General features: G+C 38.7%; 1 protein-coding gene across 1 annotated transcript; it reads right to left on the reverse strand.

The window, feature by feature from the left end:
- Positions 1 to 3090: 3090 nt before the first annotated feature.
- Positions 3091 to 50215, reverse strand: RORB (RAR related orphan receptor B). Its single transcript, XM_018085838.1, has 10 exons — positions 50131 to 50215; positions 38077 to 38216; positions 33553 to 33694; positions 30135 to 30536; positions 14401 to 14522; positions 13028 to 13160; positions 10958 to 11065; positions 9754 to 9864; positions 4681 to 4793; positions 3091 to 4212 (listed from the first exon to the last, which is right to left on the reverse strand). Exons 1-10 carry the CDS (start codon positions 50213 to 50215, stop codon positions 4057 to 4059), a joined length of 1512 nt encoding a protein of 503 aa, XP_017941327.1. The 3' UTR covers positions 3091 to 4056.
- Positions 50216 to 72089: the final 21874 nt, after the last annotated feature.

The following is a 72089-nucleotide window of genomic DNA, read 5'->3' on the forward strand; positions in this document are numbered from 1 at the left end:
AACTGAAGTGGCTTCTACTACCATGCTTCTTTTCTAGTAATTGCTAAAGCAATCTCTCCGTTAGAAGGAAATATGAATCTTATAATCCTTTAAACAAAGAGCAAGATAAAGTCTTTGTGGTAGTATAATGGACAGCCGACATCTGCTTCCTCAATGCCAAGACTAATTTTGATTAATATGGTTCAATTATCGGACAGCAATGCTAGAAATAGTAGCTTAATATACGCTTTAAATATCCTTTTTTTATAGGTCCCAGGTTAATCAATCATTAAAAAAAGAGTCTCATTTGAAAAGCTTGTCACTAAAAAAATTAACAAACATAACTACAGAAAGATGTGACAAATTCTAATTTTGGATATTTAATTGAAGAGCTTCAGGCACTACTGTGGACTAATGAAAGCCAAGACAAACTAAAATCAAGAACTAATATTTTCTGAAATGATTTTTTGAGGGAATTATGAAGTTATTTACTAAAATTCATGCTATTTTATTATTTAAAGTCTCAGGATAACTTGCATATGTGAAATCCAATATCAAGAATTTGAAATTTTGAGTGTAAATGACTATGTATCAAGACCAATCACAAAAATCCAGCCTGTAGAATGTGATCATTATTTGTTGTTCTACAATCAGTCAATGAAGGGCAAAAGAAGTATTATAGCTACATGGCCAATCCCAAATCAGAGAAAATTAAATAAAATATATTTACAGTTACCACACTACAGTTACTATAAATAAATAATGTTTGAAAATGAATTTTCATTTTCCAAATAAACAATAATGCTATTTGCTTAAATTCTGTAAAAGTAGTAATAAAAACAGAGTAAGATGCTGATAATTAACCTTATTGGAGGGTAAAAACTTGTTTGGCAATATTTGTAATTGTTTGTAGAGGCTAATGCCTATGAATGGCAATGAAGATTTTGTATGCTAGTGTCTTAATATTTTTAGGACAAAAGGCAAGAATCCATTTATATTTCTGAAGTGGATATTGCTATCTCTGTGGTCTCTTACAAGTCATTTAATGTTTTTTTCTTTAATTTCCACATCTTTAAAATGTGGCTACAATCATTACTGATTGAAAAGGTCATGAAGTTGGAGTGATTTAATAATAGTGCCTTAAGGATTAAAAGCCCTGCAGATAATGATTAAATAATGTCTTTTACACTGGTGATCTCCATTTGGTTATCTTGACTAAGAAATAACTCAAAAATCTCAAGGAGCAATTAGCTTATTTGAAAAGAACAAAACGTTTTCAAGATGTAAAATGCAATTGTGGAGGACTATTTATAAACATGACAAACCTCTTTATTAGTTAGCACTATAAACAGTAGTATTTATTCACTTATTCTCTATTTCTGTGGTTTGGTTAAATATGTTAATTTTGATATACTGAAAATAGATTTATAATGTATTTCAAACAAATATATATGTATGTGTTCTTGTGTTGGAAAAGACAAGGAAAACACGATTTACCTGCAGTTAAAACTGAGTACTTCTAGAATTCAGTTTGGCTCATTTTTTTCCCAAATAAATCCACAAAAACAGTAGATAGACACAGTTAATTAAGTTTTTTGATATTAAAAACAAGTGGAATTGTGGTCCTTTTCATGGATTTGCCATGCAAAAGGGGCTGCAAACAGATAAATCACCTTATAAAGGAATGTCAGTCAGAGTGGTATAAAAAAGCATCTAGAGCAATGCTTTATTATGTTAATTGAAGACATTTTAATGCAATCACTAGAGAAATGTGCTCAGAATTTGGAGCAAAAAAAAATATTTTAGTAATTGCTATTCTATAGGATTAAATAATTTTGAAGAGAATGTCATATTTGCAACAAAATTCTCAGCACAACTAAATCTGCTGTGCAGATTTTTTCTACATTGTAATGGACCTACAGAGAAATATTTATTAGCTGAGAGTTTGTAACCACTCTTGGACCTGTTCTGACATTGCTAAAACAGAACAAACAAATTGTGATGTTGTCTAGACTCGATTCTACCACAAAACCTGTATGCAAACTTGCAAACTGACTGATGAAACTCAAGGGAAAACTCCACGAAATACTTGGAATAGCCAGTGAATTATTTGGTCATGCAGAAAAGACAAGATTGAGACCAGAGCTCTGCCAGTCATTAAGTTATTGCTACAACAAACCAAGTTTCTGCACCCACTCTAGGGCCCACCTCTGTCCCTGGGGGCTGCCTGTGACACTGTTCTGCTGTAAACCCGGGCAGATGAGTGGGTTCTTTGGCCTCACTGCCAACATGCTTCCCCTTGCCTTGCCTCAGATTGCATTGTTCTATGGTTTGAAATAAAGAAAGGTATCTGCTTGTGGTCCTGGCCTCACTTCCTTTCTTCTCTACTGGCTGCTGCTTCTTATTTGTGCTCTACACCCTCCGCTGGCATCCCAGGAGGAGACTTCTCTGGAAAAGTTCACAATGGGTAAAAGGGGTGGTAAAGAGAGCTGTAGCAGAAACTGAATCCCTCTTCTATAGCTAAAAAGTCTGTGTTTTGTATCACTGGCAGAATTCAGACACATGAATCATGACTGCTAATTAACTTAATTAATCCACAAGATTAAGTCCATGGCAGCCTTCCACTCCCCTCTGTGTTTGCCTTTGGTTTTACAAGCAAATGCACATACAGTCCATTCAGAGGCAAAAAGAAAGCCCCAATGCTTTGCTCCTCTCCTGAAATGAGCCTAAAATAAATCCTTATATGCATATATATAGATACAGTTATATACATACAGATATATACATACATATATGCATGTGTTTAAAACATACATAGATGCATGTGTGTAATGAAAACTCCGTTCCATCTAGATGATGACTCTCAGAAACAGTGATAGTTATATCGTCCTTTGTAACGACCATGGACTTTGCCCACTTTGACTTTCCTCCTCCTTTCCTCCCTTTCTCCCTCTGCCACTACTCTTCAGAGCCATATTTTAGGCTTGCTGTGGTTTTCACTGAGCTTATGACCTACCTTTCTAATGAGTTCAGCAAAAAACAAACCAAGACTTGAAACTACTTTTCAAAGCAATATATATAAAATAAAATGTGTGGAATCAGAAAAATGTACATATGAGATAGTCTACATTTTTACTCCAGACACTTTACTAACATCAGGTCCTATGTTCACTTTTATATATGCTCTATCCCTGCAACAGTGAGAAAATAGAAAAAACCCAACTACTCCTTTCTCCACTAAAATCATCCAGACAAGGCTTTTGAACCATTGTTACATTCCTGATGTTTGATTTACACACAGTACACATGCACTACATTATACATATCTCAGAAGTGATCCTGTCATTACACATTGGCAGCTGATAATTCAACTCTTGACTGGCAAAGCAAATCTTGATTGCCCAAAATAAATCTAATACATTACTTGGAGATTAAGAAATACATTACAGCTGGGCTGAGCATCCTTTAAATGTAAGCATGTGATTTTTAAGCTATAGCATGTGTGCATATAATACCTACATATATATATCTATCTATATATTCATATATATATATAAGTATATAGCACATATATATATGTGTGTATTCCATATATGCACCATAATTTCCAAGACAGTTACAAATTTCCACATGCATTAAACTATCTAAAAACATAGAACTAGGCAATCTAATAAGTGGAATTTTCTTAAATAATATTTGAACAATAAACAGCAAGAGTAATACTGCAAAGTACTGCTCTATTCTCATGTATATCTACAATAAAATTCTAGGAACAGCTGTCTCCCAAAACATCCCCCAATAAATGTAAATTAAAAAAAGGTAACACACAGTGTCCTAAATCTGTATAATCATTGTCAGTTAAAAAAAAAAAAAAAAAAGAAAAGAGAAAAATGACATCCCCACTCAGAGTTGCATATTTACATTCTTCAAACTGTAGCGGTGAAAAATAATTCTATTAAGTGCAGGACATTCCTAGTGTTGCAGTAGTGACATTTTTAATAAGTTCTTCATGAAAACATTTCTTTTTGTCTTAATAGTGATGCATTCCATGACTACGTGAAAATTCTATTATCCCCTTCACTTGCAGCCAGTGGTTGAGTCTGGATTGAAAAGCTCCTTGTATAATGGAGGAAACAGTGTGTTCACTATGTCTGGATGAGATTGCTTAAATACTTGTAGTTTCTCTCCGTGCAAGTTGCAAAGTGCAGTAATTGTTGGTATCTTGGCTATTAACTGTGAGACATTAAAAAAAAAAGGAGAGAGGGAAGAATCAAATTTTGTGTAAATTACAGTTTCCAAAATGAACTGTTAGCATCTTGCTGAATAACTGAATGCAATATTCTAAGCCTCATCAAAAGTACCCATCCAAAAGACAAGACATTTTTCTTACCATAAAAGCCTAAAAACAATTGTCCCAGAAGTTTTAGCCAAGTGCCAAAAATGCATTTAGAAGGAGGGTTATTTTTTTAAGGCAGGCTCATTCTTAATAGGGTATCAATTAAAAAGATTAGTATTTTGAACAAAAAATGGAGTAAGAAGAAATAGGGACAAACATCAAACTAGCCTATCTCCTCCTAAGCATTGCAAGCACACAGTGTACTACTTTTATCTTACATTAATGTGGTAGTACATGCGGAAACGGCTACAAAAAGAAAAGAGTCATGATCAAGAAGTGTTCGGCTTTTTGTTTTAACAGCTTACCTTTGTCAGTGTCTCCTCATCAAGATGGTTCTTCTGGATCACATGTTGAAGTGCAAAGTAAATCTTTTCCTGAAGCTTCTGGACCTTCCTTGGCTCTATTAACCAGGCTCGATCTGAGAAAAAGGAAAACAAGAGGTAAAGAATGCACAGATGTGGGGCATGCTCATGGTGCACACAGTGTGCCATGCTGGCAAGCATTCACAGCAATCGTAATTCCCACGAGGAAGGACTGCATGGTAATGAAGACATGGTTTGAGAGGCAAAGTGTCTTGACACATTAAAGGATCACTTGAGTGTTTAACTAACATATACAAAGCATACAGGAACATAATGTTGGCTCTGCATCTCTTTATTTAAAACAGGATGTTAGGTATAAAGATGGGAATAGAAATGAAACATGGCCCAACCACTTTATTATTCTCTGTTGGTACAATCAATGTTCTTCTAACTTTACAGTGGCAAGGTGATAAACATGTATGTTGCCTCAGTGTCTTAATACACAAATAATAAACATTGATCAAAACAGTTCTTTGAAAATAAGAGAATACAATTATTTAAATAAAATATATATCATTATTTACTATGCTAAAATTTTGAGACCAAATATATTCTACATAAAAAAATGGTTTCCTTCAAAAGAATTTCTTTAATAATTCAAAAAAATTATGAGTTGTTGAAATGCCTTGAAGTGCAAATTTCTCATTGTTTAAAGATATTCTCCTTTTAAACAACACAAAATAGAAGATTATTTGGGAGAATAACAGTTACAGATACAGATGTTTAAAACCCATATGACTTCTATTGAACTCAAAGCCCAAGTGCAGGAGGTTGTCCTTAATATCTATATTTTCACAAGTCATAACTTCTGGAAAAAACACAAAGAAGGAGAAGTAGCAGACCACAAGGCAGTCCAGAATTATTAATACAGTGTGTTTGCAGCACTACTGAACTTTCTGTTTTCCCATGCTGCAAATTTGTTTCTTCCTCCCTTAATCCAGACCAATTATTTGGTATAGATTTTAGCTTTCAAATAGGAAATACGAAAATTTATTTTATCACAAGGCATGAATCTTCATGTGCAAATTGAAAAGTACAGGAAAAAGTCCTTTCACTTTTATAGCTCTTTTACACACAATCCCCATCACTAAAATAACCCACAGAAATTATATAAGTCAACTGCTTCAATGAGCACAGATGCCACACAGGCTGGAGCCAAGCAGCATTTCATCACAGAAGGAAAACAATTCTGTCATTTGTCTAACTCTCTGTGGAGAGGGGTGTATGAAAAGTGTTCACTGTCAAGTACTGTGAAAAGAGACAAAACTCAACCTCAGTTACTTAACAGATGATCAGGAAAAGAAAATAATCTTTATGCATAGCTTAGAGAATCATGCTGCAGCCAATGGATCCTGTGCTATCAGTGGCCATAGAAACAGAATTAGCTGAGAGCACGTGCACCGTCTACACAATAAGCACACAGTAATATTCACAGGTTAGGTGCCAAAATTTATGCTATTGAAAAAACATGTCTTTCAACAGCGTTAAATTAATGCCTATTGTGGCAATCCAGAGCTAAAAAGATTTATCATAGAGGCCTATCCTTAAAGTATTTACCTTTCCGTCACAAAAATAAGCTTAAAAATAGACTGAGACAGTTAGAGGATAGGTTTAATCCCTCGCCTGTCATGAAGCATGTTGTATATTGCACAAGAGTTCTTAAATTCATGACAAGAGCTAGGTAAAACTTTTATAATGGATGTTAAGTTTGTCTCCCAAAATGTGGTTTCTACCACCTGAAATGTGATTTCTACCATCCGCAAATTTGGCTGGAATTTCCCAAGTAACTCTAGCTATATTCACAATAGTTCAGGAAAAAGTCAATAGATGAGTGACTACTCATAAAGGAAGCAGCACTTCAGCTACATACTTTTCCTTTTAAGTGTTGAACTTGTGTATCTTTAAGGAGTGCACAGCCCACTACATTAGATAATAGTGTAGGAAAGAAAATGTAGAAAGCTTGTAACACTTACTTTTTCAAAAACTAAAATGGAATGAAGGAACATGGCAAGTCAGAATTTCAGGAGAGGGATTGGCATATGGAGGCAGCCAGGTTAGCATCTTACCACCTTGCTCTGGTAAGTTTGCAAGTACAGATGCCTCTGCAACTTTTATGGACTCTTATATTGTTTTAATTTCTGAAATCAGAAATCAAGGTAAAGAATCACCTTCAAGCAGCGTGGTTACATATCCCAAAGTGGAAAATCTGGATTTGTGCTCTGAATTAGATGGAAAATGGGTCTGACACTGGGCTTTGCAACCTTAGCAAATCTATTAGTGGATGCTCTTAGGTCCCTTACTCACTATAGAACCACTCTGTTCTCTGTAAACTGCCCAAACACTGAGATCAAGGGCACAAGAATCACCTTTCAGAGTGGTGACTTCTGTAGAAAAGAAACTTGAATATGAATACTTGATGGAAGGTCTGGTGCAAGTACTTCTGTGATATTTCCATGATGAAAGTCTTTATTGTGAAGAAACCAGAGCATCTAGTGTGGAAGGAAATATTTATTTCTCTGTTGCTTACTTTTATCATTTTTGTAAGAAAAGAAATGGCAAATTTCAATGTCAGTTCAATCTGGACTATTTTCCCTTTCTTCCCACTTTCAGTCCAAATTTGCTGTCTTTTTATGGATGAGAGATTGCTTTCACTCATGTACATGCTGCTGTAGCCCACCACTTCTTTCTTACTGTGTGTTTTATGACTAAAGTTACAAATGCTCACAGACTACAGAAATAAGCAGTCTGAATGAATCAAGGACTTTTGCTTCTTTTATTCTCTTTTTTAAAAAGGAATAGGACATACCGCATGTATCCTCTTGCTTGCAAACTAGAGGGCCATATATAGAACTGCAGAAATTAATCAGAATTTTTATGTCCACTTGATGTTTTCCAGAAGCAAGCACATCCCTCTGTCACCCTCACAGCTTTGGTCTTTTCAGACTGAGGGAGGGCTGATAAGCAGGGACCCACAAGGACACTGCAAGTCCACTTTCCCAGAGGAAGTCAGGACCTCTGGGGGATAGTGACAGGCAACTCTCATGCCTGCACATAGTTGGGACACTTTTGAGGTGGAAATGGTCATTGTTTTATCTCTGCAATATGCTGGCCCGACACCATGAAGAGCCACCAGCTCCACTATTTCACCTCTGAGCAGATGATGGTAAGAACTCCTCAAAGTCAAACTAAAAAGGAGAAGAGTCCTTTCAGTAGGTGTCATTAATGATGAGAATGAACGTGTTGACACCATCTGTGCTAGTCTAATTCTGACTAACATAATCTATACCACAGATGCGCAAAAGGGCAAAGTGACCTAGAGGAAGTCTTTAGCAGAAAGAGCTGGAAAAATAATTCATGGTGTTATAGGTGATAAATCCGAGAGGGGAATTTTTCTTCTCCCTGCCCCTCACTGTAAGAAAGACAGAGGTCGAATGGAAAAAAAGGATCAATTAGCCTTACAAAAGAACCTAGCTGGCCAGGCCACATTCCTAACTGATGGCCCATCAGAGGCTGGGGGGAGAGGGGAGTAGTTTTGGGAGGGAGTGGCTGGTTCTGCATGGAGGGGAGGAAGTAGACTGTGGAGTTCTCTCTCAGGGACAGAGACAGGCTCTGTGGCCAGGCACTTTTGGAGAAAAGGCCTGGAAGTCGGTCTTTCTGGCTTTTTGTCCTGGTGAGGCATGACCACCGGCCCCGATCAGCTCGCACACTGCCTCGTGACTCCAGCCAGGACCTACTGGGCTTTCATCGGAGAGTTGCGCGCCCACGGGAGAAAAGGGAGGAGCCTTGAGACACCGTCATCTGAGATAACTGTGAGTCCTGTGGGGGTGAACTGCTTTCCTTTCCCCCTTCTCCCATTGGGGAAGGGTCCCCATTCTCTTTTCGGCTCCTCCCACAACCCCAGACCCCCCCCAGACCCCTCCCCTCATGGTGACCGCCAGGGCCCGACAGCGCCCCCTGCAGGCCAACACCGAGCACTGCAGGCTCTGCCCCTCCAGTGACCCAACAGCGCCCCCTGCCGGCCGGGATTGGAACGGCGCTGAAGGACAGAGAAGTGTTCAGACTTTTTCTTTTGTTTGAAGGGAACTTCTGGGTACGGGACTATTGTCTAGTTGTTTTATGTTCTGTTACTGTTCTTGCCAACATACATATATCTTTTAATAAAGGGTTGTTGTTTCTTCTGGTTTTTTTCCACACTTCCTCAATTAAAGCCCCTTTATTTTGAATTTACAATGGCTGAGAGAGAGGAGTTTGGTCTATCTCATAACTCATCCTCTTTAGTAAACATTCCAGTCTCTTCAAACTGAGACACATGGTGAGGTTTTTTGTAAGGCCTTTCAAGAGGTTACCCTTGGAGGAAACTGGGTGTCTACATTCCCTGAGGTATACTTAAAAATCCCACACTAAACCGTGAGCTTCTCTGCTAGATCCACCTTCTGAGTCAACTTAATCACAAAAGTCTTTTCTGTGGTCAGCCAGCCATCACTCACTTAAATGCATGCTTGCCTGTGTAGAATTATAATATGAAGACATAAAAAGAGCATGTTGCACCTCTAATCACATCATCTCACCTGGAATTTAATTCAGACGGGACCTCGTATAGATTTTAACTGCACATGTTCTTATTCCCACATAAAAAGCCCATCATAGTTATGGACCTTATAACCTGCTTGGAGCTGTGAGGTTTGTGTTCCCTGAGAAAGTCGGGAGGAACATGTATCTCCTCGAGTACCATGTTTCTCTGTATGTGGTCTGGAAGAACATCAGCCTGCACTGCTTTTTCACACAATCCTGCTCCATGTCTGTTACCCCACACTTTGGATCTACTTCCAATATGTGTAAATCCTGATGGCCTACAATGAGACAGTGAGGTGTATTTGGGGTAATTCAGGTATTCTTCCACTGCTTAATACATTGCTCAACATTGCTTAATACAGCTTAAACACCTATTTAAGTAGGTAGAAATAAAGGTGGGTAAAGAGGAAAAAAAACAGTGTGGTGTTTGGAATGAAAAATTACCTGGTGATATCAGAACAGCAGATGAAAACAAGGCAATCTCCTCCTCAGTCAGCTGTAAGGAACATAAATTCTTTGCAAAGTCAAATGCTTCATTTACCAGATCATCAGAGCCTGCAGACCAAAGAGGACAAAATCAATGCTAGAAATTAGCTCTTTAACCTGCCATGAGAAAGGATTGTTTTTGTGACAAAAAGGTGTGAGTGAATGTCTGCCTTTCATTAACTATTAAAATTCCACCAAACCTGAAAATGTCACTAAAACATACATTGAAGTAAAAAAAATTATCAAGAATTAGGGGCAAGTACAAAAATTGCAGACATCTTAGAAGATAGCACTATTTTCCCAATGTAGAAAGAATTGTTATTTCTAGATAGATATTAAATCTAAGAGGTATGAAAGACCAGCACTAAATAATTTTCCCATATATAATTTTACTAATTATCAGTAAAAATATTTATGAAAGTTTGTGAAAATATCCTAAAGACCAAAATAAATCAACCAATACGCATTCATGAATGCATTAAACTTGTAAAGAATGTTTTGTGTATGATACCCAATAAGAAAAATATATACTAATGTGATATATACATTTGAAGGAAATATCTCAAATCTTTGACTTTGGTCCTGAATAAATTTCTGATAATATCAGTTGGATGGGCAAAACACATCCATTTAGCTATTAACATTTCAGGTAGCACTCAATATCATGTTAAGAAATTAAGTAATTTTTTTCAATAAATGAATATAAATGAACTTAAAAGTTTCAGGCAAAACAATACTTTAGGAAAGTCCTTGTCTATATTTCATAGCAGTTCATCATTTTAGTCACCTCATTGCTGGGGCTAAAGCTGCCTTCTGCAGGACACAATTAGTGGCAGTGATTTGATATATCAAGCACAACTGAACAGTGAAGGTAAACAGCTTGGCTCCTGCCATAAACTCATGTTTTATCAAAACTTCAGATGGCAAAGAAATCCATTTGAAAAAACCCTGATGCTGCTCTTTTTTATTAGAGAAAAATACCTATCACTGCTAAGAGCTAGTGGACTCACCTTTTTTCGTTTTCTGTTCCAGCCTAGACATTTGGAGGCTTGGGGATTCAACATTTACTGGAGATTTTCACTGTGGGTCACTATTTTCATAAAGACAAATCTCTCGCTATGTGGGTCAATGTAACTGGTTGAAAAGAAGAAGAGCAACATACCCAAAGCTTTAAACATTTGCATTCCTCCATACTTTCCTTCAAACAGAACAGTATTGTTGAGTGGGTTGAAGGCACGGCACATTCTCACCAAAACCACTTCCAAGCAGCCTATCAGACAGAAAAAAGAGCAAAGGAACCATATATTACTGCCTAATATCAGAGTGTAGGAAATGTCAAGAAGATATTTAGGAAGATATGAGTCATCAGCAGGGATAGACACTCTTTGAAGACATCTTGATTATATGCCTCTGAACGGCAGAAAAATATTTGTCTTTTGCATGTAGAAAGGGGTCATTTCTGGTCCAGTCTAACCACCTCTTCTTTCAGTTGACTTTTTCCCCCTTTGCAGCAAAAAAAATTCCCCAGCCTGGACTAAGTCCCCAGGCTGAGTTTAGACCTGGGCAAATAATTTCAGTTTGAAATATTTTATCCTTAAAATTAGGCATTTATTGAATCTTCTTTTTAATCATTAAACCTTTTTTTTTTAATACCAAAAAGCATCTTCATTCAGTGTGTATAAAAATCCCACCTTAATTTGACTGGAGAGGGAGATCATCACAAAGCATTTTTAGAGAGAAAATAAAGGTTAAAGCTCTGTCAAGATCATCCCTAAAACAGGTTTTACTTTTATTTTCCTTGTTTTGGTTTGGTTGGATTTTTTTTTATTTCTTTTGTTGTTTTTGTTGTTGTTGTTCTGGTTGTTGATTAGCCAAAGGAAGACTTCTTTTTTATTCTTTATCTTTGCATATTATTTCTTAACTGCAAAATATGCAGTTGGGAAAATGAAAGGAAACATTTTAAACATGCCTTAACTAAATCCAAATGTCATGTAAAATGAACTCTGAATCTGAGGATTCTTTTGAAAACATGCTTTTGAGAGAGAAGTCGTGACTTTCCTGCTCAGTGTTAACAGCGAAACAGAAAATAAAACCTAGCATATCTTTATATGCTAAAGCTTAACAGTGTTTTCTGACAGTACAGTCAAATATGTCTTTTCCCGAAGGTGCAGTTGTGTTGTTAGCTTTGCCAGTCAAAAGAAGGAAGTTTCCTAGGGGTGCACTGGTATCTAGAGAATTTTCAAAATTAGTACAAGATTTAAAAGAATAGTTTTTGTGCTACAACTCCCTTTTTTCCATAAGGCTGTCTGTATGTTCCCAGGGTCTCTGTATCACTTCCCTTTGCACCTGTGCCCACCATCAAGAGTCCAGTCCCACACCGAGCTGCAGTCTTTTGTGTACAGAATACTGAATCACACGGGCTTTCAGCCTTAAGGAAGAGATCTCTCTTGAAATAGGAAGACTTAAGCTTTAATGAGCCGCCTCACACAGTATCCTGCCTTTTACATTTGAAGGGAGTAAGAAACTGATATGACAGGGTAAATGTAATTAATTACCAGTTGTGGTTCTTGTGGTTCACTTGGTCATGTCATTTTGTCCTCCTGAGTGTTACTGCATAGTCATGATAAATCTTGTCATGATTTTTCCAGAGGACAGAAATTACCAAGTTCCTTGACAAGTAAGGAAAGCCTTTTCCCCCTTGCCCTTATGCACACACACATGCAAACCTGGCATGCACAGAGAGCATGGCTGGAGCACACTGCTGTAATCTGTTCTCATTTATTCTGAAACCAACTGGCACCAGCAGGGATTTTCCCTCCTGTGCAAAGGCTGTAGGGTATTTCTGTAGTCTCATTAAAAAGATTAGAGATGACCATAGAGGCAGGCCTGAGTGATTTCATGGGGTGGCAGATGACTGATTGGACCAGCTCAATTTGCAGGGTCCTTCCACCACATGTCAAGTTGGAGACTGCAGTTTTTGCAATGGTTATGTGTATGTATGTACTTAATAACTACAACTGACTGTAGAGGGAAGGAGATTAGAAGGCAGTAACATGACTAGTGTGGAAAAATACAGAAGGGTTAATGAAAGAGAGTTAGGGGTCTGTTAGGGCCCCTTCAAACTTATATTAGGGCTCCTTCAAAATTAAAATGATTTGCAGAACAAGACAGCTGAGCACATTTCTAGGGTGCTGGGTGCCAAACCAGTCCCAAGCCTCTGGTGTTTACCCACCTGACTTAAGGAGGAGAATTTGGTCATTCTGGCAGAGCTCCATGAAGCCTGTTATGCGCTTTGCAAACTCCACCACATACTGGATAGCATGGGTGATCTGAATGGCACACTGCTGCCACAGAGCTTCTCTGGTCTTCCGGGAAACCACATATGAAAAAGCAAAGTGGTGAGCAAGCAAGTACATCAATGCATTAAATTCTTCAGCTAGCCTTGCAGATGAACTCCCCAGACTCCATTCCCATTCCCAGGCAGAGCTAGCAGCGTCTCTGCTTCTCAATGTACCCAGCACTTTTCATTAGAAGGCTGTTTTCACAAGCTGATTGCACAGTCATCTGAACTCTCGCATTTCCTCTTCAAAGGAGCAGAATGCATTGCCCCATGTTAAAATGTGGTTCTAATGTTGGCTTTTGTGCAGGATAGCAGCATAAAAAATGCAATCATCCATCCCAGAGTACACTTAGGTAAGAAGTGGCAAAATGCTATTAAGTTATTCAACAGAATATTTTTGCTAGTTGAAACTTAAAGTAATTAAAATATCATTGCCATCTGGAAATGGATTATATAAAAATTTGATTCCTTGATAATAATTTTCCTTGTGCACATACACATGTAAATATATATGGATGTTCTTTTGTTCCTGCTAATTCTCCCCAGACCCTCAGATTTCAAAGAACAAGCTGGAGTCTCTCCTGCCTCTTACCTGACCAGCTAATGTGCCAACTGAACTCTGACCAAAGACCCATTGCTAATGAAACTAGTGCAAGTGCCACAGAGATTTCTGTTGACTGGACTACACCTGAAGAGGTATCAGTGAAAAACAGACTGAACTTGACCCGAGAATCGCAGAGGCAGAACAAAAATATAGTGCAATGAGAACAAAAATATAGTGCAATGAGATGATTTTTCCACCCAATCTTGAATAGCTTCAATTTAAGGAGTACTTTCAGTTTGTCATTATCTATTGTATATAAGTGACAGATATTTGTTATTTACATAAAAAACAGACATGTTTTTAAAATTATAAGGAAACAAAGTTATATTGTCTTATTTTCTTAAAATCCTTAAAACAACGGATCCAGTCGTGATCACAATAAAGTCAACTGAATTTCTGCATAAGGTTTAGATCTGTTATAACAAAAATGAAAAACTGAATTCCATGACTGTACATAAGCTTCAACATTAGCAAATATGTCCATATGCTGGAAAGCTGCTGCTTCTTTCTGTGAAGTGTCACTCTGCTTTCAGTAACCAGTTCCTCAGAGATATTTAGTAGCCTATTTTCACTTACATGAAACTCATCAGTTTATTCTTGCCAAATAAATTACACAGTTAACAATTTCAAGCAGCAGAAAAAGCATATTACAGGACTGTACCTTGCTCTGGTAAACCTTAATTTCTTCATATGTGTGGGTTTGCCATGCTAGCTGATGTAATTCTTCCATTGTATATTGACATGTCTCCAAATGAGATTTAATGATATTCTGTGCAATTCGATCTGTGAAGAGGAGAATAAAACACAGTGAACAGTGATTTGCAACAGCAAAATGTTGAAAACATTGAAATTGTTGGAAAATGCACATTAACAGAATTAATCTTTTCTTTCCAATGCTACCTTTCTCTTATTTTTTTTATTTATGAAGATGAATATTGCAAAATGTTTCAGTATGCCAAGCCAAATGATCTTGATAAACAGTGGATCTGTACATAGTGGATCATCATAGTAAATGATACCTGTTAAACTATACAGAATCTTCATTCTGAAGGCGATTTTTAAGGTGTTTAAATAAATGTCAATTGGACATTTTTTTGCCATTTGGTTACCCAATCACTTTTGTCTGCCTCATGCCTGTGCAATAACTGGTAGACTCTTCTAGGCTGGAGAAGAAGAACATAGCTGTTGATTATCACCTCAGCAGGGTACCTTCACAGGCTTGAGGCCACAGCCTCAAGGCAATATCTCTCCTCCCACTGTGTGTAGATGTTTGCTTGCTTTCTTCACTGTCAGTTTCTTTCTAGTTCTTCTAAAAGAATTAATCGGTTGAAGTCAGTAGTCAGCAACTTTCAGAGCTGCTAGGTCTCACAGAAATTGACTGACTGCTCAAACCTGACATAGACATTTGCATTACCTTGGGTGGACTCATAAAGAAACAGGAAACAGGTATCTTTTTCTCAAGTTAATTTTCTAATTTAGTCTGATGAGCAAGAATATGGAGACTGGTTTTAGCAATGGGTGAAAGCTAAAACTAGTATCTTGGGGTTTAGAAGGAGAGATAGGGAACATAGATCTCACATACAACACTAAGTTACCTTAAAGTTATCCTGAAATAGCAGCCTTAGAAACTACTTCACAACATGAAATGCAAGGTGCAAGCAGAAAGGGAAGCATTCAGTGCTGCCCTGGAAACCCACCGAAACTAGGAGTAAACTTCTTAGAGAAGTATTTTAAAGCAGACCTTTGCCCTTTAAGCTACTTGAGTGGCTTAAAAAGATTTTCACAAAAACTTCCAGCATGAATTCATTAACACTGGAAGTTGAAATGTCTTGATAAAACATGTTATAGAAAACTGATGATTTCCTTTTTTGTGACTTTGAAACCTCAGTGCTTCAGCCTGAAGACATCACTTAAGCCAAACAACTTTCAAACAAAGGAACAAAGGCAAAGGCACAGAAGTGAACTGAAGCGCTTGTGGCAGAATCAGCATTGCACAGAAAACATTTGTCAAAAAGGGAAAGGACATTGGCAATGCATTAGCCAGACCTGAGCATGGGATGTAGAAAGAACTAAGTATGTCATCATTTACTTGTTCACATCCTCAACAGTTTGCACAGAATTTATGGACCTGGAGCTTGCAGTTCCAAAATAAGACTGTCTCTTTGGACAAATATTGATCGAATTTAAAAATACCAGCAAGAAGGAAAGCTGAAGAAAGAATGTAAACATGTATATGCTCTCTGTAAACACTGCTATAGGAGTGTTATTTAAAGGACACATGTCTGTAGTACTGTCACGGTTAATATGCTGAGACTCAGTGGAAAGGCAGTGAAGAAAACATAAATGAGTTGCAGATTTGTATAGAAAAATAAAACCTGCTCAATTGAATCTGTACAGGTATCCCTTTAAAGGTCAACACTATATTTAGGTTTCCTGATGGAAGAATTGGCTCAGGCACAAAGACAACCAAGAGCGTATATTAGTAAGTACAGTGACCTACCCACTGTTCTTTTATGGAAAGTTGAATGCAACTCTTAACCCACGATAATGAACTGTTGCATTTCATAATAAAAATCTTAGAGATAAATGGGTATCTTGGAATAAAGGGATGATGATTTTAAACAAATTTTTTACAGGATCTTTAACCAAGAAAAGCAAGCAAAACCTACCTTTTTTTAGAAGATCAAAGTTCAGAACTTTGCCCCCAGATTGTTCTATTTACAGTTTTAACTACATCATCTTTTTGGAAACATCCTTAGTTATTGTAAACCCCATTGCAGAAGTTCAACTCAAGCTATATTTTTTTGTCAATTATGTTCCTGGAAGGATTTAACTGGAGAGAACTGAGATATGGTCAGAGGAACATTTAGGCCTTGTATCTAAAAAAACAGCGCAGGAGCATGATTTCAACTCGCATTACAATTCTGCAGTCTCAAGGGTGAAAGATTTTTGCTCTCTGCAGCCACTGTCTGGTCTTCTTCTCTCTTGTGCTTCTAAGCCCAACTCTCCTAGTTTCACAATTTGTTACACAAGCTACAATTTGTCAAGCTATTCACACTCTTGGCATAGAGAAAATGCTTACAATAAATGTCTCACATAATTTCATATTATTGCATAGACAGATTTTGAATCAGATAAGGTGACCTATGCCAACAATTTGAAAACAAGACCTTTTGATTTCAGTGACTTCAAAATATACTTTATTAGAAGGTCTCCATTACTGCAAAGCTCCTCAACTCCATTCCTTTTCCCACCATTTATATATTTACCTTAGGAACGAATTGTTCAGAAACTCTTCAGGGTTTTGTAGAATGGCATTCTGTGTTTACTCCTATACATCTTTTCCTTATGTACTTGTGCTTATGTTGATCTGACATTAAAACCCAATTAGATGTGCAAAGGCCTGGGGCAATCGCAGCAAGTAGCAGTTCTGAATGTTGACATACAAAGAGGAATCAGGTGCAAGACAGACTTGAAACTCTTGTGCCACAGGCACAATGTTGAGTGTGTGATGGAAAGGGTAAACTGGGTCTGAGAGGAGGAGGGAACAGCTCATTCAGCACAAGCAGCAGAGGAGCCTGCTTGCTTACACTCCATGCTGAAGTCTCTGGAAGGAGCTTTATGCAAATACAGCATACACTTGGTGGCAGAGCTGGCATGATTCAAAAAGTAAAAGAAGTATAAGCTTGTCTTGACTTCTCAGATGGTCCAGCAACAGAAGATCCAAAGCAGGCAGAGCCAAGAACATCACTCTCAAAGGGTTTCACAGACCATAGCTGTCTTTTTTTTCTCACATTTCCAGATTTTAGCATTGTTTTGCCAATGAAGTACACATCTTGGAAAATCCCATGCAGAACGACATTCCTAAACCACTGGGAATAATGTACTGACATGTAATGTAAACGTGTCCTGTCACAGGTACTGTGCTGTACCCAAAATATGATAAGTTTCTGTGAGACCTAGCAGCTCTGGAAGTTGCTGACCACTGACTTCAACAGATTAATTCTTTTAGTGGAACTAGAAAGAAATGGACATTGAAGAAAGCAAGCAAACATCTACACACAGTGGGAGGAGAGATACTGCCTGGATGCAGAGGCTGTGGCCTCAAGCCTGTGAAGGTACCATGCTGGGTTGATAATCAACATCTATGTGTGACCTCTTTTCCAGGCTGGAAGAGTCTACTACAGTTACTTCACATATCACTCTTGACTTTTAGTTTATTTTGCTTTTAAAAATCTTAGACCAGAGATTTCAAAGGTTCCCTTTCACTGGGAAACTGCATGTACACAACTAGCAATCCTGTTTGGATGGGCTGCAAGGACTACAAAAGGCAATTCCATTTTTGTGACCTCAGTATGAACAGCATTTCTCCTTGAAATGCTGTCAGCTTCCATCTTACATAAGCTAAAGTAGGCTTGCAAGGTTTGCTGTATGAAAAGGAAAACAAAAGAGATGATTCTGACCACAGAAGTGTGAGAATCAAAGTCAGCAACATTTTATTTTCTAGGCACCAACTGCTGCAACTATTGAGTGAAAATTAGTAATTCCAAAGGAAAGAATTCCTGAGCCTGCATGACAGTACACCACTAGCATTATAATAACTGTAGCCTGTAAATTGCAGAATTTCTAAAGCTTATCTGACACAATATGAAAACAATGTTGATTAGCTGCTTTACTCCTCCCCTTTTGCCTACATTTATTACACTAGGGCTATATCTCCTACCATTCATCATGATCACTTGATATTAAATGATAACAGGGAATCTGAAAGTCACACCACATCCTGGCAGATTAACTCTTTCTGGGAAACATGGCCCACAGAAAAGAATGCTCCTGGTGTCCAAACTCTGGCATACACTAGGACATGAAAGCATTTGCATTAGGTAGATTGGCTCTAAATTTGAAGATTTCTTAGTATTGGTACCTTGAAATTTTTCTTAGAAAGCAGGCACTTTTTGTACAAATGCTATGCTTCATTAAAAATAAAATCTAGAAGAAAAGTATTTGCTTCCAGAGAGATAAACCAGAAACAACTTACTCAATCAAGAAAACAGCCAGTAGTTGTAACCAATATGAGGTCTTGAAAAATCAGAAACGCTCAAACAAAACGCATCATGGAATAACGACAGAATCACAGAATCACCTAGGTTGTAATAGACTTCTGAGATCACTAAGTCCAACCTTTGACCTAACACCACCTTGTCAACTACACCATGGTAGTAAGTGCCACATCCAGTCTCTTCTTAAATACCTCCAGGGACAATGACTTCACCACCTCCCTGGGCAGCCCATATATTTCTATAAAGAACTTCTTCCTAATGTGTAACTAAACTTCCCCTGGTGTAGCTTTAGACTGTACTGTCTTGTTCTATTGTTGGTTGCTTGGGAGAAGAGACTGATACCCACCTGGCTACACTCTCAGGTAGTTGTAGAGAGTGATAAGGTCTCCTCTGAGCCTTCTCCTCTCCAGGCTAAACAACCCCAGCTCCCTCAGCCTCTCCTCATAGGACTTGTGCTCCAGACCCTTCACCAGCTTCACTGCGCTTCTCTGGACCTGCTCCAGCACCTCAATATCATTCCTGAACTGAGGGGCCCAGAACTGGACATGATACTTGAGGTGTGGCCTCACAAGAGCCGAGTACAGAGGAAGAATCACTTCCCTAGTCCTGCTGGCCACACTGTTCCTGATCCAGGCCAGGATGCCATTGGCTGCCTTGGCCACCTGGGCACACGTTGGCACATGTTCAGCCTTCTGTCCATAGCCTGTAGTGCTGCAGGGGGTTGTGGTCAAAGTGCAAGACTCAGCACTTGGTCTTGTTGAACCTCATTCCTGTCCTGTATATACTTGTCTGGCTTTCTACAATTGCCCACTATTCTAGTTGTAGAGACTCTGTTCTTAGGGGTGACAAGGAAACCTAGATGGTGTTGGTTGGCATGGCTGGAGAGCCATGACCTAAGTGGTCAGGCTGGCCCCTGCTCCCCACGGCTGGGGCAGTTCTGCCTTTCTTGTCGCAGCAGCTGGGGTACTGCTAGTGAGGACCTGAAAGGTGTCGGATGAATGGGGAGATAATTTAATTGGGATTTTGTGATGTAGCAGTAAAAAAAAAAAAAAAAAAAAAAAAAAAAAAAAAAGTCTAATGCATAGCAGTAGATGTCCGGGAGAAGCTGAAAATTGAAAATGGTATATCAGGAAGCTGAGGAGGATCATAAAGAGAACAGTGCCATTTCAGCAAAAGAAATGGCCTTTCATCTCCAGTGTCTGGGTGGGTAATAGGTACCATGAATGTGTGGTCTGGTCAGTTTGATTGGTCAGCAGCCACCACCTTTTGGGGTGAACATGGGACTGGTTGCTGTTTCTGCCTTTCCCTGAGGTTGTCTGTCTCCTTTGCCTCTTAAGTAGTTTCCTCTTCAAAAGCTGTAGGAACCCAAGTGTCTGAGACTGCTGCTTCCTTTCATAGGAGTGGGCCAGTAGCTAAGGAAGCATTGGACAGCCCTGACAGAAGGATTGGGCAGACAGAAAGACTGCAAAAGCCCTATATACCTCTTGCATGAACTTAGGACTACATCTCACCACTTCCAGAACAATAAATGACCCTTTCTGTTTCCAGATTTGGCTACTCTCCTGGGCTCTTTATTTGTTCGTTCTTGGTTTTGTTATGTTTTGGTTTTGATTCCTCTTCCCCCTCACCCCCCATTATATTTTTTATTTTAGATTTCAGCAGTCACCTCACAAAAGGCAGTCTCCAAAGATTACATTTGCTCAAACATTTATTGCATCAGCAGTGTAGGAACTGCTGAAATCCAAAATACATAGAGAAAACTCAACACTGCAACCTAATAGTAACAACCAAAATCAGCATAGCACAGACCCACAGGGGTCTATTGTCAGCTGATAAGTCAGTCCTGCCTTTTCCATGCATTTCCTTGCAATATTTAGAAATCTCCAACTACAATACTGAGAAAAAACTCCAACTTGAGGTCAAGTACAAGGCTGGTGGGGATGGATGCGATCCATGGACTCCACACAACATTCATCAACTGTAAAATGTGCCTGTTAAGTAGAAATTATCAACAGTACTTGGCAGTGTTTGCTTCCTAGAGGCTCCTTAGTTCTTTCATTTGTCTCTTTTCTCAGGAGAGACTCCAGTTTTTTCTCAGCAATCCCTTCTTTTGCACAGGGAACTGAAGAACTTTGAAGTGTGCTTCCTAAAACACTGATAATCTTCTTCAATTAAAATGAATAATGAATCTTTAATTTGCCACTTACCCTTAGGATCCAGTTGGGTAGCTAAGAGCTCATCTCAGCTTATACCCTAAATTGAGCTCTCGTAGGGATCTACTTTGAATTAATGCTGCAATAACATCACAGTTTTGGCTGGCTGCTGTAAGCATGCATATCAATTTGTACAACTATCAAAACTCCAGCCAAGTATTCTAAATAAAATCTCCGTTCTATGACCCAAAAAACTGCCAAAATAGCATTGGATCTACACTATTCTGCACCCTGACTCAAGGGTATTAAGACTGCAAAATTAAAAATTTTAAAACCTGGTTTCATTGCACAGATTATATTAAGAAATTCTTTGACAGTCGTAGAGGCAGCGACACAGGGAATAAAGTAAAAGTATGTCTTGAGTTTGCTTTCAAAAACGAATAATAGGTCCCAATTTTTCAAATTAACTGGCTAAAAAGTCTGAACTTTTTTCTTTTCCACAGAAGAATAGGAACATTTTGTCTTAAAAGTGGTTGTAAAAACTCATTACATTTTTCATCTCTCCTCGGCATTCTCAACTTTATCATGCACAGAGTATTTCCCTTTCAAAAATTATTATAAACAGACTAGCAAGTTTCATAAGCCCTATTTGTTTAATAAATTTGTAGCATTATAAAATATGCAGCCTAAGAAGATGGTATGAAACACAAAAACACTCATATGAGACTAGGAGTGCTAGAATTAGTTAATGAATAACCCTTCCCTGTGTTCAAGTTATTCAGTGGTTACTGTCATGAAGAGACTGACCACTGAGTAAATGTTATGTGTGTGAATTGTCTGTTTCCTCTTTCTCCTTCAAAGTAAATCAGTGTTTCATTTGCCTTTCTAAAAAGCTCTAATAAATTACTAGAAATACCAGTACAACTGAAAGAAGTCTTTATCTTAAGGAACCCAGAGAATGGACCTAGAATTCTTTTAAATCCTAGAGGATTTTCATAAATGCTAAAAGGTCTCTGCTTAATAATGCTTCTCCCGGGTTTCAGCCAATTTAGTAAAAAATGTATATTTAATACTAATTAGAGATCACTTAACTGGCAGCACTAACCAAGGCAATAACTTGAGCTTATGGAACATGGACTCTAAAGGCATCATATAATTATAAAAAATTTATTGAGATGAGCTGTTTCCTAGCTTCTTCTAGCACAGCTTATGCAAAGAGATCTTTATATTAAAATTGAGATTGTTCTGAAACAAGAAAGTGGTTTCATTTTTTATGACTAAGCAAACATTACTTAGACTGGAAATTGTTGTCTATTAAACCTAGAAATATGCATGGAATAATTAGAATATTAATGGTTTTAAACCAGGGCTTGAAGGGTTTGCCCTGTCTTAATCTGCAAAAGACTGGGAGAATTTAACATATCTTTTAGTGCTTGTTTCACTGTTACAGGCTTACAATTCACTTTTTGTAAAGATTTTAAGCAATCTATAGTAACGTTTTAAAAAGTAATAATAAAATATTCAACAATGATTCTATCTTCCTGTAGTTGGGCAAATAAGTTTTATTGAAATTGTGTTAGCGCATAGTGTCAGAAAGTGAAACAATTTGGTTACCATAAGCAATACTAGATCAAAAGAAAAAATATTCACAAAATCAAAAAGGAACACAAGACAGGACTCCATGCCTTAATATCTTGCTTTAACTATTCCCATTTACATGTGACTTTCATCTGTGCAAGATAACTGCACTGTAAAATCTGTGTTCTGATAATCAGTTTCAGCATTTTTCTGAGTAGTATTGAATTTTTCCACTACACACATCTATGTTCCTCTCCCATGCATTTCACTTCAACTTTTTCTCATATTTTTTCACTCTTGTATAAAAGAATTGTTGCTGTTCTGTGAAATAAAATATGAAATTGAATGGACTGAAGAAAGACATCATTACTTATGGAGCTGGGAACAGCATCACAAAATGCAAAACAAGCGGAATTACACTATTCTCAGGAATAAAGTGGAAAGCAGTGAAAAGCATGAAGTGAGTGATGAAATTTACCAGACAGAAGGCAAACAGTGTGAAAAAGTGAATTGTAGCCTTGGGAAGTCAAACTTAGGATGTTGCATGGGTACTGGGAGAAGAAAAAAAATGTGTAAAACCAAACTTCTGTTGGCTTCCTTGTGCTTGAGGAATGATCGACTAATGTTGTTTAGAATGACAAAGAAATACACTATGGACACCAGATTAAGTTCTCAGAAAGTACAAGTATGCACATTGTCAGTGCTGACTGCCCTGAAACACCATACACTAAGATTAAGGACAGGGAGCATTGACACTAAACCAGTAAAGGGCTTACTCACATGAGGAAGAAAGCAACATATAATCACTAATTCAAACCACAGAAATTTCGGCAGACGGTATGCCATTTCCATATACTACAGTGATTCCTAAAGCATCATTGCCTTGACCTCTTGATTTTCATCTGCAGTTTGCCTCCTTGCAGGTTGTGAGACAGTCCTGGAAGACAACACACTTCCTTCATATGTCCCAAGCCCTCCATGCTCTGGCACCTGCTCCAGCCTTCTTTTTTTGAGGGTTTCTTGCAGAAAACCTGTTACCATTTCTTCTGCTATTGAAATTTCTGCTCCAAAACATACAACAGAGAATCAGCCAAAAGGCTATTCTTACAACTGGCAGCTAAAGCATGTCTCAGTATGCTTTATACCGTTAGATTTACATTGATCTTTCAGTGTGATTTCTAATCTGACAATATTCACAGCACAGTGTTATTTCTGAGAATACTGTCATGATATAGGGTAATATACAGAATATATGATGTGTAATTTTACATATTTTGACTGCTACAAATGGTTGATTTCTAATTGATTTTTTTTATTTTCAAGAGAATGAACATATTTTGTCAAGCTTGGTCATGCAAGAAAACATTCTTTTCTTAGCAGAAAAGGAGTTATTTTATATAATTACTTTAATGGATTAGAAATGTGCTCACTTTAAAGAACTATATTATGATGCTTTAAAATGCAGGCTATAGATAAGGTTGTTTTTAATACTATTTTATGCATATTTTTAATTAATTTGTAAAACAAGCAGAAGTTCCAAGTTTTGTCACATGAACTGAGTACAGAAGGGAAATATTAATTCATTCTGATTGTCACTTTTAAATAGGTAAAGATGGTAAGATACAGTGCCCTGATGGCATGAGCGCGGAAATGCACACACCACATCTTAAATGCTCACTAGGTGGCAACATTGCTCCTCTGAAGTACAGCTGTCAGGGTGTCGACAACAGCCCTGCAAGTTTTTACTGTCAGGTTGGTAGGAGAGATATTAAATTATGGCCTAGAAAAAGAGGTGAAAGAACATTACACAGGACTACAGTCACAAAAACATCATGTTTCACTGCGTGGTGGGTGGTGGCTTTGTAAAGGGACCATAAGACATAGCTACTAATGTCACCTTAGGTATGGACTTTAGTTACAAAGCTCATTGCATTTTGAGTGTGATTTGGAGTGTCCCTTTAAAGAGCATCTAACTGATTAATAAGCGTTCAGTAAGATATCTGTTAACACTTGATCTGGCACAGGGAACAAACCCTGGAGATAAAGAGAAGGGAGTTAAAGAATAATAGTAGGAAATGCTCATCATGGGAGAAGTGCTTTTGCAACTTTCAAAAACAAAGCACAGCAGACTTTTTAAGACATCAATCTGATGCTGACATATATATACTGCATATGCAACATACAGTGTTGTGGAAATTCATGAGCAGTATAGGCATGGAGGAACAAACTAAATTCTTTTAAAGTTAATGGGAAGATTTCTGCTGAAATCTTTGAACTGACTTTCAAACCAATCCTCAGCAGAGGAGTTGAGAATGTTTACAGGTGAAGATCTCCCTTCAAGTTGAGACAGTGAAATAACTAAATCCTAAGCTCCTGCTTGTATGATATTGCAGCAATGGAAATTAAATAACTTTACACAATATAAAGTTGTTCACTGTGGTCCTGAGATGAATGTATTCACCCAGCTAAATTAAGATAAATTACATATGCACAGTGTCATTTGCAGTTTTCAAGACAGCTTGTCTTCTACATAACTATCCTGAGCCAGTCTTTAATAAATTTTTAAGGTTTTCCTTTATTGTCATTTTCCAGTCAAATGTCAGTGACAAAAGAGCTGTGTGTTATGGTGTAGGGCAGGTGGTGCCTCCTCCAATTCATATTAGGTGTCTGTCCTAGTGAGTTACTGCTCACCCTAAGACGTACAGAGCCGAGCAGGGTCAGAGGGGCTGAGAAAAGGGAAGATCAAACCCAAGCCTACAAACCTTAATTTAATTTTGGTAGAAATGTAAGCTCTCTTGGGTACCTTCAAATAGCCCTGATGTCGAAGAAACATCATGTAAATCTATGTAAACCCATTTTTCTGTGATTATAGAGGCTGGGCTATGTGACCTCCTTTATGTTCTAGTGGTTCCTTACTGACTACCTAAATATACACAGCAATAAGGCATTCTTCAATTTGACTTGGAGTAAAGCCTTACCCAATTTATTTTCTCCACAACAGTGTTTGCTAATAGTTTTATCTTGTCTCTAAGAAATCATAGGCTTGTAATCTCAACTGCAGTTAGGGCAGGGAAGCCCTTCCAATACCTTTTACAGATCAAGATTGGAGCCACATCTTTAGTGAGGAAAATGCAATGTTCAGCTCACTGATAGATAATATTATGCACATATATTTAAACAAGATGGTCTTTATTTCATCAAGTCTAAAAATAAGTCTTTTATACCTGCTAATTTAAAATCACGCTTGGGAGCAAGCATTGCTATCAGGAACTGGAGCTCCCTTCTCACTTTAGAATTTCCTGGTACCAGCTGACCTCTGTGAATTGTGTGAGGAGAAAGCCATTCTGCAACTGATCAAATTCTTGCTTTTGATACAACAAGAAGATTTCATCTCCCGGACTGAAGTCCCTACAATATGAGAAATTTCTGCCTTCCCAGATGTGCAGATGCCACAGTGGTCAGGGAGAAACAGGACTGTGCTGTGAGGTTCCTGGCAGCACGCACCCTTAGGACATGGGTGTCTCCCTTGCTGGCAGTGTCACTGCCTGATGGAACACACCTGGATCATGCCACCCATGGACAGCAGGACAAGCAGAGAAAGAACCTGCTCAACTCATCTGGTCACTGCATCTGACCTACTTTGTGTTCTGTACACCCAACTCCAAAGTCTCCAAAAAAATGCCTTGAGTTAAGGACAAAAATACTTCTCTTTTAAGAAAAAGGAGCTGACCTGGAAATGCAGGTGATGCCAAGCTGAGGCTCTGATCCTGTATGTTTATTTATGAGCTTTGGACTGATTTCTTTATGCTTTGAGTTTCTTTTTCTAATAGGAAATGGAAAACTACCTGATTTTATACAACATTTCTCCATCATAAGCTCTGACATGAGAAATTTGTGTCTCTGTCTGAAAATAATTTTTTGTTACACTTAACATTCTTTTCATAGGAGACATTTCCTATCCTGCTTCTTACACTGATCAGACAATGTGCAGTTGTACCCAGGACTATTTAAATCATTTGAAGGGATATAAGAGTACTAAATATGTGTGACAGAGCTCTATATAACTTCAACTTGTCAGCACGTCTTACTCCTACAGAAATCCCACTTGCTAGCACAGTATATAGAGATACTAGTAAGCATGTAGTGCAAGATATGCTATATTTTTCTTGCTGTTCCATTCTAATACTATGTGTTGAAACAGTTGCTGTGCAAAAAATTTTGAATTTCAAAACTGTTAAGTTGAACAATTTCCATTTCCACTACAAAGTCTTCTGTAGATGAATGTACATTTGGGAAAAAGAACACTTTCACATTCAAATTAAAGCATAGAACTGTTAAAGATCAAAGTAGCTCTAACCATTTAGATTACTTTTTGGTGGAACTAGAAAATTAACATGTGAAGAAAAGAATGCAAGTGATGTGCAAATTACATTATAGAGTATCTTAGAAAATATTATTTTTATAACTGAATCAAACTGACAGGGAAAGGAAGACTTGTTACTTGGATTTTTCAGAGAACTTACTGTTGGATAGCAAGCAAAATATAAATACTAAAGTAATATATGCAATTACAGCAAGTTTTTAGTCAGCAGGGACCATTGTTAGGACTTGTTTTACAAGCATTTAACATTTTCATAATAATCTGAAAGAGAAGGTTCATAGCATGCTAATTAAATGAAGAGATAATTCTAAATGGAAAGAAGTCACAAAGCATCAGTGAAGACTGAGACATAATGTAATAGGATTGAAAAGGTTAGAAAAATAAGAAAGAGAAAATGAGATTCAAACTTGGAAATGTGCAGTCTATTATATCTTAATAAAAACTGGAGAGAAGTGAGTTTGAAACAAGCTAAGCATTAACACCAAAGGAGTAATTGAACAGGATATTGCTTGACATGAGATGCAGAAGCTGCAAAGACTACTTTTGCTCTGGGCTGCCTGTGAAGAAGTCTGTCCCTTGGAGAGCTTGCAGCAACTTTTAGAAGCTCAAGGATGAAAGGAATCCCACACATTCATTTATGAGGGAAAAATTAGGATGGTTGCACTCAAGATCAGGCAAGTGACAAGTGAGGTTGTGCTTAAATATATATATATATATATATGTATTTGAAGAACTTAAAGACCAGAAGAAAACTAAGACTGGAAATTAATCAGAAAATAATCAGTGCAGAAAAAAAACCAACAAGATCTGGGGTATTCAGTGTTTTAGTGTATCACAAGGCATGATGGTACAAAGAAACTTCTATCAGGCACAAGAATCAATGTAGTATAGCTTTTATGCCTCCTATATATTCTCTATGATTTCTTCTAACAGTTAAGGTGTAACTTCTATTTAGAATGAGTTGAGTTTATTCCAAATCTTACTGGAGTAAGATACAACTCTGCAGTGAAATTTAAGAACACTATAATATCAAATCAATGCATCCCAGTGCTTAAAGTTTTCCTGCTTTGACTGCAAGACTCAGTTTTACAGATGGTCCAACAATCCGCTGTAGCATTGAGGCACTTTTTGTTTGTTTTTAAGCACTGAAAATATCACTTGCCTGTGCACTAATCCCAGTATTTTATGGTATACCTCTTCTGTTTTTTCAGTTGTGTCAGTTGATTTGTTATACTACAGTACCTCTCACTGTCACACTTATCCGTCTGCTGTAGGTGCCACAAATGACAGGCAGCAGTACATGGGTAAAATCCTAGCAATTTAGGAGCCCCAGTTTCAATTTCAAAAGGAAAAGAGATAAATCCCAGAGCATCTGAATTTTGCTGTCAGCTCAGAGACAGGCTCTTTCCTATCTCCTGCTTTATGTGCTTGAGAAGGTGAGCACTGGTTAGGTAACACACAAGATGAAAGACTGGAAAATGTGGAGTTGTTTTAGGGCTCGAAGAGCAAAAAAACTGGTGAAAATTTAAGAGTGGTAAGTTATTTCTAAGAGAACTAGCAAGAGATAAAATTTAAATGATTCTCTAAAGCTTCATAAGTGAAAAGAACTCATTGCCTTCAGTGGGATCCCTTAGCCACTAAGGATATATTCTCCATTTGGGCTCATTTCTGCAACTGAGTACAAACCATAATCCATGGACTATCAGAACTGTCACATTTCTAGACCTCCTCTGAGTCTCTGGAAACATTTCCCTTTGGTATGGGGGATGAAGAGAAACAGCTCTTAAGGATGGTTTAAATTGCCTCTCAGCTGGTTTGCAGTACTGTGATCCTCTGTTGCAGGACTGAGGTGTGCACAAGCCACATGTAAGTAATATTCATACAACCACAAAAGCTGAGAGGGAAGTTGGTGCAGACATTCCTCGATAATTCTATGCTATCGGTGTAGGACTTCACTGGACAGTCCTAGGCCAAATGTGATAATAAAACATGTCCTAATAAACAGAGTGGCAGAAAAACATAACTTTCTTGTGCACAATTTGCAACTAAAGCACACAATGTGTTATATATCCTTCTGCACATGAGCATGCATGGGCAGAAAACATACTACAGATTCTAACTGCAACTTCATTTTTTTATCAGACAGTAACTACTGTATACATCATTATTGCAATCTATATTGAGTGGAGGCCACATCTCCAGGGTTCTCAGTAGGTCTGAGTACACACATAAATTTACAGACGTAGGTGTACATCCATGAGGCAGCAAGGTCAGGCCAAAACTACAGAGGGATTTTATGATGTGAAAATAATTAGGTTGTTAAGAGTGCTCTTGAATATGATTTTTTTCTTCTTCTTCTTCTTTCTTTTTAATTAAATTCCATTAACAAATTGTTACCCTTTGATTATATTCTCAACCACAACTGATGCAGCATATTTCACTTGTTGTGGTACCTAATTAGGATGCCAATCTTCTTTCATGTTATTTCTTTATAATAGAAGCAATTTCTCCAATGGCTTTGGAGAAGTACAGCTAGAAGCATTAGATGAACAGAAATCCTCCTTAGAGAAGAATCACGGTTAGCTGTTTTCTTTCAAACAGTCTCATCTCACAGAGAGGTCTCTTTGCCACTTTTCAAAGATGAAATCAAGAGACAGGTTCTCCAAGGCGTTCAGGCAGAGCAGGAATATCCAAGCAACTACATTCAGAGTCTGTGCACTTCACAAATTCAGTGAACGTGGTCTGCATTGACATCCATGCACTAGAAGTAGTAAGCTGGTATTTTTCACAGTAAATATCCCAGAATTAGCTGCCATGGGGATTCTGGGTGTTGACAAGAATACAGATGGTTGGCTGAAGAGATCACTTAACCCTGCTAGTAATGAGCTCATTTGAAACAAGCTCCCCACTCCTAATTATCACTTGGTTATGATTGATTCGTCACCTGCTTTGATGCTTCTATTTCATAAACAGAACATGAAGTACTGGGTTTAAGAAACTGCAGATTTTGGTAAAGACAGAGCTGTCTTAATATTATGTCAATTAGTGCCAGACTGATTTTCTTTGCTTTACTCTCTGTATGTGTTTGCACATACATGCACATGTGAACATGTAATTATTGTGTACCCGTGTATGGAATGGTTATATAACATTTCAATAAAGACAGCACTGGAGCTTAGCTTATATGTACATATTGCACTACAGGAACAGGAATTTTTCTTACCTATTTCACTCATGGATATCCCTGGTGCTAATTGCCCGTTGTTGAAAGAGCTGTAGGTAAACAAGTTTGGTACAGAGGTGAGGTCATAGAGAGGTTCCTGCTTTATCTGTTTGATTCCAGTCATGTCTAATCCAGACTGGTCTGGGGAGGGCTGGGCAGAATCCACATTATAATAACCCTCAGACTTCGGCAGATCGATGACATGCCCATTTGAGTAGGTGCTGCCAGTTTCGTTATTCAGGTTGTTCAAGCCGTTGCTGATGCCGTTGCTGTAAACCCTGGCGAGGGCTTCTGCCTCACCACTTTGCTGCTGCCGCTGTTCCTGTAGTCGCTGCTGGTGCTTCTGCACTTCAGCGTACAAGCTATCCCTCTGCTTTTTGGACATTCTTCCAAATTTCACAGCTGAAAAGCAAAGCACGATTTCACAGCTGAAAAGCAAAGCACAAGTTTTTCTTGATTGCCCTCAACCCCCTCACTTTTATATTTACTTTCAGGGTTAATTTTGCCGTGGAAACATCTTTTTCTGTGGAAATGAGAAAGGATGCAAAGCTTTACACCATATGCGTCTCATAAAGGAAACAGTATTAAGTGCTTGAACTTACAAACTGACGACTCTTATTTGACAGGAGGCCCTCAGTCAAGCAACTTACATCCCACTGAGAATGTTAAAAAGGCTATGCATCCTTTTATATCTTTGTGTTCACCGAACAACAACCTAGAGCTGTATGAATTTACAGTATGTAGATTCATATCCTATGTGATTTACTAACTTTTCACAAACCTTTAAACAGTACACTACTAAGATTAGTACTCTGTATGAAAACGAGCCTTAAAGACTTATTATCACATCCTTGGAATGGGGTGTTATCTTCACACTTTAAAAAGAATAATCTTACAGGTTAGAGTTAGAACTTAGAGGAAAATAACAAAATAACAGAATGTTATCTTTTCCACAGAGGAAATCTTAGGGATTTACACAATCAATTTACATAATGTCAGTGCACAAATCATGTACTCCTTCTGATGAGAAAGGGAGGAAAACATCAGAGGACAAACCACTTTCCCCAGAAACAGGGTTCATTACACTGAGATTGAAATTTTCAAAAATGACAGGCTGACTGCTACGGAACAGAAGGAGTAAAGACACAACCTGCATATACAGTAGATCATAGCTGACTATCTTTCCACTCACTCTCCACCACACCATGTCTCTATAAATTCTGATATTCTACTGGGCTAGATCTTGGGATCTTAGAGCAGAGGTAGTTGTTCATTGTGCTCTAAAACAAATAAGGGACACATTCAGCAGAATTAGTCAGAACACAGGTAAAAGGACATTGCTCCAAACCCACACATTTCTACTTATTATGAGGTGTATTTTCACACTATGTATTTCCAGTCCATCTCAAAATGGGATCAATTCAGAATCCCCACATTTACTAGCACAGGATGGCTAATAGCACAGGACTCTCTTTTAGCTCTCAAGAGGAGTTTGAGCCGACACATGGATAAATGTGAAATTCTTCAATCAGGAAAAAGAAAAGCATAATATGAAAATAAAGTGACAGAACAAGAAGATGGCAGCCTTTTCCCTTTCTTTTCACTTTTTTGTTACACCAAGAGGGTGTAAAATTGCTTCTTATTGCCATCTTCAGTTTACCTGCAGTCCTTCACTGAGGCTGCAAGCTTCCTCACATGAACTCAGCCTGCTCCTGCAATCGGTCCGTGGTGCATTGCATATCCTTATGGACATGTACAGTGACTGTATTTTGAATAATGCAATTCTGTATTTTCTTCAAATTTAGGGCCTCGGTAATAAAAACAAATACCCACTGTTTATCCTGATTATATATTCATTAATTGGATTCTCCAGCTGCTGTCAATTAGCATCCTGCCTTTGCACGATAAAAATGAATCTATTACATGTCTGAGAGGTTAAAATCACATTCAGTTTTTCTGTTAAAAAATTCATACACCCTATTTTAAATTTGCAAGAACTATTAATACTGTTAGTTTTAAACATTCTTACATAAACTACGAGAGAATAAAGCGAAGCTTTTGGACGAATCCCTCGCTTTGTCTGTATGCAGTGATCCCCAGATTACTCTTGGGAAGACAGTGCTGTCTGTCACACTAAAATGCCCTTGTGATACCTTAAATCACTGGAAGATAATACTTCTAGGAGGAAGTCATGTGCTGGTAAATTACTGAAATGTTACTACTTTAATTACTGTGAAGAATTAGGAGTTAAGGTGTCAAGTAAATTGGATGCTAGGACCAAAAAGAATTAATGGATTAAAGGCCAGACTGCATGGCTCCTCCCAGATTTGTGAGACTGGAGAGCAAGTCATTTCAGTGAGACTTGAAATACATTGTGGTAAAAGAAGACCTACTATGGTCCAAATTTAAAACAAGTTTATAATCTGTGTACCATCTAAAGAAATAGCTCTTTAGATAATTTCTCCATCAATGACTGGTAATTTCAAAATACATATTTTGTGTAAACTTTTTAAGATAGAAAACTGCTTCCAGGCAAATGAAAGTATTATAACTTGCCTTCAAAAAAAGAGAACATTTTCTTCTTATATTTTCTGACTATTTAAAACATGCCTGTAAACTGGAAACCCCCTGCATGAGAAGTGGCGGCTGGGGGAAGTAAATTGTGGGCAGTCTTGCCAAAGCCTCCCACTACCTGCAGCTTTGTTGTGATGCACATTCTCAGATGCAATCTTGGCTCATCACACCACAGTTTGGAAGGTGGACCAGAGCTCTTCGAGGACCATAGGATCCTGAGATGGGATACACTGTTGAGCTGTCCTCTGGCAAAGGGTCCATTTTCAGCGTCTAATTAGGAAATGTTTCCTTTATAGACCCAGACAGGGATAGGAGGCAGTGTGCAGGTAAAAGAAAGGTTGTTTTTTTTTCCACTCCAAAATATTTGGTTAAGTGCTCTGAATAAAACAAACAGAAAGCTCTAATGATATCAAGGTGTAAATTTCTGTTTAACTGCCTAGTTACTGGCACAGATCCTTAGAAATCTCAAGGAAAGGTATGCTTTCACACAACAATATTTAATGTCAAAATAAATGTTAATGTTTAATATAATGCTTAATATAAACCCACCTCTCCAGAGTTGACCTCTCTGTGCTTTGTGCTTTTGACCAAAATCACATATTTTGCTTCTGATTCCTTCTGTTTCAAACTAATACTGCTCTCCATTTTGTGATTTCCCCACCCTTTCCATGAAATTAGCCTCTTTTGTTAACAAAATGGAAAAGATCATCTCACAGTGCATGCACTACAAAGCAAGAAGCTTCTCCTCTCTCTTTTTGCAGAAATCTACAGGGAATTTAAATAAGTCAGAAGTGAAGAAGAGTTTCAAAGGGCTTAGGTATGAAGCACAAATTTTACTCCTTACCATCTCGAGACATTCCCAGGGCAAGGCATTTCTGCAGTCGGCAGTGTTGGCAACGATTTCTGTTGGTTCTGTCAATTAAACAGTTTCTCTGTCTTGGGCAGGAGTAGGATGCATTGTTCTGCTGACTCCTCCTAAAGAATCCCTTGGGTGCAAGGAGAGATCATGAGCATATATGTGAGTGTGCGCACACATACACCCACAGACACACACATACACACACACACACACAGAACCATGCAAATGGCTACAATAAATTTATTTAGTGCAATGCTACTCATGCTGTGGCTTTGCAGGTATGGTGGCCTTGCACAGTGAAATTAAATAACATTTACTTGTAAGGAGAATTTTGCTCATTCTGTAAAGAACGTAATTCTACTTCGTTAAAACTCAAACAATAATGTTACAGAATGCATTTTTATTGTGCAATATTGATCATGTATTATCTAACACTTGCTCCTAATAGAGGAAAAGCTTGTCAGCATTTGTAAAGAGATGAATTAAATGTACTTGTTTTGACTATTTTCTTCCTTTAATGAAGAAACTGGTAATAACTGTCACTGGGTACAAACAGCATTAGAAGCTGAAGTCTGCTCTTCAGTTTAACCTGGTAAGTGTTGATCTAATCTGGAGGGGCTATACCCTTCAAGAATGAAAAGTAATTCAAATTCAAGCTTCACAAAAGCACTAGGATATAATGACTGTATCAAGTAAAGACAACACACAAAGGAGAAAGTAACACCTTTAGATACTATCATGAGAAAGTAACGACATTTTCCATTTCAATAGAATACAGCATTATCCATTTTATCTTTGAAAAAAATGTGTATTCTATCTCCTAGAAGGTTTTTTCTGGCTAGTTGTGAGTTATTTGGCTAGAGACCTGAGGGCTAGAGGGAAAGCATATATACCGAAGTCCTTACGAGCTCCTAGCTGCTAGGAGGTGTGCCACAAGCTGTGCTGAAAGGCACTGTTATGGTAGAATGGACATGAAATAGCAGTGGTGACAAGAGGAATGAAACCAGGGAGTGAGGATAAACAAAAATAAATAAATCTATTTAAAAATAAAGAAATAATAAAAAAATAAAGGTCAGGAGGAGCTGTTACGTCCGGAGAGAAAAAAACAAAGAGAAGTTCCTTGATAAGCTTGACACCTTTAGATGCAAACAGTTGCAGGATGTGTGGTGGGAAAGCTGAAGGACAGCTTAGCCACTGCAGGAGACTATGAGGAGTAAAAGAGCAGTAATATCATTACCGGAGTTACACCAGACATCGGAAGTGATACCAAAGTGGTTGTATCTTTCTGGGCTGGTTTGCAAACACCACTGAATGGAGCCAGAAAGCAACTGCTGACTTCGTTTACCAGAAAAAAACAGACTCTGTATCTCTGTACAGACTGACGGATGGTAATACCGAGCAATGGACTGAGAGCAGAGAGGTCAGGGCTTAATTCACTTGCTAACGGTTATATCAGAATTCTCATTCAAGTCCTGGCGAACCAAATGAGTGTGTTGTAGGGTGTCAGTAACAACAACAACAATTGTGTTCCACCAAGGACACTGGCAGCACTAGTTCTTGAAGTCAAGCATACGGAGGTTCACTTGAACTGGCCCGAGCTTGTTTTATCAGTGATTATAGTACATGTAAAATGTAATTAAATTTTATTATTTGCACTTTTGAGAACATGGATGTCCTCTAGAGGAACTCAGAAAAATTCTGGTGGCAACTTCTCTGGTCTTGGCTGACCAAAACTTTCCTGAAATTGTGGAGGTGCATTTAATTTAAGGCTAAATGGATGCTAATAGCAGATATTTTTACTCTCTTTGTTGAACTTTACAGACAATTTTGGTTTTGACTTGGGAAGGGTATTCTGCTTCAACCATTTAGACTTTAGCAGCATCTATGTCAATATGGATTTGAGAGAACAAATTAAATAAATGATGTTATAAAACCCCTCACAACCATTTAGCATTGACTGTGCCTTATTCTGCAGTGCTTTTTGTTCCCATTTATGTTGATCTCATCTCATAAGAATCTGTTTGTTTCTTCTTTGCCCCTCTCAGGATAAAAGGACCACATTATGTATCAAGGGTTACATAATAAAACTAATTTACAGCAGATAATTCATTTTTCTGAGGAGAATTTTGTGCTCTTTTTCTCCAGTATAAGATCTAAATGTTCTCTTATAAAGTAGAGATAATCCTTTCATTTCATTTTCATGGAATCTTTATATAGCATTGGCTATATTTACTTAGAATAATTTCATTTTGCATGAAAAAAGAGGCAGCTCATTACTGAGGAGCTAAAGAGTTAAAGACAGATTTCCCAATGTTCCCAACACTGACAACAAGTCTTTCTGCATCATGAACAAATCACTTCATCCACCACCCACAGTCAGTCTGGGAAAGGAAATGGCCATGTGAACTGCTTTCTAAATCATGACAAAAGAAGGGTAGCAAGTACTTTGCTCTGGGGGATAGGCAGAAGAGAGGGTAAAAGGCTTCTCAGCAAAGAAGAAGCCACAGAAACAGATGGGACAGAAACTTATCTTCAGGTTTTACCATTTCAGTAGGATATTGGCACAGATGCAATTTTCCTCACCGGGTCCAGCAGGTTATTCAGCATATGCAGGCATGTACACAGAACAACAGTAATATTTACGATGATCCTTAAGCACTTATAATATGGATCTGCAGCACCATAGCTAATGTAGGGACACGGAGTTTAAGGATTTCCTGTTCCTTGAAATTTGTAGCACCGCCACTGGCAGTGTAGTTCTTGGATGCCGTGTCCTGAAATGCTGCATCTATGGGGTGCCTGGCTCAATGTGTGTGCATGCTTCTGGAGTGATTCTAGCCTATTTCTTCCACATAAGACCTCCATTCTTAATTATTTCAGATTTCTAACATGTTCAGACAAAAGGAGCCAGAAATGACCAGTTACTAGTACGTGGGCTGAATGGTTTTTTAAATGCTGAGCATTTAAATGAAGAGCAGAGCTGCACTTCCTGAAACAGTGCTTACCTTAACAGGGAGCTCTGACAGTCTGAGATGGCTCCCAGTGGAACCAATCTGAAAACTGACATCTTTTTTTCACACAGGCTCACAAAACAAGATTAGACTAATTGATCTGATACTGCAAAACTGGCACAAAACCAATAGGGTTAAAACTGTCATAAGTGGAAGAGAAGCTCTTTATCTCAGTAAGCATTCTACTCACAGAGCTGACTTGTATCATCTCCTCTTGAGGCACACACAAGGGCCAACATTAACCCTAATTACTTCTACAGAAGACTATACCCCTAACTGTTCTGTGGGCACTGAGTGCTGAGAGATATTCCTTTTCTGCTTGAAACAATTTTCTTCTGTAGCTTTTGTGCCAGCTTTGTAGTATCAGATCAATTAGTTTAATCCTGTTTCATGTTATCATAATAAGAAGATGCTTATTTCTAGTCTAGTGTCACAATAAGACAGTGACACACTGCAAATTGTTCTCCTTACAAGTGTTAATGTTCCTGAAAGAAATCTGAACTTTACTAGTTTATTGCTTCTCAATGTGTTGGCATTAAAATATGTCTTTTGCAAATGGGTGCACCCAAATTTTCAGATTTTTCAGATGTTCTAAAATTTTGTTAAGCATTAAGTAAGTACAGACTTGAGATTTCACTCTACAAGTAGGTTCTCATTTTCAAGTGGCCCAGTTTGTGTGCTTCCACATAGAAGCAATCAGAGATGCTGCCTCTCTATCTTTGCAATTTCATATTTACAATCAAAACTGAAATACTAACATGTAGTATGGAATTCTGGTTTTCCATGAATAATAATTTAATCCCTCAGATAACAAAATCACAGAGTATTTTTAAAGTCAAAAATTGAAGCCTTTTTTCTCTTGGCTTGTGGTCTGATTTGTGGTGTTTGATCTAGTGCCTGAGATAATATGTTAATATGACTAAGCAGCATGGAACAGTTTTATGCATCCCCACCCTTTTTTTTCTAAATCTCCAACTCCCAGCAATTGCCCTGCACTGAAGCCTATGCAGGAGAAGACAAAGGATCCTGCTCATACTGTAAGGCATTTTAACCTTTGGGGATTGCAATTTGGTCTGTAAAGAATGCAAAGGGGATAAACCAGGACCAAATAAACACCTGTAAGCTCTTAAGATGTTGACGGGAAATAATGTGCCAACTTTAATGCTACATAGGTTGTATAGGAAACAAGATAAGACATCCATCTCTCAAGCTGATTTCAGTTAGAACAGGTGTGACTTGCAGTTGCCAGCCTTGGTATCAGCACTTACACCGCATCAGATGCAGTTAATTCAAGTTTCAAACAAGGAGGCAGCTCTTAAGTCTATCTGACAAAAAAGAAAGCATCTAACGAAACTAGGCATGAAATGCATCTCTATCAGCAGTAGGCTTTACAGTCTTTGGCACCACTTGCTTGAAAGTATGTAAGAGTGTATTACTGTACAGAGACGCCTGAGGCTAATGCAGATGCTGATGAGTATGCTGTTTTAAAATCTCATACCTTGCAGCCTTCACATGTGATGACTCCATAGTGTATTCCAGAGGATTTATCACCACAGATTTTGCATGGTATCACTTCAATTTGTGCTGAAAAAGAAAACAAGACAAATATTTTGAGTACATAACTCCATTTCTTTTTCTCTCAAATGAAAATCTTGAAAATTAGAGCTAGAGAGCAGATTACTAGGTCAACCCCTAACAATATAAAACTGCTTTGTATTTTATGTGTATTTCTGAATGTTTTGGTGTGGCAAATTTTAAATGCTTCATGTTACGTAGTTTCTGCCATATCCCACAAAACTTCAAAAGTTTAAGATGTCTCACAATTAGTAAGTTTTTCCTCATTTTCGCTTTTTTAAAAAAATTCTTTTACTAGTTAATTTCATAATAATTTTTGCTAATGACAGTCATTAGACATCCTGAATAATAATCTAGATTGTCTTTTCTTACACATTTCCATTTTGATCAGGTAGAATTACATGGTATATTTTGATGCATTTTTCAAAAAAGTAAGAGGTAATGAAATTTTCACATCCTTCAGATTATGGCTTCAAGACATAAAGATACTAATACCACTGTCAGAGATGGTAGAAAGGTAAACTGCACAAGGTGAATGCTAGCAGGCCCTCTATTTTGGAAAGTCAAGCAACTATTCCCTTGGAACAGCATATCCCAAAAGAACCCAGGGAGAAAGACTTTCATGGATGGCTAAAGAGACTTTAGTTCACCACCATGAGCTCAGTTTCCTGAGATGCTGTTTCTTATCAAGTACAAGGCAAAGCTTAGGCAAGCAAACCACTTTTCAAACTGTTTCTAATCCCATATAGAGGGAACTCCTTACAGTGAAGCATCTGTAGTTCTTTGGAAATGTTGCCAGGTTGATTCTGCTCAAAAATTCCTATGCCTTATCCCCACTGAGATAATAAAAATATTTAAACATGTGCCTCCAGGCACTGATGTTTTGAAAGGCTAGTTGGGTAACTGCTCTCAGATCTCTGCTTGAGAGTCACGGGGAGGGAGAAAGGCTTAGCTCTGGGACCACGCGCTGCTTTATGTTGACAAGTTTAAAAGACATGTCAATATCAGAGGCAGAACTGCAGTGAGAATGTGAGGAGATCTTGAGGAAAAGACAAGACAAGACAAAACACAACAAAAAAATGAAGGTACTTTTAATGTGACTTGCATATACCACTTGTAACTCTGATGGGAACAGAGAGAGAAGAATCAATCCTGTGACACTCTTGCATTTAGCTCTGTAAGCAATCAATAATTTCATACATGACTTGCAATTATAATCTCTACCTTCATGGTAAGTATTTGTGGACCATGTCTCAAAATACTAAGGCTCTGGCTTTCAAATAATATGTAAAAAATGCTTTAGTCTGATGTAAGTCATCAGTTGATTCAAACACTTATTCATAAATAACCATTCTATAAATTAGTAACTAAAGGATATCTGGGAAATTGCTACTATTGCTTACAGCAAAGACAGCATCTTTAGAACACAGAAAGCACTTGAGTAAGTTTGGAAAAGTATACTTTGCTACTGTCTTGTAACCATTTCTTTTTGTTCACAAAGCAGCAGAACAATCTCAGAATGTTGAGTCATTGATTTTAAAGGCCAGATAAAAAATGAAGCAGTTGTATTCTCAGAAGCCTCTTGAGATACTGTAATTAACACTGAGTGTACCATTTCTTTTGCAGATTTAATAATTGTCAGAGGCTACTACACCTTTTGAACATTCCATCTTTGTTTATGCAATTTTATGTTCTTTTTCTTCTTTCTTTCATGTATTACACCAACAAACAGTTTAGCGACCAATATTTCCAACTCTCTTTATAGCTATTATAAAGTAAGCAGCTTTCTTCTGAATTTCTTACATATATAAAATGCATTGACTAAGTACCACTTCTGAATATTAAGGCAAAATAGGAATGAACGAACAATAGTGGAGTCGCCACAATGATAACTTTCAGCAGCACAGGAATAGAACTTATTTTCTCTGAATGTATTAAACACGAGGAAGGAATAAGTGCAAAACTACTTAGCTCCACTTCGAAGGTCTTTCCACTTGCCTTCTTCCCTATCAACTCTAATAAAATGAGTAATAATGGCTCCTGCCTCTTTTCAAATCAAACTCCACTTGAGTCTATTAGTTCAATCTTTCAACAAGCACATTAAGATGTCAGATAAGAACCTGCAAAACCACCATTGCCCTGATGTCTAACAAAACATTTATGTTTGGATACATGCTGCATTGTGATTGCTCCCCATCACCAGCTGTAGCTTCTTTTCTCAGCAGCACAGGGTCATCTCCCTACAGTATTCATCTCTTATTTTACACTTAAGTTGAAAGTTCTTTAAGGCTGTGAACTACCTCCAGTTTTACATGACACTATACAAATTATAATGCCACAATGGAGATTGATTAATTCTATATGACCAGTAATAATAATCCACAAATGACAGGAGTACCACCTGGAACCTAATTCATTCTCTCAGGATAACAAGAAGTAGGGTGGAATTCTATCAAGGAAGCAAACACAAGGTCTTCTCACACATTTGAAATGAACACTCGGATAAGAACAAATATGTAATTAATAACATCTTCAAACCAAGTACACTGAGATGCTTTTTCTCTCTTTTTTTTTTTTTTTTTTTTAACCAGCAAAAAGCTTACTCATGGTTAAAAAATTTATTATCCTAAAAGGAGGAAAATAATCAGGTTACAAAAGTTGTTATATTGGTGAAATTAGGAATGAATCTGTAACTGATACTGTCACTGTTAATTTTCTGAATTCCTCTTGAAAGAAAGGTAAGAGTCAACAAGGCAGCTAATGTGTCTGATGTGTATTTGTGGGGATTGTCACTCACATGTATATATTGTCTAACAGGAAAAAACAAACCTCAAATTTTATATAATTTCTGTTTTATAGCTGAGGAACTTCAGTTGGGAGAGATATGATTATAATCTCCCAGACCCGTAGCTTTTGTTTAAGGGGGAAAAAAGACTTGAGCTTTCAATATTTAGTTCTTGATCAAAAGAGGATACTAAAGCATGATGGACGTGAACTTTGAAGAGGAAGTCCTCTGTATAATTTGTTGATCCAGGGGAGATTGCACTTGGAAACTGAGGCTAATCAGAGAACTGACAGAGAAAAAAGACATTTGCTTCCCTCCTATCATCATTAAGTTGGAGTTCTCCAAAAAATGCTAGATTGGCCCAGTTCACTTTCAGGTTTCTACACCTTAGTGATTTCAAAGTAAGTATATTCGGCATTTTTATTTACTTGCCAACTCTACCTTTTTTATCCTGACCTTGGTAAGACATGCTTTTTTCCTCGCACATTACTGTCAATAGAAGTTTCCACTTTGAGTTAGACTGCCAATTAGATCTTGCCATCCCCTTTGCTGCTGGATTAGATGTTCTGTGGTTTCGCAGCAAGACTTCAGGTGCTTTGTATTTAGTAACCTGAAAATATACAGCTGAGGATACTAGTTATGTTTACAGACTCTGTCAAATGTCATGCAGTGAGACCTATACTGTTAGTAATAGCTCGGCAAGTTAATTAATACCACATAATTAATTAGTGTGTCTGTAGACACATTTGCTGTCTACATACCCCAAATGAGCCATTAGAGTAAGCAAATATGGTGCAATTCGCCCAGGAAAGTAATGTTTTCATAAAATCTTAGCACTTTTGGACAGTGATACATTAAACTCTGACAGTGAGTCTGGACCTAAACTTCGTTAGAGCAACAAAGACTCTCTGCATGTACAGCAAAGTTGATGATTCCCAAATATGCCAGTCCTACACCTCATTAGTAAAGATGTACAAATTTCCAAGGAGAAGTTCTTGTATATCTTTATGTCTCATGGGTCAAGCATATTAGATGTGATCTGTATGTGATATGTAAAAACTTGTCATAAATTTCAAGGTAAGTGAAGTTTGATATTGAGAAATCTGACAGACCATGGCTCAAAACAGAAGTGGGACAGATTACTGCTAAAAAAGAATGTTTCTTGCATAAATACATGCAATTGCCATGTGTGATTTCTTTCATGGTCTGACAATCTTAGTGGAAGTTTTTTTAGTTTACAATCAGTGTCACTTGGAAGGTTATCTGGTGATATGTTTTCTTTTCTCTTTCCTCTTTTATGACTTTCCAGTGAGGGGAAAAATAAACAAACCAAACCAAAACCAAAACCAAACCAAACACTCACCCCACAAAACAAAATAAACCCCAGACCACAAAACCGCCAAAAACCTGAATTGTATATTTACTCTTCTTACAGATCAACTCTGCCTTTTATTGCACAGCTATTCTAAAGACTATTGGAAAAAAATATTTTAAAACCTGAAGTTTTTTTCATGAAAAGACTTTATGTAGTTACTCTGTGCATCATTATTGTGTGCATTTAAAATTTACTGAAAGATAAAAACTTAGAAATATGCATGATAATGTCTGTAGACTGACTAGAAGTTTTAAAATTACATGCTATATATTAGCCTTTTTGCATATCAAGAAATATGCTTATGTCTGCACTGTAGATACATACTTTGAAGATATCTTGCATGAGCCAAAGGTAATCTCCAAATCGCTCATATTATCTGACCTTTTTGTATCTTATTGTTACACAGTAGTTTCGGAACAAGTCTGGAAAGAATGGTATGCATAGTTACCTCCCCTTACAGAGAAGGTGAAATCATAAAGAAAAAAATGAGCACAGTATAACAACCTTTTCCCATCATGATACGAACCAAAATAAGAAAAAATGTTTTGTTCAAATACTGTTTCTTTCCTTTCCAAAGTGTAACTACAATGAATTAATGGACTAGTGCTATTTAACAATTTATGAAAAGTAAAAAGTTGTTATGCTTGTGATGGTCCAAGAATATAGATGACATTTTCAGATAGATGTAATATCTTTTAATAGACCAAGGGATATGTTAGTTTTAAAAGAAATGCTTTTGGACCCCTAGCTTTTCTATCACACCTTAGATAGGAGCAAAGGACTTCAAGCTTAAAACAAGTTAAAGATAATTGCTCCAAGGTGAATTTCACTATGCTAATCAACTAGAAAAGCTGCATGATTTGCAAGGCTGGATGATTCTCCATGAAGAAAAGGTAGCCGTAAGCAAAAGAACCACAAGAGTCTGAAAAGCAGTGAGATAAGGATATATTTTGGATCACAAGTATTTTTTTATTTCCTGTGGAACTGATAATTTCAATTTATTAAAACCACTTGTGAATTAACAGAAAATCTGGATTTTCATGGGATTATTACAAGACAGTGGTGGTTTTGCAGTTTCCTGGACTCCAGGTAAATACTGTGCAGCTTTTTTGCCAAGAATGTCAGTGCAGCACTAAACGAAACACTGAAAGGTTAGGAACCTGCCAAAGGTGCAGAAATTGCTACCTAACAGCTTGTTTGTTTCTTTAATTTGGATAAGGCAGAGTGGCTGAAGTGCATAAGAAGCACAAGTGTTTAAGGCTGTCCTGGACTTTTTCAGGATGGTTCACAGGCAAGGAAGACAGCAGAAGTGAAACAGAACTGCCTGTATCCTCTGCTGGGCAGTGATGACTAACACAAAGTACAGCCCACTGCCCAGACCCAAAAAGACAGAACTCAGGTTCCCTTGTCAGAAGCTATGGCTCAAATCTTGAGCCTGACAGGCTGTGCTCAAAGAGGTCAGGAAGTGTCAAAGGATCAGTAAACTTTGACAGCTCACCTAGCACTACGTAAATCTGTACAGAATTATTTTCATTGTCTCTCGTAATGGAATTCTCTATATTAATCTATGAATACTTTTCCCTAGTAATTCAAATTAATGGAAGTTATGTGTGTAACCGCAAAGGATGGTGCTATAGTAAAACAAGTTATGACACATCAAAACCATGTTAGTCTGATGATTTGGGCTGAATAGATAAGTTAAATTAGAGTTATCTAATAAAAGTATCAAGGCCTTGTCTTGGGCCCCACAAAATGCTCGGAAACTTGCCTTATTCACAGGGAAAGATTATAATAAAAATTATAATAAAAAGGGAATATACAGGGAAAGTATATAATAAATGCTGTACAGTTCCTACTTCCCTCAAAGACTCAAGCTGCTGATACTACACACTTTCCCTAAAGAGATTATTATGGTAATCCCAAATATACTACTGAAGTTATCTTATATTTGAGCTCATCAGATCCAATGTTCTGCAAATAATCTCCAGCAGCTTTAGCTAGTGTTTACGTAAGCTGGTCAGGATGGCTGAGTACTGATGACCATGTTTTCTGGCATATGCAAAGGTCTTTCCTATGAAAATTATACTTAGTATTTACCCTGCCAAAGCGTTTGTCATAATTTGTGGATGTTTCATTTCAAATGTTTTACTATATATCAGGCATTTAGCAGGACAAATTGTACTTACTCAGAGAGCTAATTTTTTTTCCCTAATGGATAAATGAACTAATGAACTTGGCAAAGGAAAAGCTTGGATATCATGATAAATATTTCCAGTCCATTTTGCCTGTTGAAGCTGGCTGAAATGGTTATAGAGTACTCTTAGTGATACTCTTACAGTACACTTAGTGGTAACTCTTTACATTAGATATGCACAGGTTTCTGCTGTACAGTTACAAAGCCAAGCAGCACAGAGAAAGGTGTGGCAGGAACGTGCTGTGAATACCTCCTGTTTTCAAGGCTGTGGGATCAATATGACCTTATCTTTCCCCTCACCCAGCCAAGAGTTACTGCTTGCTGGAGTGGGATGGAAATGAACTTAAAACTTACTTCATCTTGCAGTGGAAGGACGGTGTAGTGGTTATTCTTAGCTCCATCTGTGGCAGCATCCTCTTCTCCAACTCTTTGCTATGGAATCGGAGCTGCAGCACACTGACAATCTTTCAGTGTTTTCCTTCCACCCTACCTGCACGGTTTTGTTTGAATGTCCACAGTTTCCTGTACTCCCAGTAACACTCCAACTCAGAATTCTACGCCATGCAAAATTTTCAAGGGGAATGAGGACTGTTGCACTGTTCAGGACTCCGCACAGAGACAACTGACATGGATGAATTTGAATATTCATGACACAATTGTCACTGAACTGAGCCTGAAGCCAGCCTCTGGAACCAGAGGCTTGAAGTATAATCCTCTTTAATTCCTCTTCTACAAATGTTTATTTTCCAAGCAGCTTCTCAAGCACTTGCTACAAAGGGATGATAAAGGCTGCACCAACACCTGAGATGGAGAGCTAAGAAACAGCAGCATCATGTGGGATGGGTGTTAATATATCCTCAGCTTTTCCCAAATATTACATCCACAGCATGACTTTTCATCACTTACTGTAGCAAGTAAATATCACAATTATTACATTTCAGGAAATCCAGTCTTGGGAGATTTCATTGCTCCAATACTGAAAATTAATCACAAAAGGTAGCCTAGCACCAACCAGTGAGGAAGTGTATACACCGAGTCACCTGAACATGTACATTTAATTACAGAAAAGATAAAGGACTTTCAGGAAGACCTACACATGGAATATCAAGCACCACAGAATGTGGACTATGAAAAAGATGTGGAAATGGCATAACAGGGGAGTACAAAGGGTTATTTTGCACATCGAGAAGGAAAATTCTTGTCAATTCCTGCTTTTTTCTCATCCTGACCCTCAACACTCCTTTTTTGTGGAATGATTCTAATTTCTGGAATTTCTATACAAATTTATTTCTCCATTACAATTAAAAATGCTTCATTATATTGTTTTCTGACTACCTTATGCAAGATATCTTCAGAAAAATTTTAGGTGGTTTGACTATTGCAGTCATATACTTTGATTAACAATACTTGGGTGAACCACAGGGTATGATGCAACTTAAAAACACAAAGCATTTTATATACGAATATGTAAAATATATAAATATACATTGTATATTTGCAGTACTGATAAACCACTAATTAATGCAGCTTTTAATGTTAAATGTTTTACAGCTTAAAGCTTCTTGCCAAGATAGCTAATTGCAATGCTCAAGGAAAAGTTGAGAGGGAAGAATACATAAGCATAGTTTATATATTTATTTTTGTGAATGAACATGATTCAGTAGCAAAGGTTTTCTTAAAAATGGGAGTTGTTTTTAATTTTTTTTTTTAAATTTTAAGACACAAAATCATCAAGCTGGCTGCCAAAGGAAAAGAAGGGATAGGGAACTGTATTTCTGCTGGTACAGATTTTGGTTCTGATTTGCAGTAGGCAAATGATGAGTAATTCAACATACTCAGGTAGGATTATAGCAATGCTGCAAAATGAGGATCTAACTTGCATTGTCTGGGACTTTGTGTGACTGCCATCACAGTTAAAAAAACCCATTTTCAATACATTTCCCTGGATCACTTTCCTTGCAATACCTTCCCCCACACATTAGACACAATATAACTTCTAAAATGCAAAACTATAGGAGATATGGGCAACAACAATCAAACAATAATAGTGATTTCAGCCTGAAATGACTCTGAAATCTTCCTGATGTTGCCTTCTTAGAGCTTTTTGAATTTCTTCATATTTCTGATCATCACTGTGGATTTTTACTTTTGCACATTCCTATTTAAAATCTTTGCCCCATCTTTTGAAAAGCATTTAAATCAGCTGGAGATATTCTTGGATTTGCATCTGCTGCCGTCTGAAAAAAATGTCATACTTACCAACTGTCTACTTACCAATTTAATCTGCCATCTTTTTAAACACAGTAGGAAGAACTGATCTTAGTAAAACTTCAAGTGCACTTGTCTCAAAGGTACACCTGGTATGGCAGATTTAATATTTCCCTTTTTATTTTTCACTGTAATGCCCCATATTGCCAGTGAAGTGAAGAATAAAAATGTTTCAACTCACCAGTTGCATCAGGTTTTATTTTAGGTTGAATGTCACACATTTTGTTGTAAATAAATAAGACTTCCAGGAGCAGAAGAGTAGTCTTCCTACTAGCCTACTTATTCATAGTTACACCTGTGCTGTTGCAAAAGTGGAGTCTTAACAGACTGCATTAACAAGATTAAACGGAAGAAGTAATAAAGGCACAGACTGTTCCATTTCATTAAGGAAGGGAAGAAGAGTGCTGGAGGAACCAAGTAATGAAACAATATTTTCTTTTGATACTCTGCTAATGTGGAATGGATTTCTTATTCCAGTACAATAGTTTAAAAAATAGTATTTTTCTGTAAATTCTGAAAATAAATCTCAGCTTTTCTTTGCCATCGGTTTTCATTGCAGACATAATATAAGGTATGGAATATTAGAATAGTAGACATAAGATGTCAAATTACTAGAGATAAACCACCCATCCACCCATCTTGCAAAATGACACCCCTACCTGCAGCTAGAGCTAAAAAGTAAATTTTGTTCCAGTGTTTTTAGATGTCATGTGACAGACCTGTCTGAATTGCCCCCACTGAACATCCATTACATTAAAGGAGTATCAATTGATTCCCAGTTGCCCTAAGTTTGTGCAGTAAGGGGGAACTTAGGGGTAAGCTATTAGTATCAATCTCTAACAGAGCTGCTCAGAGCCTGTAACTACTAATTTTTTTCCCCCATAGGCTGCTAGAATGGCTAGAATTGCATCCTGATTCATAGGTTACACCTGCAAAGGTACGTAGTGGCTGTTATGCACCAAATGCAGCACAGCTGAACACAAAGCACTGCAGGATTTACAAAAGCTTTCTGACAAAAAACAAAACAAAATAAAACAGGGCATAGGCAGAGAGCATTTCTACAAGACAGCTAATACATTAAATGCATTGCCTCTCACTAATTCACTTTTCCCTTTTGAGTCTTTGTGGATTTTCTGTGTTTTGACAGAATTCCCCTCACCTCCCCATTACACATTCCCAGGTTCTTTTGCTGGAAGAGCTCTGTGAAGTTACTTCATTTTCAGGTAACCTTTCCTCACTAATCCATTTTCTTCTGTCATAACCTTTGCATAAACGACTTGTTGGAATAAGGGATTCAGATTGTAACAGTTCTGTCCTGCTATATGCATATTCATTCCCTTGGAATTCACACCAAAGATAAAACACAGAGGACTTAACTTTCAAGATTCAATAAGCCTGTTACATACAGAAGACTGTTAATCCTGCACACTATTAAAAAAAAAAGTTCAAAATTGCCATCTCAGCCACTTTGCTTTGAATGCTTGCTCTAGTTAGATAGAACAGTTGAGGAATTTTCAAACAAAAGAAAGCAATGCAAGAGGAAATACTAGGGGAGAGTTCTGAAGTTTATGAAGATAAGCAGAATTATTGAAGATTAGGAAAAGTACAGAAAACAAACAAATACATGGGAATAGTCAGGCTGAAAAAATATTTTTCCAATAATTAGGAAAACATTATTTGAAGGATAGTAAGAAACAGGATGAGTTAATTACTTATGATAACTCACTTAAATCTGCATAAACATTACACAGCTACTTTTAAATGTCTGTTCCTAAACCAGTCACATAGGCTACACATGTTGTTGTGGGATTATAATCCTAAAGTCCCAAATTCTTGACCTACTGCATTTTGATGAATTCCCTGGCTTGGTAAAAAAATAAGAATTGCCTCTCTCTATTATTTCATTAATGGAAGCCTTTGATGTTTAGGGGCATAATTTTTCTTAACTGGGTAAATAACTGGTATATAATTTTCCTTCTGTTGCAACAGCATTTCACTCTGCTGAAGTACTGATTGCTTCACAAGGTCTTTAAGTCTCACTGTTCCATAAAATATTACAGTTCTCCATTAGACACACTACTTTCCTCTCAGATAAAAATCATGGATTGAAGAAATGGCCAAAAGAAATTAACAACATTTAAGAGGTTTTTTTCCCTCTTCTGCCTCTCTAATTTGTGTAAATGAAAATTATTTCTGCATGAGTCAGAAAGAAATCAATAGATTGTTGCCAAATATTACAGACCCTTCTTATGCAGGATATATACTGGTACTATATATATAACTGGTACTGAGCAATGATTCCAGACACACTGACCTTCAAGTCAAGAACTATCATTTGACTAGCAGCCTAATAGGAAACGTCCTGTTGGGTGTGCTGTGCCTCTACAGGCATCAGGGCAGGCAGAACTTGGATGCAGAAGTCTTAGGCAATGTTCATATTTTGTAGTGAGACCCGAGTTTCAGAAGAAAATGGCATTATTTTAACTCTTACAGAAATATAATGATACAACATAGTTTTCAGCTGTAAGTTTGTATTTCTGGAAATGTGCCCCACTGACTCTCAGCTGAAAAAACCCTACATTGAAGAATAATTAGAGGAGCTGAACAAATATAAAATGAAAACTACACTCATCTGCAGCACAGATTAAAGCAAGCTCTAACATCCCTGCATTGCTAGCTACCTTTTGACCAGGAAGCTTTCTTATGAGCTGGCTTAATAGCCTGAACCAACAGGCAGTATGAATAAAAGGGATCATCATGCTTTGCTTTCTTTTTAACTGTTGCCTGTGTTCACTTCTGCCTGATGATGTTCAACAGAAAATAGATTTTTGTAATATGATATAATTTTTTGAGATAATAAAGGCAGGAGCTTGACACCAATGAGCACTATGGAAACCTAAATGAGTTAATTCTCTCATCATTCTAATTTGCTCAGCAGTTAATAGCATCTTATAACACAAGCAATCACAGGATTAACTATGGAAATGAGGAATGTAAACATTTATCTCAGTAATTTAGAAAGAAAATAAGCTATAAAAGTTGTTGTACACAAACTGATTTTAAAAAACCCCACAAAATTAAGAACATCCTCCTGAAAGACAAAGGTAGTCAAAGCCATTACTTCTTTTTGGAGAAACTACAAATACTCGAGAAAATGGTCTGCTGAAGCCACCCTGTGCACTTCGATAGTTCAGCGAGTCCTTCAGCTTGTTGCAGATAAAATTTTTTTTGGGTCATAGGCCTGGTAAAAATTATATGGCTAAACCAAAGACAACTTGGCCAACACTTTAGAGATAACAAATGTAGAGATTATGAGGGAGGCACAGTGGGATTCACTTCCGTCTACCTGCCTTACTCTTGTTAAGAGCAGACACAAGATGCACCCTGTCCTGGTTCCAGCCAGGACTGAGCGAATTTTTGCGGTAGCTAGAAGGGGGCATCGCCAGGACCCAGAGGTTATTCTATACCACCTCATGTCATTGCTGAAGGAGGAGGGAACAGAGTCTCTTCCAGGGAGAAGGGCTTCCTTTCTGTCAAGTAAACCTGGTGGAGGGAGCAGCCAGGTAGTGGCAGTTCTGAGCCGGAGGGTGAGGTTGGGTAACGCCGGTTCTGAGCAATCACATATGAATCTTGTGCAGTATGTTATTAGTATTGTTGCTGTCACTGTTGTCTTATCTCACTGCTGTTTCCAGTAAATTGTTTTTATCTCAACTCACAGTCTTTGCCTTTTGTGCCTCCAAGTCTACTTCCCAGCCTGCGATGGGGGGATTGTGAGAAGGAGTGGGGCAGGTGAGAGAGCGAGCACCAGGTTGTTTAGAGAACCTCAGTGGGAGCACTAAACTGGGGAGTACCATTCCCATTACAGCCTAATTTGTAACCCAACATGGGGCTCCAACAGTTCAGATAACAACAGATCTGAGCATAGTTAAGGAAAGAATGCTCTTGTTGCTAAATCAGCCAGATCTCCTCAGTGCAGTCACACCACACTTAGAGTCAAGGACGGTTATTGAGAGATCTGCCCTAAGGGTGGATAGTCATGAGTGGCATGTAATGTGGGAGAAAACGGGCCAGGTTTTGAAGGATTATTCTGCTCCAATGGTTTGGAAGCTCATCCTTGAACAACGACAGGACCCTAATAAAGTGGCAGAACATTTGAAAGAAAAACGCTGCGGCAGTTACACAGAGGCACACTGATGTGCTGGGCCCTGGCTACTATTTATCAGACACTGCTCGTCACTGCATGGCACCCTCAGGGGGAGGAGGAGGAAAGCAGACCAACAGGCACCACGGCCTCTCAAACTGCAGCTGAACTAGAGAAACAACTTCTCACGTCAAAAAGCAGAAGAAATCCAAGACCAAATCAGTTCACTTAGCGAAGGATGAAGAGGAAGTAGGGCCCTCATAACAGGAGGAAGAAGTAAGGCCAGAGATCCCTATCCCTGGGTGAACCGGAAGATAAGCAAGATTTCAGCTACAGGTTGGGTGAGTCCTTGGTGACCTGGCTGCTCCGATGATGGGATACCATAGCCTGTGATATGGAACTAGATGGTAGTGAAGTCAAGAAACTGGGATCCCTCTCCCAGGATGTGGATATTGACAAGGGGATTGGGAATAGGACAGAAAGTCTCTGCCTTTGAAGGCAACTCCTGCCAAGTGTTGAGGAAAAGGATAATCTAGTAGTGTGCCTAGCCAGGTAGGATGCCTTGGAGAAATTTATCTGTATCTGAGAGAATTAGCTGTGCTGGAGGTAATCAGTAGGGATTCAAATAATGATCAGTCTCCTAAAGATCCAGAGGAGGTCCAGTGTACACAATCCACGTGGTGGAAGTTTGTATGAAGTGTGCCATAATCATATGCCAACTCATTGGCATTGATGTCAATGGAAGAAAGAGAACAAACAGTGCTGACTCTGGTACTCTGAAGAATATCTTTTTTCCACTCTACCGACCTGTGCCTTGGCTGTAGAAAGACTGTCCAAGATTGTGGACAGATTCGAAAGACTTGATCAAGTTAGAAAAATATCCCATGCACCACCAGTACAGACTACAGTGTCTGCTACTGGGAGCAAGAACACTCCTGCTTGAGAGAGGGTACACACCGTGTGGTTTTTTCTGTGTGAGCACAGGGAGGACATGAGGAAAGATTCTTAAAAAACGTAGATGACGTTATGGAAGAGGTCCTAAAGGAGCCCACTCAAAGATGCCTTCCTTGATCTGCTGATTGTCAATTGAGCAGATCTTGTGAGAGAAGCGGAGACTGGTGGCTGTCTTGGCCACAGTGACTACAAAGCAATTGAGTTTAAAATCTCAGTTGACAGGAGGAAAAGTGCCAGCAAAATCTCAAGTCTGGACAAGAAGAGAGCAGACTTTAGGCTGCTCTGGGAACTAGTAAGTAAAGTACCACGGGAAGATGTTTTTACAGGTGTTGGGGTCCCTCAGTGCTGGTCACTTTTTAAACATCACCTCCTACGGGCACAGGAGCAAGCAATTCCCAAATGTCAGAAGTCAAGCATGCAAGGCAGAAGGCCGGCATGGCTAAGCAGGGATCTTCTCTTGGAAATAAGGCAAAAAAGGGGGGTGTATGTCCAGTGGAAGAAAGGTCAAGTGACATGGGAACAATTCAGAGATGCTACTTGCCACTGCAGGGAGAAAATTCCTGTGACTAAAGCTAAATTAGAGTTGAAGGTGGGCAGAAATGTGGAGGACAATAAGAAAAGGGTTTTTCAAATATGTTAGTGGCAAAAAGCAGTGTAGAAATAACACTGGCCCGTTACAGGATGAGGATGGTCACCTTCCAACCAGGGACAGAGACAAGGCAGAGGTATTTGACGCTTTCTTTGCCTCTGTCTTCAACAGAGATGACAGAACAAGGTAGTCTCAGAGCCCTGAGCTGGAGGACCGTGACTGTGAGATTGATCAACTTCAAGTTGATCCAGAACTTGTGTGAGATCTGATGGTCCAGCTGGATCCCTACAAATCTATGGGGCGTTATGGGATTCATCCCAGAATCCTCAAAGAGCTGGTTGATGTCATCATAAAACCTCTCTTGATGATTTTTGGGCAGTCATGGGAATGTGGAGAGGTCCCCGTTGACTGGAAGTGGGCGAACATCGTCAGAATTTGCTAGGAGGAGGAGCATGGAACCACAGGCCTGTCAGTCTCGCTTCAGTGCCTGGTAAAATCATGGAAAAGGTTATTCTGGGAAGTATTAAAAAACACCTGAAGGACAATGCAGTCATCCATCACAGACAGAATGGCTTCATGAGGGGGAAGTCCTGCTTTCCCAACCTGATTTCCTTCTATGACAGGGTAACCCACCTAGCTGATCAAGGGAAGCCAGTAGATGTAATCTTTTTGGAGTTCATCAAAGCTTTTGATACTGCCTCTCACAGGATCCTTCTTGACAAAATGTTCAGCACACAGCTGGATAACCGTGTTATGTGATGGGTGAGCAGCTGGCTTGCAGGTTGGGCACAAACAGTTGTAGTGAATGGGGTGACATCAAGGTGGTGACTGGGCACTAGTGGGGTTCCACAGGGTTCCATTCTCATCCCAGTTCTCTTCAACATCTTCATTAACAACCTGGATGTAAGGACTTGAAGGAATACTAAGTAAGTTTGCCAATGACTCTAAACTGGGAGGAACTGTGGACTGCCAGAGTAGTTCTACAGAGAGACCTTGACAAATTAGAGAGATGGGCAATCACTAACTGTATGAAGTTTAACAAAGAGAAGTGCCAGATTCTGCACCTTGGACAGGGCAATCCTGGTTGTTTGGATAGATTAGGGAACGAGAAGCTGAAGATCAGAACTGTGGGAAGGAACCTGGGAATTCTGGTTGATGGTCAGTTGAATACGAGTCAGCAGTGCCCTGGCAGCCAGGAGGGCCAACCATGTCCTGGGGGGCATCAGGCAAAGCATTGCCAGCCAGGCGAGGGAGGGGATTGTCCTACTCTGCTCTGCACTGGGGCGGCCTCACCTTGAATTAGTTTGCAGTTTTGGGCACCACAATATAAGAAAGATATCAAGCTATTAGATAGTGTCCAAAGGAGAGGAACGAGGATGGGGAAGGGTCAGAAGGCTGTATAAGGAGCAGCTGAGGTCACTTGGCGTGTTCAGCCTGCAGGAGACTAAGGGAAGACCTCACTGCAGTCTAAAATATCCTCACACATTGTAGGGAAGTGGAGGGGCAGGTACAGACATCTTCATCTTGTGACCAGTGATGGGACTCAAGGAAATGGCCTGAAGTTGTGTCAGGGGAGGTTTAGGCTAGAAATTAGAAAGAGCTTGTCTACCCAGAGGTTGTTTGGGCACTGGAACAGGCTCCCCAGGGAAGTGGTCTCAGCAACAAAACTGTCTGTGTTCCAGAAGTGTTTGGACAAGGCTCTCAGGCATATCGTGTGATTCTTGGCATGTCCTGTGCAGGGCCAGGAGCTGGACTCGATGTTCCTGATGGGTCAGGAACCAACTCTGCATATTCTATCCTTCTATGATTCTATTAAATGGGATGGAAAATCCACCTTTGCCCTAGCAGCATGGGTACGTGAGTTGAAAGGAAATTCTTCAAGGATAAATGTAACTGTAGTTTCCAGTGGGCAAGTCCTCACACAGAATAGAAGGGTTGATGTTACTTCCAATCCTTTTGAAGGGACCTCCATTTCATATTTACAAGGGGTAAGCAACAAGTACTATGATCAGAACTAGAAGGGCCCTTCCTCCAGTCAGGTGGGGGAAAGGGACAATTGGATCTATTTGCCTGTGTAGATCCAATGGCCTGGCACATCACACCCACAAGAATATAAGGTTTTAGTTGACACTGGTGTGCAATGTATCTTGATGCCATGAAGATATGTAAGGGCAGAATTCATTTCGATTTCTGGGGTGACAGGGGGATCCCAACAGCTGACTGTACTGGAATCTGAAGTGAGCCTGACTGAGAATGAACTGCAATAACTCCCCATTATGACTGGCCCAGAGGCCCCATGCAGTCTTGGCATAGATTATCTCAGGAGATGGTATTTCAAGGACCCAAAAGGGCGTGGTTGCTCTTCTGGGATAGCTGCTGTGCAGACAGAGGAAATTAGACAACTGAATACCTTGCCTAGTCCCTCAGAGGATCCTTCTGCTGTGGCATTGCTGAGGATTGAAGAAAAATGGGTATTGATCGCTACCACAACAGCACACCATCAACAATACCGCATCAACCAGGACTCTGTGACCTCCATCCATGAGATGATTTGTGAACTGGAGAGCCAGGGAATGGTCAGCAAGACTCACTCACTCTTTAATAGTCCCATATGGCCAGAGCGTAAATGCAATGGAGAGTGGAGACTGACAGCAGACTATCGTGGCTGAATGAAGTCACACCACCACTCAGTGCTGCTGTACAGGACAGCCTGGAACTTCAGCAGGAACTGGAGTCCAAGGCAGCAAAGTGGTGCCACCATCAACATTGCTAATGAGTTTTTCTCCATTCCTTTAGCAGCAGAGTGCAGGCCACAGTTTACCTTCACCTCCAGGGGTGTCCAGTACACCTGGAACTGACTGCCCCAGGGATGGAAACATAGCTCCATCATCTGCTATTGACTGATCCAGACTGCACCGGAAAAGGGCAGAACACTTGCAATACATTGATGACATCATTGTGGGGGGCAACACAGCAGAGAAAGTTTTTGAGAAAGAGCAAAGATAATCCAAATCCCACCGAAGACCAGTTTTACTGTACAGCAAAGTGAAGTCAAGGGACCTGCCTAGGAAATTCAGTTTTTAGGAGTAAAGTGGCAAGATGAACATCATCAGATTCCAATGGATGTGGTCAACAAACCTGCATCTATGTCCCCACCAACAAGCAAGAAGGAAGCACAGGCTTTCCTAGGTGCTGTGGGCTTTTGGAGCATGCATATTCCAGATTAGAGTCAGACTGTAAGCCCTCTCTATCAAGTAACCTGAAAAGAAGAACAATTTTAAGTAAGGTCCTAATAACAACAAGCTTTTGAACAAATTAAACAGGAGATTGTTCAAGCAGTAAAACTTTGGCCAGTCAGGACACAAGAAGATGTGAAAAATGTGCTGTACACTGCAGCTGGGAAGAACTATCCTTCCTGGAGTCTCTGGTGAAAAAGTACTTGGGGAGACTCAAGGGTGATACCAGGGGTTATGGAATTGGGAATAAAAAGGATCTGAGGGCTGTTACATCCTAATTGAAAAAGAGACATTGGCAGGTTAGGTGGGGTTTGAGCTGCTTCAGAAGTGATTGGCACAAAGCACAGCTCCTCCTCACACCCCAGCTGCCAGTGCTGGGCTGGATGTTCAAAGGGAAAGTCTCCTCCACACATCATGCCACTGATGCTATGTGGAGTAAGTGGATCTCTCTGATTACGCAGTGAGCTCGAACAGGAAATGCTAATTGACCAGGGCTCTTGGAAGTCTTCACGAACTGGCCCAAAGGTGAAAATTTTGGATTGTCATCAGAAGAGGAGGAAAAAAAGGTGAGATGTGCTGAGGGGTCCCCACCATATAATCAGCTACCAGAAAATGAAAAGCAATATGCTCTCTTTACTGATGATTCCTGCATATTGTAGAGATACATCAAAAATGCAAAACTGCTGTATGGTGTTCTACATAGTGAGTCACAGAAGCTATTGAGGGACAAGATGAATCAAGTCAGGTTGCAGAGCTGAAAGCCACCCAGCTAACTTTAGATATCACTGAATGAGGGAAATGGTCAGCGAAGTACCTCTGGACTGACTTGTGGATGGTAGCAAATGCTCTGTGAGGTTGGCTAGACTGATGAAAAAAGGCCAACTGGCAGCACAGAGGAAAATTCATCTGGGATGCTGAATTGTGGCAAGACATCACTGCCAGGGTAGAGAAGTTGTGTAGATGCACACGTACCCAAGAGTTGGGCTACTGAAGAACATTGCAACAATAGACAGGTGGATCGGGCTGCAAAGATTAAAGTGTCTCAGGAGATCTGGACTGGCAACATAAGGGTGAATTATTTCTGGCTCAGTGGGCCCAGGACACCTCAGGTCATCAGGGAAGAGATGTAACATATAGGTGGGCTCATGACTGAGAGGTGGACTTAACCGTGGACACTATTTCCTAGGTTATCCATAACTCTGAAACACTTGTTGCACTCAAGCAGGCCAAGCAGGTTAAGCCTCTGTGGTATGGTGGCCAATGGTTGAAATATAAATATGGGGAGACCTGGCACATTGATTACATCACACTTCTGCAAACCTGCCAAGGCAAGCCTACATGCTTACAATGTTGGAAGCATCCACTGGATGGCTGCAAAAGTACCACATGCCTCACACCATGGCTGCAAAAGTACCACACACCATGTCTGAAACACCATCCTGGGCCTTGCAAAGCAAGTCCTGTGGTGGCATGGCACCTCAGAAAGAACTGAGTTGGACAACAACAGCCTCATAGACATCTGGACCAGACAGCATGGTGTTGAGTGGGTATACCATATTCCCTATCATGCCCCAGCCTCTGGGAAAATTGAATGGTACAATGGACTGCTACAGTGAAAGCAATGGGTGGTGAGACCTTCAAACATTGAGATCTACATTTAGCAAAGGCCACCTAGTTAGTTAATATTAGAGGCTCCCAAAAATCAAGCTGGCCCTGCCAATTCAAAATACGCATGTACCATAAAAGGGGATAAAGTTCCTGTGGTGCATATGAGGAAGGTGTCAGGGAAGATACCTGGATCAGTCCTACCTCAAGCAAAGGCAAGTCCATCCATGGCATTATTTTTGCCCAAGGACCTGAGTGCATTTGGTGGGTAATGCAGAGGGATGGGGAAATATGATGCGTATCTCAAGGCGATTTGATTTATGGGTGACAACAGTCTGTAATGTTGAATTTAATAATACTGGTTGCTGAATGACGCTGCCACTGGATGCCATAACTACTGTGTGTATGGACTGCTCCAGATAACCAGTCATGAACTTCTGATGCAGCTTGCAACCAGCTGGCAGCACACCAGCCCTCCTGGAAGTTCTGGAAGACATCTAGGATGGTTAGAACCCACAGTCATGGTCTAAATGAACTCAACAAACATCTTGGAGGGACAGCAATTGATCATGGAAATGATAACTGTGCTTGTGTACATATGTATATAAATGTATATAGTTGGAAGGTATAGGATCTAGGAATGATGTAGATGGTATAGAATATAGGGTGGATAACATCTTGTTTCCAGCCAGGACAGGGTTAATTTTTGCAGCAGCCAGGAGGAGGCATGGCTAGGATCTGGAGGTTATTTTATACCACCTCATGTCATTTTATACTACCTCGTGGTTGGAGGAGGGGGGCAAGGGAGGAGAAAGGCTTCCTTATGGTCAAGTAAGCATGGCAGAGGGAACAGTTGGGTAATGCCAGTTCCAAGCTGGAGGGAGTTGTCAGGTAACAGTGGTCAGTTTCAAGTAATTGCATGAATCGTTTACCTACCTTGTACCCTCTGTCATTAGTATGGTAGCTGTTACTGTTTGTTTTCTCATTTTATTGCTGTTTTCAGTAAACCATTCTTATCTCAACACGTGATTTTCACCTTTTATGCCTCCAATTCCCCTCTCCAACCTGCAATCAGGGGAGGGGGCACAGAAGGCGTAGGAGGGAGTGAGCGAGCGGCAAATGGAGAGTTTCAGTGGGAGCACCTATTTGAGAGTACCATTCCTATACCAAAACAAACCTGCAGATAAAATTTTATTGCTCTTGCTATTCTTGATAATTTTATCAGAACATATCCAGCTGTGTGTGGAGTAAGCAAAATTAAAAAAAATGTGTGTGTGTCTGGGCACAGGTAAGATTGTACTGGCTCAGAACCTCATTTGGTATGAACCGGTGCAGGGTTGCTGAAGTTAGTGAAGGTGTGCTAAATTGTATTCACGTGGGTCAAGTTCTCTTCTCATTTATTCCTATGTAACACAACAGTTGAAAAATAAAGAGTGCTATTACAGAGGCTGTAAGTCACTGGATCGTTCTCCTCCTGAAGGCTGCATATGTTACATCCCCCTGGTCTTAACTGCCGTAATTGTAAAAAATTGAGCAGCAGCGTCTAAGTGTGGCCCTGCACAATTTCAAAGAAGATACTTTTGTTCATTCATTTTAGGAAGTAGGTACTGTCCTTGGGGAATGCTATGAGATGAACCTTGCTCTCTCTTTTGCTTTTTATATTCTTCAGCCATACCAGCTCTGATCTACTTTGCAAATGCCCTTTCGGACGTTGGCCTTCCTTCTCTGTGGGTACATAACAGAAAGAAAAGTCTTAATGTATCCTGAAATCTTGTGATCTGTAAATCTAAGTCTCTGCAGCCCTAAGGACATTTCAGCAAGGTGAATCAAGTTCTATTCCACTTGCAAGCTAAAGATACAAAAATGGTGATGCTACCTTCTGGTTTAAAGAAAAATCAATAGAAATGTACCAAGAATCCTGATGCTTTAATAAGACCTGCTCTATATTATAGCATATAGATGGTATCATACATATATGATTCCCCCAGTCATAGTAGAAGGATTAGCACAAAAAATTGGTAGCAGGGTTTTCTGTCAGTTTTTTTACTTTATTTTTCTGGTGAAAAGTGATCACAGCAGACTGTGTAAAGGAGAGCCATGAATGAGATAGAGCATGCTCTAAAAGTCTATTAGTCCACCATGCAGTGAATCTTAAGTTCAAAGAGTTCAGAAATGATAAGAGAGGCTATACCCTTACGCACAGAAAAGAAGGATCTTTAGACAACCTTATAACGTAAAGGTGACAGACTTCCTCTGTTGATATGACCTCTTTAGGTCTTTGACAAACATTGAATGAGTGTTAAGAACTAAGGACCAGAGTGTTACCTATAGAGAAACTGAAAAAAAACCAAATCACAGATATGTAAGAAATAATACCTTTGAACCAAACTGGAAGTGCTGGCCTCAGATTTTCAGCTGGTCTTTGATAACACTTCCCCATGGAAACTTGCAAGAACTGTTTGATTTGTTTTGAGTGACTTTTTTGTCTCACCACTTATTTGTTTTATACTCCAAGGAGTGACAGACTCATTCTTGATAAAAATGTCTTGATAAAAATGTCTTCCCTAAAATGGATGATGCATGTCCCAGACACATGTAAAGAGAAATTCACAGGTAAATACATTCAGGAGTGAGTCAGGTATTTTATACTCTTACAGTACAGATGTTCACACGTCACTTAATCAGACTACCAAGCTTTTGGTTTAGGAAACTACTGATTTTCCAGAAAAATTGTCACTGTTTTCATTATTTTTAACCTTGTGTGCCCCATGTCTCAGAACAGAAGAGAAGGTAGTTGTAGCTGTTGTAGAAGTAGCCATGTTGTGAAACCACGAGGAGAAGCAGTAGCAGCCCCACTGGGGGCTGGGCCTCCCCCAGCCCCTGGCTGGGGGCTACAGGGACTTGGAACAGTGTAAGACTGGGCTGAGCACCTGTAGTTAGAAAACTGGGGGATGTTTCTCCACCGTCAGCAGCAGCGGCAGCAGTGGCAGAACTGCACTGACCGAAGGAACGGTGGCAGAGAGCCAGAAGGGATAAGACCAAGCAACAGCGACAGGCATGCAGCAACACAGAGAGAACTCCTGGAAGGAGAGCCGAGAGAGAGCCAGCATCAGAGAGAGAATTAGGCTCTACAGAGAGAGAGAGGAAGTTGGGGTAAGAGCTGAAATAAAACCCCACACCCCTCTGAGACCTCCGAGAGAGAGGAGGATGATGGACTCTTGCTTGAAAGAGTCGTGGAGTGCTACAGCACTGCAGAAAGGAGCTGTAAAGCTCAGAAGGAATGCGGAGGGGGTGACCTTGCCCCCCCCCCCCCCCCCCCCCGCTGCCTTAGACAGAGCACAGAGGGGGGCTTGAATCCCCTGAAGATAGGGACCGTCACGAAGACCCCTGAGCTTTGTGGTATGACCGTGGTGAAACGATCGTTGTCTGGGTGAACACAGCCCACGGAAGAGAAGACCCTCGCTTGAAGATGACAGGCTGAGGGGCTTGGATACCCCCTCGTTTATACTGGCAGAGATCCAGATACAGCTGCTGCATGGAAGAGAGAGACAGAGATGCCTGCTGCCTTAGAGACACTGCTGCTTTGAGAGCGGAAAGGGTCTTTTCCTTCTTCCCTCCTGGACTTTTATTTGGAGGGGAGAAGAGATTTGTTCCATTGTAAATACTATTCTGTCATGGTAGAGATAGGTGAGATTCTATATAATGTATTGTAGTATTTATTTGTACAGTCATTGTAATATATTCCCTTTCCCCCATTTTGAGTTTCGTGTGGTGTCTGGAAAACCCATCTCACATTGGGTTGAGATGTGGGAGGGGGCTTGGACTAGGGAATTGGATTTTGGGGTTCTCAAACCATGACACTCTTCAATAAAGAAGAGTATGAAATACTTCAATAAAGCAAAGTATGAAACAAAACCTCTTGGTTTTATTCTCATAAGCTGCTGTGATCACGCTCTGTTTTCTATAATGTATTCCAATTCAAACTCTATATGCTCTATAACCATAATGTCTAGTTGTAAACTTATTAAAATGGGACAATTTATGTCTCAATGGCCACAGTTGCTATTCTCAATACAGTCTGATATCTCTGTATTCCACTTTACTGTAAGGAAACAATAAATTCTCTTCAGGACCTCTTCACTACATGTATTAGCAAATAGTATTTGATTGACAACAATGCTGCCTCTGAACTGTATGATAAGACTTGTATCAGTCTGTCAAGCTCAAATATTTCAAATAGAGATGTGCAACGACAAACACAGCAGAAATATTTCAGTAGGCATCTGAATTAATGCTCCATATAGCTTAGGGGAGACTGGGGATCTTGTCTCTTACATTAAACTCAAATAATTTTCACAAACAAGAACACTTCCTGCCACATTATAACGTCAGTCACAAAGAAAGCATCATTGCTGGGTTTCCAATCATGAATCTCATGCTCATTAATAATACACAATAGAATGTCAAACCTGTCTAAAACAAGAAGCCCAGAACTTTGCTTTAATGTCTCTTCCAGCACTTCTCCTTTGCCCTCCTGAGGACACATATTGTACTTTTGACAGAAAAAGTGAGTGCTTTCAAATAACTTTTCTAAATATTACCACAGGCCTCTGTTTCCAAGCACAGTATGTGATAGATGCAGATTCCAACAAAATTAAAAATAGTGAAAAAAATTAATTATTAATCAAAGATCATGTCTGTTTGCAGGCAGAAGACAGGTAACCAGGTGAGCGTGAGCCACTCAATGTAGTGTGCTGCTATTTTAGTTATTGTGTTCAACAGGATGTTCAAATATATGACACGGCTTGTGGCACTGTCCTTGAAAGTCCTCCAGGAAGGCATGAAATGGAGAGAAACTCCAGTCAGTGTAACAGCTTTATTCATACTGGTGACATGAAAGAGATATTCATCCACACTGAGATACATTAGGGCCAGAAACAAAAACACACCAAAGAACTCAGATTCCTAAGACTTTGGTCTTAGACTGTCACTTGAGAGCAGTTTCACTCAAAATGGGATTAGTAAAGCTGTATAAAGTGATTAAATGTTTCTACAAGGTACAGGCAGTCCAGTGATTTGCCACTGGGTCTGTCTGGTTTTGAACTGGTAACACACAAAAGCTGGAGAAGAAAAGCAAGTATCTTAGGTGCTTGGGCAACATATCTAGGAATGTTTTCATTCTGAAAACTTACCTAAGTTCCTTCTCAACAGCAACTAATCAATAAAATTGTACTAGTGATATCAAAATATAGAAGAAGTAGTGAATGAGCTATTCTTATACATATATTATGTTCTTATTAGATACACCAAACGCAAGCGTCTGCTTACAGAGGTGTTTTTGCCTCTTTGTCCAAAGTACCTGACATTTTTTGTGACAAAATTTTCATGAACACAGCTGTAACTTCATTAAGGCTAAAGGGAATGCAGCTTTGCCATTCTAGCTCTATATAACATACTGGTTGGCGGGGTTTTATTGTTGTTTGTTTATTTGTTTTGTTAAAGCTACAAGGTAAAGTAGAGACGGTTTGTAAGCCTATGCCTGACAGTGTCTGGGATGTGGTCACATCTGAGACAAAGCACAATGGCTTGTAAACCTCAAACAGCTGTGCAGACCAAGAAATGTGAAATGTTTAAGCCACACAGAACTTCAGGGGCATTTAAGTAATTAGTGTACTGTGTACTGGTGTACTAGGAACAATGTATCAGAACACGTTCATAAGACATGGTGAGAGCCCTCAACAAGAGCCACTCACCCTTTTCATCCCTGATAAAGCCTATCACCAGCTATGGAACAAAAGTAAAGAGCAATATCAAGTGAATCACAAGTACAGTTTCCTGCCATGCTAGTGAAATAATACATCCTTGTCAGAAGCCTTTCATACATCATTTTAAAAGAAATGAGAACAAGCTGTAAAAAGAGAAGAGGCCACCAGTAGAACAGTGGTGTTACTGTAAATTTTTATCACTGGTGCATTGCTGTCATTATGTTGAGTGTACTTTTCTGGCTTCCTCTTCTGAGAGCAGCCAATAAACAAAGCTAGGGACAAAAAATAACTCACTAGCATTGTTAGTCATCTTCATAAAACACAGGAATATATGGCAAAAGGATTCTGATTTCCTAGGCCGTGAAATATAACCCTTCTTTACTAGTATATATTGATTGTTCTTGAAAAAAATATAAGATGAAGACACTGAAATGATTAGATGCAAATTTGGTACTTCCTAATGAGGCAGAATAGCAGATGAAATCTAAGAATCCAGTAAAAAAAGGTACAATAAAAATACTTTTATTAGAATTTTTAATTCTCATACTTATCTAGACAAGACATGTCTACATGAAAGGTTTCCCACTGTAAGTGCTGAGACTGAGAACTTAATTTGTTTTAAAAAGTTAAATGAAGCATACAGGAGAACAAGTGTATTTATCAAGGTTAGGTACTAAAATACTGCATGTTGCATTCTTAAACATGGAAGTACAGTCATATTACAGCTGCCAAAAAGGGAATTGCTATTAAAAATGTTTTAATGGTACAGTATACTCATGTCTGCTTATAAAGACCTTTTACCCATTTTTCTTTTCTCTGCAAATGCTATTTCTGGGGAAGGAAAAGTGTGTATCATCTGCCCCTTTGCACAGGTCTCATGCATAATGCAATTACTATGATTTTCTGCACCTCAAAAGTGCAACCATTTCCCAAAACTACACAGAAAGAAAATGAGCTGAATTCAAATTACTGTACAAGAGACAGACCTTACTAATATAGCTCTTATTACTTAAGATGACACTGAATAACTGTGAATAGCATTAGTACTTTCAATTCGGGTGGCTGATGCTGACGTCCTCTTATTCATTGTAGCTTTAGTTGTTAAAGCCAAGAAGGCAAAAGAAACATAAAATTCTGCATTATTTGGAGGTTTTCCTCCTACTTTCTTAGCAAATATTACTAAACAAATCTGGAATTCAGACATAAATGTTTTGCTTTGCAGAAAAAAGCTGAAAACCATTATTAAAAATGTCACAAAAATTTTTTTTTATCTGGTAAAAATCATAAACATTCAAAAAAGGAAAGAAATGCAATTCAAACAGATGTTTTCAATATGTCTACCTGAAATATTTTGTAACAAATTTCTCTCTCCACATCATAGATCTAAAGCCTTAATTGGCAGACAGTAAAATCTGATGGGAAAATAATGGTCTTTTAAATACCTGGGAATGAAAAGCAAATTAAGTTAGCACAGTCTAAGAGGCAAATAATTACATAATGTCAATCCTATTTTATACAGTTCAGTCTTTAAAGAGCATGCAAAGAAACAACATGTCTGGGAGAAAATATGAATCTTCTTTCTTCAAGTGACTTGTGCTCTTTTCCCAGAATGTAGTTAAATCTTTTACATGTAACAGCAGGCTGTTTGCTTAAGGATTTCTCAAACGTGGATGCTACTAACAGTTAGTTTGCGGCAATGTAAAATCTCCTTTCCTTCTTGTCAAATCCAAATGTCAGTCACTAGGTATGAGAGAACAAATCTTCACTGGGCAACTTCCAAAATTATTTTCTGCAGAAAGAATTTCTCTTATCTCCAAGAAAATCCTCCCCAGAAGGAGACATAAAGCTGAAAGACTGATTGCAACCTCAAGAATTAATACTATGCAACCTCCTATTTTTATTGATACATTTAATAATTTGCTGAAAATGCAGCTAAATCACTGAAAACAAACAAGCAAAAAGGGAATTTTAGATGACTCGTGTCACAGTTCTTCACTGATACTGCATTTCTGAATTTCCCATATCTGATGGTTTTGTATCCTCACTTGTCCTTATGCCACGTACACTGCTTCAGTAGTATTTTATCTAACAGACTCAACATCAGCGGAGGCCTCTATGAAACGGAGCAAGACAGAAAGCCTTAACTTTGCTCTCTAGAACTACCTGAGATGAGGTTGTAGTCAGGTGGGAGTCAGCCTCTTCTCCCAGGCAAGCAGTGACTACATGAGAGAACATAGCCTCAAGCTGCATTATGGGAGATTCATGTTGGATATCAGGAGGAATTTCTTCATGGAAAGGGTTTTTAAACCTTGGAACAGACTGCCCAGGGAGGTGGCAGAGTCACCATTCCTGGAGGTGTTTAGGAAAATGACTGAATGTGGTACTTAGTACCACGGTCTAGTTGACAAGGTAGTGATCAGTCAGATGTTGGACTCGATAATCTCAGAAGTCTTTTACAATCTAAATGATTCTGTGATTCTGTGATTCTATATCTCAATTCCAGATGACAGCTAATTTTTCTAAGCAAGATGGTCATGTGGTACCGTAAGGTTTCTAGGAAATATTACCTATTCATTTAACTTTGAGTAATTTGCATTTGCAAACATTTACCTTAGATCATCCCATGTACAAGAATTATCCAACAGCAAACACTCATCTCCATTCTATGTATGAAAGACAGATAATACTGGTCCACAATGATACATTCACTTCAGCAAATTTTGATTATGTGGCAGACATGACATCAGAATCCTTTACGTAAGTAATGCACCTAAATACATTCTCAACAGGATCACAGACACTGAAATGATAAAAAATGTACTGAGAACAGCTGTTACAATTGAGATTACCTTTTACTATAGGCCTCCACTCTTACTCCTAGCAGGGTGCTTGCAATTAAATTACAGTGTAGTACCAGGTAGCGCAAAAGATGGGATGGATCGCGCATTTCTCCAATTTAGGTCCATGATGAATTTGAATCTTTTGTTCTGTCAGGATGTCTACAGGCATCTAGAAAACAGTAACTAGGGTTTCTTTTGTCTTTTCTTTTTCCTCTTTCTTACTGATTTCAGAACAAATGAAATCAGCACTATGCACTATCTTGCTCAGTCTCTTTTTGCAAAAGCTGGCACATGATGTCTCCCTGCTAGCTTCCCAACTACCCGTCTTATGCTCAATTCCTTCTTGCTACCTTCTTTCCTGACAGTTCTCATGAATTTTATACAGCCACATATAAAAACATAGCTCCCCTGCTTTCTCTCCAGTAGAAGTTGAATGTGCGAATGCCTTACCTGAGTGGTCATAGCTATTTGAAATTTAACGATCAACTTGCTGAAGCATAAAACCAAACAGAACACAGTTAACACACTCTCAATTGCTTTGAAACTTAAAAGTCCAGCAAAAGTATAAAGGATTAAAAAAATAAAACTAAATCTTTCTTTTGGACTAAAGGTACTATAAAATTTGAATACATGAATTTCAGTCAGAAGTTTTCATTACAGAGGTTCCAATGTAATACTATTATAAACAAACAAAAAACTAAGAATGAAGGATTTTTTTAAAAAAAGAGAAATGAAAATTCAGAATACAAAAAAGTGTATAAGACTGTAAAAAGTTTTTGTAGCTTCTAATTATCTAGATTAACTTGAAACTGTGCTATTCCCTCTTTATCTACAATGAACCAAAGGAAAATTTTCTCCAGAATTAGCCTGCTGAGTAAATCAATTCTCTGTGTTAATCTTGACACAGCTAAGAAATAATTTATTTAACCACAATTTTAAAGGTGTCTTTTCTGTTTCAGGAGCCAGTTGATCTGATCTTTCTAAAATGTACAGTTTTGAAGTTGCAAATTGCAGGTTAATTCTTTGTTTTCCTAAAATAATATGCCTTTAGTACTGATTGAGAGTGCTGAAAAGCATTGATGGTTATTTTGATCACAAGTGGCTGATTCCACTACTGGGTTTTTCTTCAGTATAATTGTGTTGTCCCTTTCCCTTGAGGAGGATTCAAGATCTATTTAAGTTCCTGAATCACATATCAAGCCCAAGGTTCATTGAGCAATAACAGGGCAGTTGTTGTGACAGGTAAGGTTTTCAAGACTGTTTCCTCCTCTGTTTCTAGAGTTTCAGACTAAAAGCTATTTTAGAATGCTATTATATATGAGGACATACCAGTGGGTCTGCCTTAAGCTTATGATAATATTGGCACACAAGTAAGGTGTCAGCATGTTTGTAAATTCAAATTGTTAACAATACCTCTTCTTTTTGCCTAAAAATGTCTCAAAACCATATTTCTATGCTTGTGTGCATATATTATATATCATATATATCTGAAGTAGCCATTTCTTTAAATGAACTGATAATAAGAAGGTGTCGGCATAGATGCAGTTAATAAAATTAAAGAATCACAGAATCGTTGGGGTTGGAAGGGATCTCTGGAGATCATCTAATCCAACCTCCCTGCCAAGGCAGGGTCACCTAGTGAAGTCTACACAATGCATCTAGGTGGGTTTTGAATGTTTCCAGAGAGGGACATTCCACGACCTCCCTGAGAAGTCTGTTCCAGTGCTCTGCCACCCTCAATGCAAAAGAAGTTCTTCCTAATGCTGAGATGGAACTTTCTGTGTTTTAGATTGTGGCCATTGCTCCTCCTGTCTCTGGGCACCACTGAAAAGAATCTGGTACCATCCTCTGGACACCTGCTTTTGAAGTATTTATATGCATTAATGAGGTCCCCTCTCAGTCCTTTCTTCTGATGGTTGATGAAAAACTCAACATGAGCCAGCAGTGTGCACTCCTGGGCTGCATCAAACGGAGTGGGGCCAAAAGGTTGAAGAAGGTGATTCTCCCCCTCAACTCTGCTCTCATAAAATCCCACCTGGAGAACTGCATACAGTTCTGATGCCTTGACCACAGGAAGAACAGGGAACTGTTGGAGCAAGTCCTGAGAATGGCCACAAAGTTGATAAGAGAACTGGAGCACCTCCCCTATGGAGGCTGAGAGAGTTGGGGCTATTCAGCCTGGAGAAGAAAAAGCTGCATGGAGACCAGCAACCTTCCCATATCTGAAGGGGGCCTTCAAAGAAGTCGAAGAGGGACTCTTCATCAGAAACTGTAGTGATAGGACAAGAAGTAATGGGTACTGATTGAAAGAGGGGAAATTTAAGCTAGATATTAGGAGGAAATTCTTTACTGTGAGAGTGGTGAGACACTAGAAGAGGTTGCCCAAGGAGGCTGTGGATGCCCCAATGCAGGCAGTTTTCAAGGCCAGGTTGGATAAGGCCTTGAGTAAACTGGTTTAGTGGGAAATGTCCCTGTCCATGGCAGGGGGGGTTGGAACTTTAAGGTCCATTCTAACACTGTAACGTTCTTAACATGATTCTATGAGTCTCTAGGCAAAACAGGCCCAGTTCCCAGTCTCTCCTCATAAGACACATACTCCAGATCCCTAATTATCTTCATGGCTCTCTTCTGGACCCTCTCCAATAGCTCTTTGTCTTGTCTCCTTGTCTCATAAGCTACTGAGCAGCTCAGAACTGGACATAGTACTCCAGATGTGGCCTCATTAAGGCTGAGTAGAGGGGGACGATCATCCGCTGGCCGCACTCTTCCCAGTGTACCCCAGGATACCATTGGCCCTCCTGGCCCCAAGGCCATACTGCCAGCTCATGGTAAACTTGTAATTCACCAAAACTTCCGGGTCCTTCTCTGAAGAGCTACTCTCTAATAGGTCAGCCCCCAGCCGGTACTGGTACTTGGGGTTATTCCACCCCAGGTACAGGACTCTACACTTGCCTTTGTTGAACCTCATTAGGTTTCTCCCCAGCCAATTTTCCAGCCTATCAAGGACCTACTGAATGGCAGCACTGTCTTCAGGTGTATCAGTCCAGTTTTGTATCATCAGATTGTATGAATTTTTCACCCATTGTGGAGATCCAAATACAAAATACAAAATTCACAGCTCCAAGATACAATGCTGGTTTGTGAGTGCCTAGAGTACTTTGGAACCCATAAGTGAACAAATGCCATATAGTCACATCTGTAAGCAGTTTATAATCCCTGGCAGATATAGTATGGGTAACTTTAAAGACGTAATGCGCACAACTAGTGTGCAATGTAGGTAACTTATGTAAATTAGACACATTATGCATTGCTAGCTTGGCACACAGGAAATTTCAGCTTCTGAGGTATCTTTACTGTGCATTGACAGGTACACCTTATGTCTCTCTGGACATCCTAAGTGTAAAATTCTCAATGAGATAAACATCAAGCTTAACGCACTGTAATTTCTGAGCACGGAACTCATGAAAGGGATGCACACAATGGACGTGAAGCACATATCATGTAGTTTGAAGCTTGTAGTGTCACACTAAAATATTCTATTTCTATTGTCTGAGAATAGACAAAGGACAATTATGTTCATAGTCATAATCTTATATCTATATGTACCAGAACAAAGTTATTGGCTTTTTCCCAAGTATTTTAAAATAAACATTTAGTGCATTTGGACAACCACTTGTGTCATGGTTTAGTAGTGGTATTCTCCAATTTAGTACTCTTGTTAAAATCACATGCCACTCCCCCTCTCCTCTCTCCTGCAGTGCACTGGAGAGGGGAATTGGAGGCACAAAAGCCAAAGATAAATAGGTTGAGATAAGAACAATTTACTGGAAACAGCAATGAGATAAGAAAATGAACAGTAACACCAACCATACTAACAACAGAGGGTACAAGAACAGAAGTGATTCACAAGAACCATCTGCCCCACACTTGCCCCACCCCAACAATAGACAATACCCGACAGCTCCCCCTGCCATACTGTCTCAACTAGGAGACCCTTCTCCTCAGAAGAGATTTCCTTTCCCCAGTCCCTGGTAATGACATGAGGTGACATGAATAACCTCTAGGTCCTAGCCATGCCCCCTCCTGGGGACAGCAAAAATTACCTTGTCCTGGCTAGAGCCAGAACAACTTGACATCAATATTGTTAGGAGATGAGACAAATTTATCTCACAACATGGTACTGCATGATAAACATAGGCATCCCATGAAAAGAAATAACTATGTCTCACTTTTTTCTTTAAGCAAATATTGTGATTAAGTTTGTTGGGAAGCAGTGAGCAAGACAAAAATAGGAGGAAGAGAACTATGTAAATGTTTCAGCCATTTGAGTTGTTCTTAGATAGAAAAACAGAGCAAAAGGAAATACTAATGGCAATTGCAAAAACAAAACCATGCTGGAGTGGTCTGCTGAACACCAGGATGCTTGGATGAACTGAAATGAATGGCATTTTCACAAGGAGCATGTGCTTAATGTTTACAATGAGTTATATGGCATTGGACCAACATGGAAAGTTAAGCTGGGAAGAGAAGGTTTTAGGAATATGCCTGTATAGCTACAATAAAATATAGCTAGCATGAATGCCTTCTGTAGTGTCAGCTACTTAACTGGTCCTGCATGGCTTATTTCAATCTCCACCCTTAAAGACAGACTTCGAAAATAAATTATTTTCTCAAAGAACTAGTGACTAGTGCCAAAACTTGATTTGCAGGAAATATATACAAAGTAATAGGTCATTCAACTTGAATAAGATACCACAACAGAACCTGACCAGTAGAGTGGGTACAATCATTTTGTCTTTCCCCCTCCAGTATTCAGAAATAACCTTCTTTATTTTGCTTCACTTTTTTTGTTTCAAAAATTGTATTTTTCATGATAAAAACCAAACAAAACCAAACAAAAAATCCGAGAGTATATTTATACAGAGTACTAATAGTGACAGCACAGATTTCAAAATATTCATAAGCAGAACCTGGTCCAAAGGGAAGCAGAATGATCTGAAAGAGTAAAAGGGAAAAATGGTAATTTAAATCATCACTGCATAAAATCAGCTTAATTGTCAGAGACAGACTGACAAGTTCATGCTAATCATGACCTGAACATGGGCCACAGTTTATTGATATGGTGTTAGAAAAAGGCCCAAGTGAAATATATTAAATTTTCATTTACCCTAGAAGAATGGCAAGAAAAGCATCCCTGGTGGTATTTGGACACTCTATTTGGAAACTTTGAAAGAATCAGGAAGTTCTGAACACTGGAAGAAATATGTCAAATGCTTTCTCTTTTTGTACTATTTTTCAAAGAACGTCTTAAAATGGTTCTTTTACAGTGGATGCTTCTCCCAGCATAAGCAGTCTATTGTAAATTGCTTGAAATGTTATCTAAATAATCAAATAATAATTTAGTTTTGTGTGATTTTTGTATCAAATCTTGAGTAAAACAGATATTCCATACAGAAATATTACTGTGAAAAGAAGCTTAAGCGTTATGCAGGCTTTGAAGAAAAATCCAGTAGATGAGGGAGAAATGCTACAAAATCCACATTAGGGGATGAATAGGATAAAGAACAATCTTAAAAGAAAAAACGACCTGCAATTTGCACAAAAATAACCTAAAAATACCAAATCATTAAAAAAAAATAAAATACCTGTGGTCTGTGGATTTCAGTCCTAAGGAAACAAGTTATAACTACTAGAGATTTTCTTCAAGTGAAACAAGGAAAGAAAAGATTTGAGAAAAGGCTCCAACAATTTAGTAAACAATTTAATTTAGTTTGATATAATCTACAAATATATTTATACTGTTTATTCCAAAGGACTTCTTATAAAAACGGAACCTTTACAAAAATTACTATTAAAATGCTATTTAGGAACAAACACAGCTACTTACATTAAGTTCTGTATGAACAATAAAATTCTGCTCAAAACTACTTTTTCAAGAGATAAAGCAGATATGTTTCAGTACTAAGCAGACAAAAGTATGTATTTCAACATAGATACTGAAACATTATATTAGAATAAGTATGTATTATATGAGAATTATGTATTACCCATGCCTGATAAAAAACTCCCAGGGAAGTTGTGGGTGGCTCATCCCTGAAAGTGTTCAAGGCCAGGCTGGATGGGGCTTTGAGACACCTGGTCTAGAGGAAGGTAACCCTGTCCACAGTGGGGGGTCTTGGAACTA

Source organism: Manacus vitellinus, unplaced genomic scaffold (genome assembly GCF_001715985.3).
Source record: "Manacus vitellinus isolate BGI_N305 unplaced genomic scaffold, ASM171598v3 scaffold_9_pilon, whole genome shotgun sequence".
NCBI lineage: Eukaryota > Metazoa > Chordata > Aves > Passeriformes > Pipridae > Manacus > Manacus vitellinus.

Bases quoted from the DNA above. Each gene is read 5' to 3' on its own strand.
- RORB (XM_018085838.1), bottom strand. From the start codon at position 50,215: ATGCCCCCTTCTAGCTACCGCAAAAATTCGCTCAGTCCTGGCTGGAAC. The intron at 14,523-30,134 runs GTAAGAAAAATT...TCCTCTTCACAG, and splicing joins GATATCCATGAGTGAAATAG to ATCGAATTGCACAGAATATC. The intron at 4,213-4,680 runs GTAAGCTGTTAA...AATGTCTCACAG, and splicing joins ATGAGGAGACACTGACAAAG to TTAATAGCCAAGATACCAAC.